The 69,052-nt window shown below is 38.7% G+C and overlaps 6 protein-coding genes across 8 annotated transcripts in view; 2 read left to right on the forward strand and 4 right to left on the reverse strand.

Moving 5' to 3' along the window:
* Positions 1–7,314: 7,314 nt before the first annotated feature.
* LOC103723778 (cell number regulator 6-like) lies at positions 7,315–11,731 on the forward strand. The gene is made up of 4 exons (XM_008814809.4): positions 7,315–7,717; positions 7,965–8,079; positions 10,136–10,401; positions 11,237–11,731. The coding sequence occupies exons 1-4, from the start codon at positions 7,607–7,609 to the stop codon at positions 11,465–11,467; spliced, it is 723 nt and encodes a 240-aa protein (XP_008813031.1). The 5' UTR covers positions 7,315–7,606; the 3' UTR covers positions 11,468–11,731.
* Positions 11,732–17,478: 5,747 nt separating this feature from the next.
* Positions 17,479–25,244, reverse strand: LOC103699355 (leucine-rich repeat receptor-like protein kinase TDR). Of its 3 annotated transcripts, none has more exons than XM_039114793.1 (4): positions 22,411–25,244; positions 21,910–22,317; positions 17,911–17,972; positions 17,479–17,714 (listed from the first exon to the last, which is right to left on the reverse strand). In XM_039114793.1, exons 1-4 carry the CDS (start codon positions 25,073–25,075, stop codon positions 17,691–17,693), a joined length of 3,159 nt encoding a protein of 1,052 aa, XP_038970721.1. In that variant the 5' UTR covers positions 25,076–25,244; the 3' UTR covers positions 17,479–17,690. The 3 variants fall into 3 exon arrangements, with proteins under 3 accessions (XP_038970721.1, XP_038970720.1, XP_038970719.1); XM_039114792.1 differs by having other exon boundaries at positions 17,479–17,720; XM_039114791.1 differs by having other exon boundaries at positions 17,479–17,972.
* On the reverse strand, positions 19,129–20,852 carry LOC120104174 (probable long-chain-alcohol O-fatty-acyltransferase 5). The gene has a single exon (XM_039114794.1). The coding sequence runs from the start codon at positions 20,632–20,634 to the stop codon at positions 19,558–19,560; it is 1,077 nt and encodes a 358-aa protein (XP_038970722.1). The 5' UTR covers positions 20,635–20,852; the 3' UTR covers positions 19,129–19,557.
* A 12,686-nt stretch (positions 25,245–37,930) lies between the features above and the next one.
* LOC103695596 (60S ribosomal protein L15) lies at positions 37,931–42,081 on the reverse strand. Its single transcript, XM_008776965.3, has 4 exons — positions 41,950–42,081; positions 41,522–41,688; positions 38,629–38,826; positions 37,931–38,475 (listed from the first exon to the last, which is right to left on the reverse strand). The coding sequence occupies exons 1-4, from the start codon at positions 41,951–41,953 to the stop codon at positions 38,230–38,232; spliced, it is 615 nt and encodes a 204-aa protein (XP_008775187.1). The 5' UTR covers positions 41,954–42,081; the 3' UTR covers positions 37,931–38,229.
* A 1,648-nt stretch (positions 42,082–43,729) lies between these two features.
* LOC103695604 (type III polyketide synthase A-like) lies at positions 43,730–45,632 on the forward strand. Its single transcript, XM_008776974.3, has 2 exons — positions 43,730–43,980; positions 44,577–45,632. Exons 1-2 carry the CDS (start codon positions 43,779–43,781, stop codon positions 45,545–45,547), a joined length of 1,173 nt encoding a protein of 390 aa, XP_008775196.2. The 5' UTR covers positions 43,730–43,778; the 3' UTR covers positions 45,548–45,632.
* A 3,985-nt stretch (positions 45,633–49,617) lies between these two features.
* Positions 49,618–69,052, reverse strand: part of LOC103695605 (peroxisomal acyl-coenzyme A oxidase 1-like) — a 20,387-nt gene continuing 952 nt past the window's right edge. Inside the window, exons 2-14 of the mRNA XM_039114795.1 lie at positions 68,986–69,052; positions 66,695–66,756; positions 64,030–64,239; positions 63,699–63,786; positions 63,453–63,615; positions 60,278–60,476; positions 57,197–57,394; positions 53,856–53,987; positions 51,749–51,869; positions 51,407–51,517; positions 50,948–51,017; positions 50,232–50,415; positions 49,618–50,140 (exon numbers count right to left, since the gene is read on the reverse strand). The exon at positions 68,986–69,052 is cut by the window's right edge and continues 42 nt beyond it. Coding sequence (XP_038970723.1) covers positions 49,931–50,140; positions 50,232–50,415; positions 50,948–51,017; positions 51,407–51,517; positions 51,749–51,869; positions 53,856–53,987; positions 57,197–57,394; positions 60,278–60,476; positions 63,453–63,615; positions 63,699–63,786; positions 64,030–64,239; positions 66,695–66,756; positions 68,986–69,052 — 1,815 coding nt within the window. The 3' untranslated portion in view covers positions 49,618–49,930. The remainder of the gene's footprint in view (positions 50,141–50,231; positions 50,416–50,947; positions 51,018–51,406; positions 51,518–51,748; positions 51,870–53,855; positions 53,988–57,196; positions 57,395–60,277; positions 60,477–63,452; positions 63,616–63,698; positions 63,787–64,029; positions 64,240–66,694; positions 66,757–68,985) is intronic.

A 69,052-nucleotide genomic window follows, 5' to 3' on the forward strand; every position in this document is an offset into this window, starting at 1 on the left:
AGTACTATTCCGCACAAATTAAACACTGGCAAAGTCTTTATCCTCACCATCGCTGGGGACCAGTCACCATGGAACCTAAATTATTTCATAAGCAGTAGCTTACTTTTTTTTTCTTCCTAGAAGGAACATTTGTATGCATAAAATAATCTGTAGTGAAATGAGCAACAAAGTTATAGAAGTATGTTTATTTAGGTATTAAGAAATGAGATGTTTAAGAACATGGTCAAAGGGAATCATCTCTGTCAACCGGAGAGAGCCTACCATAGGACTGATAGGGTGTCTAAAGTGACAGATTATTTTAGTGTTTTTGGTCCCACACTTTTTCTTTTGAAAGTTTGTTTTATATACACACCTTTACAAACTTTCAGAATTTCTCAAAGTTTTAATCTTCCACGCTATAATTTTCCTAGAGAATCTCTGTGTCTATCTATCTACACTGTTTTTAGCACAAATGGCCAAGCATGGATGGAGATTTGTGCATGAAATAGTAGAACTATCACCACTTTTAATGCATGCTCTTCGCTATAATGAAACAAACTTTTCCTTATGTTAAAGAAAAAAATAAAGGTTTAACTTATATATGTAAAGTTTACCTGATTGTGGTGTATCCTAGAGAAATGAGAGCCAACCATCGGGTACTCATACCTCTTAATATCAAGTGCCTTTTTACATATAATAATAATTACTTTGCTTTGATTCTAAATATCTGCTTCGACTACTGGAACATTTCTTAGAAACTATATTGACAGATACTAAAAACAAACCTTTTTTTCTCTATTCCTTACTTGTGGTATCTTCATTCATTCAGTCATTCCTGCATTTGATAGCATGTTGTGCTTGTTTTCTTTTGCTGAGTCCTAGTCATAACAAATATCTGCTCCATTTAACAGTTTCTAATTTCTCTGCAATATCGCACTCGTTCTATTAACATGACCCAAAAAATGAAACTTAGACACAAAAGGAAAAAAGAAAAAAAAAATCATTACAGTATACATGCGACAACCCCTAACAATTTGTCTACCTAGATATTCCTACAGTATCATTTGTGCAGTTCAAGGCAGTTTCTAGGAGGTTAAGTATAATAAATTTACTAAAAAGCTACAAGAAGGAAATTAAGAAAAGGAAATGCCTCTAAGCTGCAGGTAATCATTTCAGCCTGAATTATTAAATTTGCGCAGGCCATGTGCATGAAGGTACAAGATTAGGATGACATAGAGAACAATAAAGTTTCTTAGAGAGCTAAATAATAAAGATACAAGAAATGGCTTGTGAGAGTCAGATAACATAAGTTTCTGAAGATGTGAGCTAGCAGATTTGTTAAAAGTCTCTTGATGGTTATACTAGAAAGGAAATCAGAAACTACTTTTGTCGAAGGTTGCGGAAAAAATAAGCCACATCGAGAGAGGAATACTTAAATCATTCAGCCGAAAATTGCCTATGGGCCTTTAACCAAGGAAAGAAAAGCTGCTGGTATCCAATCGAGTCCCTTAGCATCTACTAGCTGAAAAAAATCACCAAATATAAGCCTGCATGTATAAATGCTAATAAAGCTTGAACAACAAAAACATGCTAACCTATGGTGCTCCATTTACTCACCCAACAACTAAAGTGACCCTCATGAGTGCACAATGCATCTTGGATACTGAAATATGTAATATTATGTGCAGCCCTGCTCATACAGTACTCTTGATATATTAGGGCTTGATCAGATGAACTCATCATCCTTGACAAACAGAGCAGCATCATACCTGCAGTCACATCTGAAATCACATATCTTGGATTCTACTGAAAATTTACCCCCAATAAGGAATAGGGAATGCTTCAAACTCTAAAACATGCATCTTGGATCCCAAATTACAATCTTGCAGAAGTAACAGAAGGAGTGCACATCTTAAGATTTGAAGCTGGTTGTCAAGCATTACTGCTAGAGTAGATGTTCATGACATGGCACTTGTAGAACAATGAAACAAAAAACCTGCAATGTTTTTTCCTCCTTTTTTCTGCATTATTACAGCTCGGAAGACAACCTCCAGTGTACCATTCTCGCATTTGTGTTCAGCCGTGACCAAAGGTAGCAACTAGAGGACCTCCCAATGAATTGTTTCTGGATGAAGCATTACATAACAATAGTGCAATTGAGATCTACAATCCAAAGAACAACCAACCAATCTTGACACCTAAGTATGAAAAGGATGCATGTTAAGCTGGGACAGCCCATGACTGTTCAACCGAACCTGCACTTTAGACAGATTGTTTCAAGTTTTTGATTGTTTGATATGGTCAGACTTGAAGTTGGCCATTTTTTAGCTTAATAGCAGGACCTTCCCTGCTCTGCATGAGTTATGAAAAGCTATGCAGGCTTGTGAAAAGAATTTTAATATGTGTAAAAAAACATAATGTTGTAGAACAACAGAAGGAACTCTGTAAATGTAGAAGCAACTGTGCTAAATGTTAGTTTTCTCAATCCATTATTGAAGAAAATGAAGATGAGACAGTTTTAGCAGTCAAGTAGAGTGTATATCAAGCTTGATTGACCCAAACTATTACAAGGAACTGCCAAAGCTCAAGTAATAAAACTCTGGGTTGGGCTTGGACTAGAGCTTGCCGCATCAAGGGCAGTTGAGTTAAGCCTGGGAAATGTCTGAGAAAATCTGAAAGAAATATGACCACACTCCTACCAATGGGCATTAGATATGAACACAGGTGAAGAAAAAAAATAATGTAAAAAATAAAAAAATGGATGCATGTCTAGATTGATTCCAAAAATATTTAAATTGGTGCCATAGAATAGTCAGTCTAATACGCTTGAACTCATATATAAGATCAATTAGCATATATTGTTCACCATATTTTTTTATTTTATAGGAAATTGTATCCAATACCTCTATCTTTATTATAGAAGAAAAACTGAGATAAGGTCACCAATGTTAGAGAGGAGAGTCATAGCTTTATTTCTCCATAGGAAATATCATTACAGTCTTATAGCAGAGCCAATGTTAGAGAACAGTATTGACAGCCAACATCAATTAATATCACTCAAGAAAAGTTACAAGAACAATGATGTGCATGTACACTATTAGTCGATATAATTTATAGTATAAAACAATATTAGAGAATATCATTTATGGACTGTTGACTTATGCCTATGTAGCTCTCTTCTCACGGAAATTACATATCTCTCATTGCTTTTAACATGAACACCACAAAGCCAAGCGTAAGCAACATTGAGGCAATCAGCTCCAGCAGCCATCAGATAAACAGTTCAGCTTGATATTATTCTCAAAACAGGGAAATACCATCAAAGATTAAAAAGAAATGATATGTGAAAAAAAGAAGATAGTAATAGAAATAAAGGATTTATTCCTGTTAAATTATCAATTGATGAAAGCAACTGATATGCAATGCAGTGTCGCGCAACAAACCTTTGTCAGAAAACAACAGTCTTCTTCAACTCATATGGCAGCACCTGAGGGTCCGCAATATGATCTTATTGCCTCGGCCAGATAATGCTTTTCTAGGTTCTCTGACCTCTGTGCTAAACTTTGTGAATTATCTCTATGAGAAACTCTCTCGACCTGTCATGCATATAACCATCGAAAAATGCAACATCCATTTGATGGTTAGCATTTTTAAAAAAGGAGGAAGATAAAAAAATCTTATGGGCATTACCCTCATACAATTGCATAAACAATATCATATAAACAAATGGTTGACAGTTTAACTTCAAGTTCAAACTATTGCCAATAATATGACTATCAAACAAATGGTTGGCATTACCCACTCTCCCCATTTAAATCTTGGTGTTCTTGTCGAGCTAGTGGTCCAAATCCATCTAAATATAATAAAAAACACCACAATTCGGATCAGCTTCAAAAGGGTCCGTGCTGCAATGTCCCTTCATCTGCATGAACTAGGGGCTTGGTCTGCTCTAATCTATTTCTGACAATCCAATACCTTAACCAGAAAAGCTAGCCAAGAAGATATTATTTAGGCTCCTTGATTTTGCATAAATATCAAAGATCTCTCTGTACAATTGACGAAGGATTAACCACATACCTACACGGGCTCTTACATTAGTCCTTTTGGTGAGGTCCGGGGTCGTTGCAATATGTAATGTTTGCTATTTTTTTCAGCTCATTCTCAAAATCTTGTAGAAATGACCTTCTTACACTTCAATCTCTTTCACTACTGAATTTTTGTTGTCATTTTTTAAACAACATTTTAGGTGAATATTTATATTGAATCCTGTTTTTATTAACTTTCCCTCTAATTACTATCTCCTTGTAGAACATCATTTGTGCTTGTAAATATGTGTTGATTGTATCTGGTAGGGTTTTCACATTTGGTGGTCAGCTTCAAGGAGCTTCTTTAGATCAGAGTCCATAATTCTTATTGTCATGTCCAACAATAGTAGGGTGTGTGTGTATTTTATAAAGCTGGAGCCTATATACAATGAAGACCAAATATCTTGCTATTAAGGCAACCAAACTGCAATTTTGGTGACATTGTTTTGGCTTTTTGTGACACACATTTACTCTCTCAAGTTCCGAGAAATTACAAATCTGGAAGAGCATTGAGAAGCTACTTGTTGACAACCAAGTTGAGGCAAGTCCATGGATCCAATTTTAAAATTCATCTGTCAGTGCCTTCTGATAAGTAAACCCAACTTTCATAGATTCATTAAGCGCAGTTAGTATTTAATCTCCTGCTGTCATCAGTTCTCACATAGAAAGTTGGCAACATGTTTTTTAAGGATAAGATGTTAAAGACACTTGATGCTCTTTTTGATTGAGTACTGCTATAATGCCTTACAGTTAATAAAGCAACAAACATATCTGAAATGGAGTCCCCTCTTGAGGTATTGATCTTTAGTCTACTTTCATTTGCGTTCCTATAATTTACATAGTTCCATAAACCAGAAAGAATTATTTGGCGAAATATACCACATTGCAAGACACAAGCTTGTGTGCTTCTTTGATGCAAGATAAACTTCAATTTTTGTTCCAAAACTTTACCACGTTGCAGGATAAGCTTGATGAAGGGTGCAGATGAAGATTTGTCAAGGACTTTCCATGATCAATCATATGCAGAAGCACAATAAATTCTCAGAAAATGAAAGCAAAGGTCTTGATCATACTTCTAAACAACATTCGAGTATCCGTCTTCGATGAGTCTTAGCATTCCAAATTCACAATAACCTGATGTGAATTACAGACAAGGGCAAAACTTCATGTTTGTAAATGTTTGAACAAAGAAGCATACCAGCTGCATGCTAATATTTTTATCGTATAACTGTTACAGTAAAAACGTACATGGATTTATGCATTCAATTGCATTAAAATCTCTATATTGTTTGACACTGAGCTGACTAAAAGGTTATAACCACATAAATTTGGATTCTGGTCAATCTATGGTTTCCACACATGATGCTGTCCTTGCTTTGGCTGCTTTACTCCTTTCAGTTCCTTATGACAAGCCCAGGTATCAGTCTAAAAAAAACGAATGCCATCCTTTTGGAGTTTAACGTATTTTCTGGTACCGAGAATATAAGGCAATTCAGGCTATCTTTATCATCGAAGTATAAGCTATCCTTATGCTAAACAATGTGATTAAGAAGCATTAAAACAAAAATATTTTCTCGAGAGAAGCATATCGTATATGTAGGAGATTAAGAGCAGGTAAACTATAATTGGAACGTACCCGGAATTTTGAAGGCCAAAGAACAAGCAGAGGTTTTCCTCGCGGAGTCTTCGAGCACTTTTTGGGTGTTGGATTTGGACTGCGAAGGTTTCTTTATTCTATTAGTTTGGGAGAATTTTTATGTTTTTTATAGATTTTTTTATGTAGGATTTGCCGATTAGGCTGATACAACCGACAAAATTATAGGCTATAAGTTAGGCTAGGCAAAATATCCAAGAATAGATTTAGAGTGTGCCGGCCCAAATCTTATGGAGAAAAAAGAAAAAACTTGTTGAACTTTCTCTTTTTGTTTTCTTTCTATAGGTTTCGGACCGGTCTACTCTAAAGCTATTTATAAGTATTTTATGAATACAGGCCTCACCCAGCATATAGTCTGTGATCTTGTTGGTTATGCTAGCCCAATCCATAAACCCTACAAGAGTTTCAACCTAATTCTATAGAAAAATTTAAACAAGCCTTTAGTTGGATTGAAAAAAAATTGCATTCTCTATTCTATTGGTTTGAAAAATTTATGCACTTTTGTGAGTTGGACTTGGAAGAAAGAAGAGAGAGGCTTTCAAGGTTGCTCCCCAAGGAAATCATTGCTGGATTAAAGACACTGACCGGCAAGGGCGAAATGCTGAAACCTCCTTATGGTCGAAACTCTATCTCTAGCTAGTTTTGTTGTCCTACTTGACCTTGGTAGATTGTTGGAGCTGCCATAGAAGCAGCGACGAGTTCCACCTTCCTTCGCTATTTTGTAATAGGAAATCTAAAATAGGAGTATTTTTGTAAACCCTTCTTCAATTAACAAAACTGTTTAGGATAAAAAAGAGCAATTGGAGCTCCACATTTATATGGACTTCATGATTTTTTTAATTATTATTTTTTAGGTGGTTTGGCTTTGCTTTTTTTATTTTTAAAGGTTCAAATTGGTTTTACTCCAAACAAAAAAAGAGGTCCAACTAGTGTATTTATCTATAGTATACATTAAATATTTTTTTAATTATAATCTTTCTACCTACAATCTCACCAATCCTGCGCTACCTAGCCATCTTTTTTTCTTTTCTTGTTGAGAAATAGTAAAAAATATTATGATCCCCCTACTTTAAGAAAGTAATACAAAATTCGTCCAATTCCAATTTCTATCTTTAGAAAATCAAAAGTAAGTTTGGTATAGTTGGTGTAATTTATTTTGATTTATTTCCTTCTTGTGTATAACATAATTCATGATATAAAAAAAAAAAAAACAATATTGACAATTATATTTTTTTTCTTCTTTCTTAAACATGCATCCCACATATCATTTGCTAGCTAAAACTGCTAAATCACAGGTTGTATTTATATTATGTGAATAAGATGGGAAAAAAAATTCCAAATTTTTTATCTACTTCTGTTGCTTGATCCCTTTCATAAATAAGCACTTTTATTTGTCTATTTTCTCTGTTCTTATAAATACATCCCTCCTTATCAAGATCTATAATTCTCTCCTCCAAAAATCAAACATCATGCTGCCTAATTTATATAAAATAATAAATTAATCATCCGACATCACAACCATCCATCTTTCTTTCTCAAGTACGCGGAGAGATTTAGGCGATCCCGGATCCAGGAGATCTTGCCAAGATATGGTACATAACTGATGCATGGAAATGTCAACGGCATTACAGGACGAATGGATACCCTCACGGTCACGGACGGTAAAACCAAAGAAAGGGGAACCGGACGCGAATGTATCTCTGCTCGACATCTAAGCTTTTGCTCCGGATCTGAAAGCTAATCGGAAGATTTCGACATTCACAATTCTCTGCATCATTTAAATCCGGAGGAGATAATTCTTTTGTATCGAGGAGAACCGAAACTTCTGAGATCTTTGGGCGATTTGGAAGGGTCATCAAAGAGCCATTTTTTGGTTGGATTTGGAACCATGGCGGACGGTACGACGTCGAGGAAGTACGTGAAGCTGACGAAGGATCAAGATGCGCCCATGGAGGAGATCAAGCCTGGAGAGCTCAATCAGCCCATCCGAGTCCCCCAGGTTGCCTAAATTTTTTATTTTTTATTTTTTTTGTTTCCATCTCTTACCATCACCATCATTAGTTTTTCTTTAGATTTTTGCCAATATCTTGAAATTAATTATAGTATTTTCAAGATTGCAATGCATTTCTTATTGGTAGAATAATTGGTTTTGTTGTTTTCTAGGAATTTATCTGAACAAAATTGGTTGTATATGATGTTTTTTTGTTCGTAAATCCATTTGTGAGATTAATGAAGGTTTTGAACAGTTGGAGGTTCGTCGATGCACCGAGTGCGGACAATCGCTTCCGGAGAGCTACGAGCCCCCGGCTGACGAAGCCTGGACGACTGGAATTTTTGGGTGTTTTGAAGATATGGAAAGCTGTAATCTATGCTTCCTTTGATATGCTTTGCATCCAAGTAGCTATATTTTAAATATAATTTTTTAGTTTCTTTTGATTGGTAGTTTCTTTTAATTCCTCTTCAGCATTAACATCCCCTAAAAATTATGTGCTGTTTGATATTATTTTTTTTAAGAAAAATATGGTCTAGTCTGCTTTAAGCTTTTCCTTCAATTCCCCTCATGTTGTGCTCATTTACATATATATGCATGCTTGATTTATTTTGCAAGGATAACATAGTTAATTAATCCTAACGTGATAATTACTTTGAGTGTTGATCTGCCAAAATCATGAATAATATAGAAGAAAAAAGCTTTACACCGACTGCCTGCCTTTATCCGATATACACCACTGGTTTTGCATCATTGTATTGAAATATTAAATCCTTAGAAAATCTTTGAGAAAAAAACAATGAGAGAGGCTTGATTTTATTTTGAAAAGAAATGCCTAATTCTGATTCAGGAAGGTCCAGCACAGGTTGGCAAGAGAAGAAAAGGGTAAATGCAGGTGTGCTATGATTGCCTTTTATCGCTCTTATTGTACTGTCTTCATGGAAGTCAAATGGATCTGCATCCTTGTATTGGGTTGATAATTGCAATGTAATCTAGTGGCCATTCATCTGCTAGTTTCTAATATACTTGATAAATTCCGCTGAATGTCAAAAATGTTTTGCTACAAGGAATTCTCAATTGTTATCACATAAAGACATCCCAAGCTTTAACGAGAAACACAAGGCAATCTAAAGGTGTTGTTGTCTCATTTGAATTGTGTACATAGTCGATGCTACGGAAATAGTTGCAGACCGGAGGTTGGTTGGGTGTTGAGGGCCAATTAAATGAGACATAAAGGAAGTTAAAAGACAGGAATAAAGGAAATTGATTAAAGAAGTCTAACAACTTAGGGAGACCGTCCTTGGGATTTGTATTGACTGACTGGAAAACATGTAACGCAAATGTAGAGCCCTTTATACTCTGATCATGGTTGCTGACTAAGGAGAATCATGTAGAGGTGTTTTTTATGATAATAGATATACTGTACAGAGAAAGGAAGAAAATAGAATGTAGATAGTTGAGAAAGTGAGCTATGTTATCTTCCCTAGGATCAGCATTTATTCTTATTGGACAAAGGGCAACAACATCACAGAGTTGTTGGTGCTAAAAGACTTGTAAAGGAAAGACTTGTATAGGATCATGACATATTACTCAATCTATTGGATTCGATGATATGTTGTATAACATTGGTGATAGTGTTATGTGGAGAAGTTTGTCATTGGAGATTGCGCTGCATTATCTTTGAATACAATACTATATGAAAGCCCTTAGAAATTATTCATGAAGCAAAGAAATAAGTTTGAAGTGTTGTTTGGAGCAGTATCTGAATTTTAGGCTATATGCATTTGGAGGAGGAATCTATAGATTCTACCTGTTATTGGTTTACTGGAGGAAAAGTTTGAAAAATACCTAAGATAAATTCTCATTCCTCAAGTAATGCAAAGAGCTGTACTAGGAGCTCTATGTCCAAGTAATTATCTTATGTTGGCAATCACTAGAACAAAGTGCATTCTCAAATTGTTCAATTTTATTTTCTGGGACTCCTGAATCAACAAGATAAATGGAGGCAAGTCTAAGACCACTACTTGCACTCTTATAGTACACTCCCATGGCAAAAGATCTGCAATATTTAGTTTGATGAAATCGTGATGGAAAAACATAGATGTTGCAGAAAGTCATCATATGATTTTGGCCTTGTGTAAAAAGAAAAACAAGGACAAAAGAATCATTGCTCCCTTGGAATCAGTTTTCATATTGTGCAGCAGTAAGTGGTGTTTCCATGTATGTTTAGAAACTTCTAAACATCTTGATGAAATCGCCTCCTAGTCTGCTATCTCTTTCTGATCTTAAACACACAAACCTTCTTGACCCCAGACCACCATGCTTAAGCATATTTATTTTCACTACACTATAGGCCTGGCATATACTAGTGCATTTTTTTTTGACACTTTTAGATTGAAAGTTTTATTTATTTTTTTTCCTTGATAGGCTGGACTGGCTTGTTCTGTCCTTGTGTGTTGTTTGGTCATAATGTCGAGAAGCTTCAAGAAGAAATCCCATGGAAAAATGCATGTATATGTCATGCAATCTGTGTTGAAGGTGGCATTGCACTGGCAGCTGCTACAGCATTTTTTCATGGCATTGACCCACAGACATCATTTTTGATTGGAGAAGGATTATTATTTTCTTGGTGGATGTGTGGTATCTACACCGGTCTTTATCGCCAATCACTGCAGAAGAAATACCATCTCAAGGTAAACTGTTATTTTCCTTCTGTTTCAGAACGTATGTGATCAATTTCAACATATCACCGCTGCATCAATTATTTGCATGTGTTATCTTGAGTGCCGAAAGACTGAATGCTATTTTGCTTGTAGCTATCATGCAAGCTTCAAAAGTAGTTGCAGCAATCAATTTATGCAGATATGACTTGTTTGGTTCATATATTCATGGTTCTGCCAATAATATGTCTTGCAGTCACATGGATTTTTTGGCGGACTCACTTGAAGTGATGTAAACATGGATATGCAACAAGTTCATTTTGCAGATTGTATACTTCAAATAAATTCAAAAGCTGCTTATGGTTTCTTTACCAATGTTCTTCTGTTTTGCTAGCAATGTACATGATTGAATAGGTTCATATGTGAAGCAGTATTAGTTGCATCATGACTAGACCACCTACTGGATGCTCAGTTGTCAATAAGAACTTCAAGGACTCATTATTTACTTTGATCTAAGCATGTATATGCATCAAGCATGCTGATGACAAAAATTGCTTGGGATTCCTTTTCCAAATTTTAGCTGTTGCACTAGTAATAATGCAAACAGATTCATGCATAAAGCGGCGGTAGCCTAATAATGACTTGGACTGCCTGCAAGATGCTTAGTTGTGTTCCGCTGTAGTAATTGATTCATAAAGCATGTTGGTCTTATGAAGCTGGATGTCTCCTGCTTTAAGTGCTACATCAATTATCTTTATTTGAGCCTACAAGCCTGAGAATCTCTGCTGCTTTTGTTGCTATTGTTTATACTACTTTTGCATCACATCAGGTTGTTCTGTTGATCACATTCTTGTAACTCCACCTGCAGAACTCTCCTTGTGACCCTTGCATGGTGCATTGCTGCATGCATTGGTGTGCCAACTGTCAAGAGCACCGAGAAATGAAAGGTCACCTCTCCGATAATACTGCGATGCAAATGACCATCATTAACCCACCCGCTGTGCAGGAAATGAATGCAAATGAGAATAAGGAGACAGCAAGCTCTGAGAATGATGTTCAGAACCAGCAAGCCAGTTTGGAGATCCAGGCTGTACAGTAAATACAGAGTCCTGCGAATGGTACTATATGGATCCTAGAAATCCTTCCTTTCTTCTCTTCTTTGTTGTTGGTTTTGAAGTCGTTGCATTTTTACAGTAGATTCATGGGAAAATCTGCAAGACTTCTTTTTTAACACTCTTTACGTCAATTGAAGGCCAGATACTTAACAAAATTATATGCTGATGGATGAGATTTTTATCTTATGAACCACTTTCTTCTGCTGCCCACTGTTAATGAATTGATGCTGCTAAATAGATTACAGTCACCTGCTTATTGCATTTCACTTTTGCATCTTTGCAAACTTCAATTTACCGGTTGCAATCTTACCTTTCATAACTCCGATGTTGTAAGACAATGCATTTGCTTCCATGACTATTAGACATCAATTTGTACTGTGCAGTATGGTTTAGGTGCATGCACATTCACTTTTGTATGTATGACTATTTACTGCCAATGGATTTAGTCTATTTGGAACATATTGATCCTCAAATCCTGTTCTTGTGGAGCTTGAGAAGCTTGCTAGGCAATAGTTTCTGTTTATTATAGGACCAGAGAAGTTCGGATCAATAATCAATTAGTTCCTGAAGGCATTGCCAATATTTATATGCTGAATTGGTGAATGCGCTTGTTTTCAGAAGTTGAACATAATCTGGTGAAATTGATCCATTAACATGCTCTTAGATAGTGTTTTTGAATGGATGGATCGATCAATTTTGCTATACCAGTTCATAGCTCCAGAATACTTATTCTAGATCCTGGTAACTATAGAAAGCATGGGGCCAAGTCGAGACAGAAGATAAGCCGAACCATTAACATGCACTTGGCTTGGATGGTGTTTTCTAATCTTTGACACTTAGGTTGCTAATGGACCTGAATGGTCCTTCCTGGAATTAAACTTGGAGAGGCCTGAAACAAATTCGATAAGTATTATATTTGTTCAGAAAATACAAAACAGATACAGGTATTTGTCGATGCTAAAATTTCTTTGTATATTTGTCGTAAACAAGCAACGGTGTGGATCGGATGTGAATACAAATACAGACATAAAAGTGAACAATATAAATTTGGTAAGTAGAATATCATTCTATTTTATATTTTATAAATTCGAATTCAGTATACAAACCTTCTAGCACTCCTTTTTTTTCTTTGTTATAAGCTTCCTAATTTCTTTTATTATTTTTCTAGAACAAACAAATGATTGCACGAAAAATAACAAACATTAATTGCATTCAATTGATTGCAAGACCTCTTTATAGTGGATTATTAACTCTTCTAAGATATAAACGTTAGGTTGAATGGCCAATCTGTAGTGGTTCGAGAATACAGTCCACCAAAGCAAAGATACCACTGTATGAAAATAAAAGATATCACTATGTACCCTTTGCAGATAAATAAGAGTTACATAAGAGTAAAAAGGACTAGAATCAGATTTGGATACTATTTGGATATGAAACTTTATATTATTGAATCCAAATACAAATACGAATACAAATATCACTATGTACTCTTTTGTTATTGATACAAATACAAATATGTATCTTAGTAGGATGTGAAACTTTACATACATATCCATATTAACTTGGATATAGAATTGGATCAGACCAGATATTATTGAATCCATTTTCTCTCCTAAACTCCGGCCGCAAGGGCGTCGGTCAAAAGCTACTTTACGCCTTAGTGGACACAAGATGTCGAATGGACATGATTTTTTTTAGCTATATATCCATTACAAGCTAGTTGCTTCAAACAACATTATATATAAATTGATCTCAAACTTTGCAGAAAACTCATGCATTTTCTCAACTCTTATAACTTCTACGATAGAGTGCTCATCTCTCGTATGAAAAGCAACCAAAATTTTCCATTCAAATAAGTAACCCTACCAGATAGACATCCCCTTGCTCAACCCATGAACACATTATATTCCATTGGTCTGGCCTTGCAAAGAACTTGTTAAGGAATGCAAGACAATGATAATGCAGAATCCACCTTGCTGTAATTAATTCTTTATATAAAGCAATTTAAATTCACCTAAAATCTGAATATAGAGGCTTTAAAACTCTTCTAACTTCATAGTGTCAGAACAAAATGCCCTAAAAACCAAATTTGAGACAAAATGGGTATTTGATGCATTTGTATTTTATAGCTCCTATTTTGATTCTCAAATAATGGATGTTTATATCATACATTTTGCCTAAGGAGCAGCTTTGAATGTTATGTTGACTTTGAATGTCTTCCAGAGTAGTTATTGAATTGACTAATGCACTCGGAGGATTGGTCTTCTCTGCACCGAAATGGTACTTATAGTTGAGCGCGAAATTTGGCATCATACCTTAGATGGCTGCCATGGTGGAAGTGGATGGATTTATTCATCGTCCAGAAATGAACAGGGGATTATAATTAAAGTTACAAGCAAGCAGCACTAGATGCTCGATGTTGAATCCATCAATACCTCTTAAATTGGAGTAATATTTTGTCCTTCTCGTCATGTGCCACAGAATTTATTGGCTGGTGGAAAACGTAACAAAGTCTAATGAGAGGATGTAGATAGGTGCGCTGATATGCCACTGGCATTAGAATAGTCAAAAAGAGGATGATCGAAGGTAGGGTACGAGAATAGCATGAATCTAGATGCCTCGACTTTCAAGAACTTTGCTACCATCACAATACCATTTGAAAAAAATGTGTTTTGAATAGGAATAGGATATAGCCTAAGCCATAATTGTAGAGATCTAAATTAACATTGCTCTTGAGATAGAGCCATATGGCGTACTATTTCATGCATCGTAGGTAGTGCTACCTTCCTCTCACATTATGAGTAGTGGGTAGATGGGTATCACTACTCACTGTGGGCATTTACCTTTGCTATTGTGTGCCGTATGGGCTACTTTTGCCATACATGATAGGTAGTTCAACCATTTTTTCCATGCATAGATAATGGTAATCGTTGGCTAACCACCATCCTTAGACTCCGCTTTAGTAAAGCATCATCTTAAGTTAGTAGCTCTTGCCCCTTCAGTTTGTCACTTGGCCTACATCCTTGGTATTTCGACCTGCACTTTAATGTTTCAGCCAGAAGTCTTAAAGTTTCGACCTGCACTAACACTTGCTAGGAAGCTAGTGCAACTTGGCCTAGCGGCTAGATACAACTTCATCTTAAGATTCTCAATCTGCATCTTGATACTTGAAAATTGGCATCATTCCAAAGCTTTCTATTCGGTCTGCCCAAGATGTCCCTTCTGAATTCTTGCTTTTACTTGGTTTATACTAAATAACCTTTTGAGACTTATTGTTGATCAATCTTTAAATCACAAACATTGGTCTGCATGTGGTGTGAATAATGCCTCTCGCATTCCATCAGGCGATAGTTAGGAGGACGATGGGATATATCTGGCACTACATCCATCGACTTAACTTTAGACTTGGTAGTCATTCAACTTGACCACTTTGAGGGAAACACTTACTGAAGTCTTACAGGCCCACCAATCACTTGTTTCACCAACAAGGTTAATAGGTTTGCCTTTTGGGAAAGATGAATTTGTGCAACAGACGCAAACCATGAAAGATTTGGTGGAGGTACAATTCAAACTTAAGCAATATGTAGAAACCATAGAGGATCTGGTGAATGGAGATTAGATTCATTGTCGTGCTTGATACAACTGATTTGGAGGAGAAGGTTTCCAATAGTATGGTTGATGCCCCTTAGCATATAGATATAGTATACATGGTTGTCGATGAAGTGGAAGTGATGGTACCCTCGGAGGTGGTTGCCCCTAGCCCTTAGAATAGGGCCTGGCTATCGCAAACTGCTTGAACTATTGTCCTCCATCTATTGCCGCTAGGGGACATCCGATTCTAGTAAAAGGTACCAATGTCGATATGATTCCACCGACATTTCTTCTAGCATCTACCTGCAGATCAGGTGGGTAAAGCTCGTTTTGGGCTCGAATATTGATTGAAGCACCATTGATTGCCTGTTCGGTCCAATTCTGCTCCTACATTCACTTACTAGATTTCTTCCTTATTGCCCTAGTATGTAGATTTTGAGGACTTCATAGAGCATACTTTGGCCTTGTCTTTCAGGTCGGCCAAAAAATGAAATTCAACTGTTTTGAGGATCTTAAAATCCTCGTACTATGAAAATTGATAAACCATTTGCCAAACAAAAAAAAGGAGAAATCAGTTTATTTCACCACAGTATATACTAGAACATGTTGTGATGCATTTGCTCTAACAGAAACAAGCCTATATACTTTTTTTGCCCCCAAAGCCGAAGATGCCATGTATCGCTTTGTAAGTAGCCTTAGTACTGTGGCCATTTTACTATTAACCACTTTGTCAATCTTAGTAATATGATGGTAGTTATGTGATGATGTTTCACTAGACATGTTGGAAAAATTATTGCCCTTCTTGTCTCATTTGGATGTACCTAAGGATGACAAGTCTAATAACAAAGGGTAGGTAGGTGCATGGGCGTGCTGCTGGTATTAGAGTAGCTAGAAAGAGGGTGACAAAGTGAGACAACGAGAATAGCATGGGTCAAGATATCTTGATCTTTAAGAACTTTTGGCACTGTTACGCCGCCATTTGAAGAGAATGTATTTGGACAAGGATATGAAGTAGTTTAGACTACGGTAGTAGAGATAGAAGTTGACACTATTCTTGAGGTAGAGTTCTACTGATAAATAAATTAAAGTAAATATAAAAATAAGTAAAGATAAAACAGAATTGACTAATATATTGGATGCCGAAAGGATTACTTTTTCAGCACTACAATATGATATTTATAAGTGACCCTTATCAACTATCTTGATATTTTTTTCAACGCCAATAAGCCACTATTGCCCAAAGTGGTAAGTAGTACTACCGCTCAACTCATATTCTAGATAATGGTAAGATATGTGCTATTAATTAGTTTTGCTACTTATTCTTACTAATGTACAATATGACCCACTATTCTACGCATGGTATGTAGTGCTACCCATCCTCTCACATCATAGGTAGTAGAAAAATAGGTACCATTACTCACTATAGATGCTTTTCCTTGCTATTATATGCAACATGGGCTATTATTGCCCTGCATGATACGTAGTTCACCAACTCCTTCATTGCATGGGTAGTGATAACTTCTGGCCAACCACCATCCTTGTATTCCGCTCCACTAAGGCCTCGTCTTAGGTCGATAGCTCTCGCTTCTCTCGGTTTATGTTACTTGGCCTGCATCCTTGATATGTCAGCCTATTTCAGCCAAAATTCTTGATGTGTCGACTTGCTCTAATATTTGGTTGGAGGATGGTATGCAACTTAGCCTAGTGGCTAAGTACAACTTTAGTCTACCGAATTAATATTTCATCCTAAGATTTTCGATTTATATCTTGATACTTGAAAGTTGACATTCTTTCAAAATCTTCTATTCAACTTGTCCAATTTTATTTTATTTTTTGAAGACTTGATATTATTTGGCATTTATTAAATGACATTCTCAGACTTATTGTTAATCGGTCTTTAAGTCACTAATATTGCTCATTAATTAGTATTATCACTACAAGAAAATTGGGCATTAGCGACGCTTTTTTTGGCCATTAGCGACGCTTTTAAGCGTCGGTAAAAACCATCCTGACACTATCCCAAGCGTCGGTAAAGCGTCGCCTATGCTACAGTGGATAAAACATTTTCCGACGCTTTCAAAAGCGTCGGTCATTAGCGACGCTTTTTAGCGTCGGTAAAGTCCAATTTAGCGACGCATAAAAGCGTCGCTAATTGCAATTTAGCGACGCTTTTTAGCGTCGGTAACTAGCGACGCTTTTTAGCGTCGGTAACTAGCGACGCTTTAAAGCGTCGTTAAAGTCAAACCTACCGACGCTTTAAAGCGTCGGTAATAGTTAAAACACCGGAATTTTAACGACGCTTTAAAGCGTCGTTAGAGTATGATTTTTTTAAAAAAAATTTAATTTTTTTTTAAAACTCTGTTTACAAAATCAAAGGCATTCACACTAAACGAGATTATACTCATAGCACAATCAAACATATTTATCAAAACATGCATATTGTCAAATTACATTCATATTGTCAAATTACATTCATACTGTCAATTTACATTTGCAATGTACTTCCACTATGCAATGTCCTGGTCATCTCCAATATGCGGTTGAATGATCCCTTCCCGGTGAAGCAACTCCACATCTCTTGAGGTGTTGATGATGGCATCCAGAAACTTGGTATATTCAGTGACATCCATCTCGTGTCTCCTGCAACTTTGCTCCAAAACAATTAGGTTTGCAAAAAAGAAGGAAGGGACCATATTCTCAAAGTTCTCACAGTGATGGATATAACTTCCTCTTAGGAATCTCATGAAGATGATAATATACAATTTACCCAACAGACTGAAGAACCTTCTCCAGTATTATTCACATATATGGATTCAGAGGAGAGATGCCCATGTACCTTGTTCAAGCTCAGGCAAAGAAATGGAAGGCCATATATTTGGTCGACAGTATGATGGGTACCTAGATGATAGAGTCCAATTGAAGTGATCAATAAACATAAGAGAACACATGTAAACATATGATTATAGATAAAATCATAGTACTAAGAAGCAATTTTCTTGAAAAAAAGAAGACAAGGAAAAGGCACAGTAGCATTGAATGTAATGAATCAGCTTGTAAAGCTGTTCTGCATGACAATCATGATTGCCATGTTGGAGATGATATGAAACTGATCTAGTTCTTAGATCACATGAAGAACATGTAAGCCACATTATTGGTGCAAACATAAGGATAAAAAGACACCATATGTGTAAAGCCCTGTCAACATACGAGTATGTGTTGGGCCAAAAATCTCCTACAAATCTCCATTCAATGTTCCATATCACCAGTGAGTTATCAAATCAGAGTTCAAAACATTCAGTAATGCTTTAAACAAGATAATAACGGAAGGCACAATTTCAGTGAAAAATAAGCAAAAAGAGCTCAGTCAGCTAAACAAAGAAGCAGAACAATAGATCGAGTAACACAAATGGTGGGAAGGAGGGAAATACAAGAGAACAATCTTGTTATCTATTAATCATGAGCTTGTAACACAATTTTTCCCACCCAAAACAATTAAACCTCAAAAGCACACCAAAAGAGCAGAGGAAAGACCTTCAAGCAATAACAATACAATGGACCAATTTCGGTCAATAAAAAGCAACAAAAGAAAAGGTTAACTCCAAGAAAAAGAGAATTACATAGAATTAGATGTGAGACATCCAAGCCCATACTTTATCCTCAGATTCTAGTGATAACAGCAAGTAAATGAAGAAAATCCCAGGAATTAAGGAAGAATATAGCTATCCACCAAAAAGCATTAACACAAAATAGACAACGTACAGCTATAAATCCAAATTTTATAGATTATGAAAAAAAATGTAATGATTTAGACGAAATATTCTGAAAGACTCTGGAGATGCAATGATAGAACAAAAACTAGTAAAAAAAAAGAGTCAGGTTTCACTTTCGCCCATAAAGAGTCAGGTTTCAAGACCACATGCACAGCCATCTTACATAAGAAAGCATACCTCATTTGCGCCAATAAACACAAACTCAGACCACCATGGTCTTTTGGTATACAAACATTTGCTCAAGAAACTAGATGAAGACCCCTCCTATCAGAAGTATGTCCCCATAAAACAAAGCCCGAAAGCTCCTTGTCAAGTCTTGTATTGATAGATAAAGGCACACTGACACAGGATATACAACAGATAGGAATAGATGAAAGCACAAGTTGGAGTGAGGTTGTTCTACCAGCCAGAGATAAAGCCTTCCATTTCCAACTTGCAATCTCCGTTGCCACCTTATCCAATAGAAAATTAAAATTCAAAGAGGCCAGAGGCATACCTAATAGAGGAACCCCTACATATTTCCACACCCCCTGCTCTCCTGCATGGAAAAAACCTTGCATATATTAGACTTAATTGCTCTTGGGGTTCTTGGGCTGAAGATAAGATGGGATTTAGATGTATTAATAGCTTGGCCGGCTATACTTAACAAGCATCAACAAGGGATTTTAAGTAGAATTCTATCCTTTACTATCGCCCTTGCTACTTGCATGTCATCAGCAAAAAGTACATGGGATATTGGAGGGGGTTTGGAAAACTCCCATCACAGCAGAAAACTCCGCCAGCCCCACCGCGTCGGCCCCACCTCTCAGGAGGGGCGGGAAGAAGAGCCAGTACCCGGTGCCGACGATCAACCCGAGTGCAAGCGGCGCCGCCACGACGGGGTGCGGCCGCCACCAGCCGGCCTTCCGGGCCTTCCTCTCCGCCACCGTGAGCAGCCCGTGGAGGACGAAGAACGCGGTAACCTCCCCGGTGGGAAGTGCCAAGGTGAGGTAGTAGAACATGAGCTCGTGCATGAGGCCGGAGACGAAGAAGGTGGCGAGGATGCCGGCGTCGAGCCCCCAGCGGGCTTGAACGGGGTCGTAGACGGAGGGGCGGAGGATGGAAGAGACCATAAGGTTCCAGCGGCGGCCCCAGAAGTCCTGAAGGGAGGAGGCGCCTAAGGGGTTGTTGAACTGGGGCTCCAGCTCGAGGCCAAGGAGACCGGTGGCGATCTTGGCAATGGAGGCGAGACCGAGATCTAGGATCAGGTAGATGTGGCAGCAGTAGATGGCGAGGAGGAGGTACGGATGCATTCTATCACTATAGCGGTAGCTGGAGATGATGGTGGCCAAGAGGAGAACCCTGACGGCAGTGATGAGGCGGTGAAGGGTGGATAACGATGAAGAGATGGGAGGTTTGGGCTTGGGTCTGGTTTGGATCTTGACAGGGAAGAAGGAGGTGAACAGGAAGGGGAGAAGGGGGAGGGAGGGGCAGAGGGGGCCGAGGCCGAAGGCGAGGAGGAGGAGTTTGAAGAGGGCGAGTAGCACGAGGATCGTGATCCAGGTGACCAACGTGGCCGGCACCGCCACGGCCAGCGCCGCCCCCATGGAGAGCAGGCCGAAGACCCCTCCGTAGAGCACGGAGGCGTAGAGGGCCTTCCAGCCGGCGGCGGCGCGGGAGGAGGCGGAGGCGGCCGCCGAGTTGTACCAGGAGCGGATGGAGAGGAGGAGGTTCCAGGAGGAGGAGAGGAGGAGGGAGTAGACGACGAGGAAGAGGAAGACCCACGTCCGCCGCTTGCTCAACGCCTGCATCAGCAGCGACTCCCCCCATCGCGACGACGGAGAGCGCTCGGCGGAGGAGAATGGATGAGATCGGTGAAAAGGGTTGAGAAGAGAGGGAGTCGGTCGGCGTGAGATGGGGATTTAGGGCTTTAGAGGGAGGGGGTCGATCGGGTTTTGGAGGAATGAAGTCCGACGACGCTTATAAGCGTCGTCGTGTTCTTCCGATATGCCGACGCTTATAAGCGTCGGGGATTAAATATTCCGTTCTGTACCCAGACGCCAACGCTTAAAGAAAGCTTTTTTACCGACGCTTCTCAGAAGCGTCGGCGGTTACTGTCCCAAAAAAAAAAAATCGCCGACGCTTTTAACTAGCGTCGGCAATACAAAGTCGGCAAAAACCTTTTCTGCTGTAGTGTATTATGTATATAATCTTGTTGTATGTGGGTGTCAGAAGGCTGAATAAATTAAGTTTTCATACTGCCCTACTCATACACGAACATGAAAGGCTTGGCAAAATACTTTCAAATGGAATGGTTAAAAATATAGGAAGGGACATTATTCTAGTTCACATGTAGACACATGACGGACATGCCTTTTTCAACGCTAAACTCTTAATTACAAATTAATCCCGTTGTCATTGTGCAATCATGTATGTGATTTGCATGTACTTGAGAGCACCCTTGTCCGAAAAGATAGGGACAATGAGGCGCTTGTGGTTTTTGTTTACCATTATCGAAGCAAAGTTTCAATGCATGAGAGTGATTCAACCACGAATACCACCTCTTGCCTGGCAAAACTTCTTGTACCCCACCTCAAAGTTATCTGAACGTGATTTAAGGCTTTTGATCACTACCCGTACATTCTCTTGCTTGCTTAAAGGATAAAAGATAAAAAGATTATTTAAGTACATCATGCGATTTTAGCAACTTAAAAAGAGGACTTGACCTTTTTGTTTTTTTGTAATAGATCTTTGACCTTTTTGTTTTTGTGGTAAGACTTTGACTTTTGTGGCATGCTGGTACGTGAGTGCCTGTCTGTTCCCCCAGCGGCAAACAACTCGCCTCGATCTTCTTGATTCCTTGGCGAGTTTCACCCATGGTTTAGTGATTAGAGTACATTAAGATTCGGAATTTAAATTATAATAGATTAAAAGGAACGTAAGAAAAGGGATTAATATTAAGGTAAAGAAACAAGCCCGAAACTCAAAGACAAGACAGAACAAAGCCAGCAGGAAATTGTCACGCTTCTTTAACAAATCAATCTGACAAACCCACTAATGATAATTCACGTAGAGTTAACTATTACCCACAGTCTGCTGCACCACTGCAGCCGGGGAACCGCCGCCGCCGCCGCCGCCCTGCTGCTTCCCAGCGACGAGCACCTTCCGGCTAGGTATCGCCTCTCGTAGCATGGATAGCACATCCCTCATCGTCGGCCGGTCCGCGGGGTTCTTGCTAGTACAAAGCAACGCCAGCCGGAAAACCAGCATCATCTCCTCCCTCACCTCCTTGCACCCGGCGGCGAGGGGGTCCAGCACCTTCCACGCCCCTCCTCCCTCCCCTCTCGCCACCCTCGCCCTCACCCACTCCACAATGCTTTTGCCCTCGCCGTACTCCGCCTCCACCGACCTCCTCCCGGTCACCATCTCCGTCAGGACCACTCCATAGCTGTATACATCGCTCTTCTCATCTACTTGCAGCGTGTATGCATACTCTGCACCACCATTAATTTGCACATTATTCAGTTCCCTGAACTTCATAATTACAGTGCAGTTTGTTGTTATTGCTTTACAGGTTCATTTCTTACCGGGGGCGATGTAGCCGTAGGAGCCGGCGATGACCGACATCGTCTGGTTTGCAGCCTGGATGAGCTTGGCCACGCCGAAGTCCGCCACCCGGGCCTCCATCTCAGCATCCAGCAGTATGTTGCTAGGCTTGAGGTCACGGTGCACGATCACCGGGTCGCAGTCGTGGTGGAGGTAGCATATCCCCTGCGCAATCCCCACTGCGATCCGGTACCTCGTCTCCCAATCCGTCACCATGCAGCCACCCTTTCCGGCGGCGGCGCCGCCACCCCTCCCGTGGAGGAGGTCCTCCAGGCTCCCGTTGGGCATGTACTCGTAAAGCAGCAGAGTAGTCTCCCGGTTGGTGCAGTAGCCGAGCAGACGGACGATGTTCCGGTGCCGGACGGAGCCCAGCACCTCGACCTCCGCAGCCGCCACCCCGCCCTTCTTTCTCATCATCCTCCCGGCTTCTTTCTGTGGTCCCCACAGTTTCTTAACCGCTATGATCTCGCCACCTGGCATCTCGGCGCGGTACACCGTTCCCATGGACCCCACTCCGATGATCCGGTCGCTCCCAGCCACGCACTCCGCCACGTCCTCCGCCGTGAAGTTTAGCCTTTGGAACGCCGTTAACCGCCACGGACCCGGCCCCCGCGGGCCCGGCCCCTCCTCCTCCCGCTCCCGGAACCACCGCGTCCCGAGGATGAGCACCACCAGCCCCGCCCCCACAGCGCCGGCGGCGATCCACACGACAGCCGCCCCCGCAGACCCCCGCGCCGGCGGAGCCTCCTCCCTCCCTCCGGCCGCGCACGGCCGCCCCACAGGCCCGCCGCAGAGGCCGTTGTTCCCAGCGAAGGCGGATGGGGGGAGGTTCCGGAGCACGGCGCCGGCAGAGGACACCTCGCCGGCGAGATGGTTGAACGACACATTGAAGCTCTCCAAAGTGCTGCAATTATCAAACGCCGGAGGGATCGGGCCGGTTAGAGCATTCCACGAGAGATCGACATCGGTGATCGACGGCAGCGCGGTGAGATCCTCTGGAATCGCGCCGGTGAGCCTATTACGGCCGAGCCTGAGGCTCAGGAGCTTCGTGCACCGGCCGATGTCGGTGGGGATTTCTCCGCGCAAATCGTTTCCCTCCATCTCGATCTTGTAGAGATTTCTACACCCGTTTTCGAAATTTGGGATCTCGCCATCCAAATCGCAGTAACTCGCCGATAAGATCTGGAGCCTCGGCGCGCTCCAGATCGTCTCCGGCAGTGGCCGCCGGAGGGGGTTGCCGGATACGTTTAAGAACTCGAGCCTCGGGGCGGTCCCCAGATCCGACGGAATCCCTCCCGAGAGATTATTACTACTGAGGTCCATGTAGGTGAGGTTCGGAAGAGAGCCAAACCCTGAGGGTATCGGACCGGAATGCCGGTTCCCCTCGATCCGTATCCGCCACAGAGAGGAGCAATTTGCTAAACCGGGCGGGATCTCGGAGTCGAACCGGTTCGAGAAGAGGATGAGCCGGACGAGCCGGTTCCCGGAGCAGAGCCCGGGTGGAATCGGGCCGGTAAGCGAGTTGGAGGACACGTCCAGCTTCTGCAGCCGCCCGCCGGAGCCCAGCTTCTGGGGGAGCGCACCGGTGAGGGAGTTGTTCCAGAGGAGGAGCGCCTCGAGATTGGGGAGCTCACCGATCCCCGGCGGGATCTCGCCGGTGAGCTCGTTGTTCATGAGGCTAAGGAGCGTCAGATTACCCAACGTGGAGAGCCCCGCTGGAATGCTGCCGGATAGGCGGTTATCCGAGAGGTCGAGCACCTTGAGAGCCCCCATGCCGAAAATACTCGCCGGAATCCTGCCGGATAATCGGTTCTTGAAGAGGAACAGCGACTCCAGGCGGGTGAGGTTGCCGAGCTCAGGCGGGACCTGGCCGGAGAGATTCGCCGACGAGATGTCCAGGTACCGGAGCCCCGCCAATCCTCCGAGCTCCGGCGGAACGCCGCCTTCGTACGAATTGTAACCGATCTCCAGGTGCTCGAGCTGGGAGAGCAAGCCGAGCTGGTGGGGTAACCGCCCGGTGAGCAGATTCCCGGAGAGGTGAAGGAACCTTAGCCGCGGTAAGCTGCCGAGCCCGGTGGGAATACCACCTTCGAAGAAGCTCCCCCCGAGGTTGAGGTGCTCCAAGAGGCCGAGCTTGGCGAGGCCGGGAGGCACCAGGCCGTTGAAGCTATTGCTGTAGGCGTCAAGGAGGGTGAGGTGGCGGAGGGCGGCGACGGCGGCGGGGAAGGAGGAGTTGAAGTCGTTGTGGCTGAGGTCAAGGGTCTGGAGGAGGCGGAGGTCGAAGATAACGGACGGAAGAGCGCCGCGGAAGGCATTGCCGCTGAGGTTGAGGTGGGTAAGCGAAGAAGATAGTAGCCTGACCTTGGGAGAGATGTCGCCGGAGAGGTTCCGGCGGGAGAGGTCGAGGGCGGTGACCTCGCCGGCAGCGGAGCAGGTGACGCCACTCCAGGAGCACCAGGGTGGCGGGCCGGCGGCGGAGGCGGAGGGATAAGACCAGTCTTGGAATGAGGACGTCGGGTCCACGAGAGAGGACTTAAGAGAGAGAAGTGCGAGGAGTGGAGGCGTCGCAGGCGCAGCAGCGTTGGAGAAGGTGACGGCGGTGATGGTGGCAAGGAGGAGAAGGGCGGTGGAGGCCCTGGAGGACATGGTGGTGGCGGTGGAGGAGAGGAAGGTGGAAGCGGGGAGAGGGGATATAATGGGGGAGGGGGGCTTTTTGGGAGTGCCGGCATGAGGGGGTGCCCCATGATTGGGTTCACCGCGGGTGGAGATAGATTTCGGATCTCCTAAATCTCTCTTCCCTCCCTGCTCTTTCAGCTTGAACCCCCCCCCCCCCCCCCCCCATCTCTCTCTCTCTCTCTCTTTTTAATTTCTTTTCAATTTACCCCCCCCATCTCTCTCTCTCTCTCTCTTTTTAATTTCTTTTCAATTTTTTGATTTATTTTAATTCACAATCTTACCTACTTTGGTGGGTCCCACTATTTAGGAATGGGTTATGGATCCCGCATTAAGATTTAGTATTTTTCTATACCGATATACGTGTGCGTATATATATATATATACGCACATAGAAAGGTGACCGACTGCTGTAAAAATCGCGTAAGGGTGACGGTGGAGGCACGAGCACCGAGAAAGGTGGCTTCTGGTTTTGTTTGGAGTTTGGGATGGTGGGGATTTGACGTACATGAATATTTTTATGATTGATGTGTCTGCAACATTCTCCATGCTTTGGAATGGCTCGGGGTTGGATTCTGGAGCTCCGGCGGCAAGGTGGGCTGGTTTGGTCGTTAAGTTGATGGGGACAGGACGGATGGGGGGGGGAGAGTTTGAATGTTTGATGCGCCGAGATGCAAGAAACCATGGGCATTTAAGCAGGATTAGTGTCCGGTGATGTTCCAAGGATTTCGCTACTCCCGAGGTTGCAGCCGTGACATGTGTCGGTTTCCTCAAATAACGGTAACATGGAGGATATAAAATCTCTCCCTCTCTTTTGTTTTAACAAAATTATCCGGGAGAAGAATTAAGTGAGCCCTACACAACATTAGTTGAATGGTTTGCAAGGTAGAAAGCCATCCAATTAGTAGCAGCGTTCGCTTTACTGTAGATATGTTGATTCGAAAATATCAGAGATGCAGTGGTTCTTTAGGTATTTGTAAAGAGAGGATTAGATTAAGATTAAGATCTTGGAAAGGTGACAAAATTTAGATGAGCATATATATATATATATATATGGGGGAATGGAGGTGTTCTTCTATTCTCAAGTATGGTTTACTAGAGATAATGGATTTTTTTTATTATCCTCATCCATCTGTCTAGTTTCTTATGATGATCGTCATATATGATGATCCAAACCACGTCCACATAGCAAGATAAAACAATGTATTGGCTCATCTTTAGATTAGCATGCTCTCTCTCTCTCTCTCATGTCGATGGCTGAGATATATTTACATTGCAATCTATCCAGATGGTGCTGAATTATATCGTTAAAGTCAAGATTTTTTTTTTATTGAAATTTTGGTGGATAAATCTCTTTGATGGAAGCATGAAATACTCTTTGTGGGATCTTCAACTCCTAAGGGTCTTGGATCGAGAACCCTTACAGTTGTAGGGAGGGCTCCACACTATTGCAAAAATAAAGAGAATCATGGAAAACAAAAAGAAGATAAAATAAAAACATTTCAACACTTTACAACTAGCTTAGTAAGGATGCACCAAAATTTTGAGGCCCATAAATTAGGGTTGAAATTGGATCGATTATTAATATATCCATATCTATCTTTATTTTGTTTGTTTTACGAATACAAATACAGATATGGATGTTAGCTGGAGGCAAAACTTGATTTATTTATTTGTATTAAATAGATAAAGATACAAATTAGATACCGAAGGTATGGATATAAATACGAATTTAAATTAGATAATTAAATTTTATGCCCAGATAATCAAGATATTACTAAGTGGATGATATATTAAGTTAACATTATATTAATATGGTTATTTATTTTTCTTGAAAATTAATTAGTGCTATATAAAATTAAGTAGGGTTATAAATAGAATCGGATATTCGAATACGGATCAAATGGTTGTCTATTTATATCCATATTCTTTTTCTTTGATAGATATGGATATGAATATAGATATTAGTTGGATATACAAATTTTTATCTATATCTCAATAAATTTGGATACGAAAATGGATCTGGACGAGTATTATCCGGTCCACTTTTATCCCTACCGTAAATGCATTTGAGTATTTTGAGTTAATTCCTGTAATTAAATTTCAATCTCGTGAACAAGCTAAAATTAAAACCTTTAAAACGATCAAGTCCCCTAGTTCCTCCAATGATTGTCCTATAAGAGGTAGAATAGGTAAGAAATTAAGCTTATTTTGCAAACTTTTGCACACATTTTACTACTAACAAAGATTCCATACTTTCCTTCCTAATGGCCATTTCAATAATTTTTTATACTTTCCCAATATATTCTCACTCCTCACCTTCATGATGAGTAGCTCTACCACTAGACACAGTTATCGAGAAAGAAAAGAAATGTTGCACTTTAATATGCTGATTCATATCAATACATATGCTAAGCTCTTCATCCTTAGGCATGCACTGGAGCATGTAACAGCTCTTGTGCACAAAGAATGTCACGGTATCAGGCTTCTTTCTACTCACGGTATCAGTCTTCCATACATTTCAAACCAAAGCTATTGTGGTAAAAAAAGGCCTCTCTTTTTTTCTTTTCTTTTTTTAAATTTTTTTTTGACTAAGACAGGTAGATCATACCTCACGAGTACGGATGCACCCAATAAAATCAAAAAACAAAATATCTCGCTGGGAGTAAATCCTCTTCACCAGCCCACAAGGTACTACTATCTGAGTGACTGGCTACATAAGTAGCCATCCAATCAGCAGAGGATGCTAATTGGCTAGCGGCCAATTTTCTCTCAGATGAAGCTAACGAACTAATTAATTGGATTTTTCTTCTCTTCCCCCTGCATTCCCTCCCTCTATCCTCAACAAAATCCGGAAAACGATGCCGACTTTTTGCTTTACAGCTTAAAAGCAGAGCCCCATAAAACCGTCATGGTTATGCGTAACCGGGATTGTCCGTTTCGTCCACGAGACTTTTGAGAGTTTTTCTCCAATTCATTGGATCAGGATCAATTACAGCTGTTGATTTTTCTTTCTTTTTCACTGTGCCGTTGACATTGATGATAAATGAGAAAGCCAATCATTCTCCAACACTAATCCAGTTCCCAAAGAAGAAGCGTTCACCATCTGGCGGTCCGTGGTCCACCGTCTCCGATGGACCACAAGATGGCAAGCTTGTTCTCGAGGGGCATCCTTGTCGTGCGAGTACTTTTTCTGTACGGCATTTTAACAAACAGTTCTGTCATATTATCCATTATGCTTCTCTAGGTTTTCACATTTTTCCTACCCACGCAAAAGCTGATACAATTTGATTAAGGTATAAATAAAAGGAAAAAAATGCAATTTAAAAAGTTTGTAATATTTTTATTTACAGATTCTAATGAATATATTTATACTCATCTAATTTAATTTATCCAGTTTATCAAAAAAGTTTATAGTATCATTCGATCTCTACATGAGATCACATGTACAGCATAGTATGTATCACAAAGAGATATAAGACATCAGTCGAAGAAAAAAATCTTAAAGTAATAACTAGCTTTACATCATAATGTTTATTAATTTATTTTAAGTATCTCCTATTAGGCCTTTGCGAAATATAAAAAGCATTCTATGATTTTGGTTGCTAAGTGAAGATGTGTGGTTGTTGGGCAGCCCCAGTTTGGGTAATCCATGAGTGCCAACAGCCCTTAGCTATATAAAAACAAAATCATTCTAGAAATATATAAAAAAAGTTTAATTTTTCAAATTTTCAATTAAAAGATAACCCTAATCTGATTAGTTTATTAAAAAATAATATACTTTTATAATAACTGTTTTTCTCTTGCAAGGCATAAACATGTTAGATTTTTACAAAATAAGGGATTTAGAAACTTTCTTTAAAAGTGAGATACTTTGGAAATAAGAGACAAAGATGATACGATGCATTATAAAAAATTAACTATGAGTTAATTATTTTTAGATATCCTCAAAGCTTAAGAGTCATTTTTAAATTATTTAAAATCTAAAAATTCTACCAGTCAAGTGCAATCGCATGTACATTGTTGATAGTCGATAAATATTTTAATAAATAATGTTATAGCATAAATATAATTAGATCCAATTATGTTAAGACGGTTGCTAAGAGTCCTCCTACCGCAGCTCAACACAACACATTCATCAAAAAAAAATAAAAAAAAAATAACAGTTACACATTTTTTTTGATTTTTTTTGGTAGTTATAAGTTTATGGTTTTTTTTTGGGGGGGGGGGGTAGTTATAACTTATATGTTTTGGAAAGAGTCCCTTGTGGGCTGGGCTGGGCTAAAAGTAGGAAGGGAGGATCATGTTGGGATTGGGAGTGGTGGAAAAGCAAAGCAGTTGTGGCCGCTTCTAAGGGGAGGTGGGGTACGTTATGATTGCGGAACAGCCTCGCTTTCCTCGCTGCCGCGCCCGCTTTTTCACTTTAACGGCAGGTGGGCCCCGCGACCGGTCGCCTCCCTGCCCCGCCCACCAACTGCGACGCCTTCCGTAGCGCAGTCGAGTGGTTCCGTAGGCTCATCGCACCCCACAAAGTCCACAACCCCCACCCGTCGCAGGAGTAAATTCAATTTGGAGTCATCCGGAATACGGTTGGTGCACGTGCGAGCACTGGAGGGGTGGGGCCGTGGCATGAGGCAGCGGCGTGACGGATAGTGGGGCCCACAGGCGTGATCGGCATGCCACGCGCGGGGTGATGACGTGAATGCCGACCTGTCAGGTCACGCGCTAAAGGGGCTGCAAAAAATAGTTTGGTAAATCTCCATAAAAGTATAAAGTATCGCACCATCATGCCAAGTGGCAAGCACATTGACGTAGGTATATAGACTATTGATTGCTTGCCCCACCACCAAAATAACTGCTTTCTTATTTCAAAAGCTTACAAAACATAATAACATCCTATATTTTATTCAATTTTGCGAATACTTTCCATATATATATATAAATATGTACAGAAAAAATAAGAAAAAAAAGAGTGGCTTATTTCTCTGTTCCATCATATTTGGTGAAGAAATATTGAATGGTGATATGGATAGGGATTTTCAAGGAATACAAATAATCTTCGATTTTTTTTAGATTTAGGGAGCGTAAATCATAGGATTATATATATTCATATACATACTTCATATAAGACAAATAATATAAGTTGATATAGGATCATACTAACACAAAAAAAATATTATGAATAATATATATTATTACGTTATCTTTAAAATTATGCTAACAATATGTAATATTAATTTTATATTTTCTAATTTATTGTAATGTCCTCCATGGACCTTCCAATTTGGGCCGAAGCTTGGTGCTAGTGCTTGTATGGCAAGTTAAGAAGAGTATTAGTTTGACATGGTGAATTTTATTTATTTTTAAATAGATAAAGAAATCGACAGACTTTAGGCGGCAGTAGACTCGCTCGCACGTGAGCTTCGCACTGCCTTCAGCTAAGTCTCCACCAGCCTCCTCCCTTTCCTCCTCTTGTCCTCCATTGCCACCGTCTCTGTCGGCAATAAGGCCCTAAATTCTGGCAACCCATCCCTCTCTTCCAATCTCCTCCCCACTATGCAAAACCTCTACTCTGCCCTCTCCTCTGCAAGCTCCGCCACAGCTTCTGTCAAGGTCTCCACCATCTAGTCTATGGTCGTCCATTCCCAGTCCAATCCCCCTTCCTTTGGCGCCTTCCACTCCGACCTCACCCCCGCCCTTGTTGTTTCGTCCATGACACTGCTTCCTCCTTCATGATCAACCCCTACCCCTATTCACCTACCGAGATGATCCTCGCCTCAAATCCCTAGCCTTTCGCATCTTCCTACCCCACCCTAGCTGCTTTGATGCGAGATCCAAGCAGGGCTGGCCCAACACTTAGGCGACTGAGACGGTCACCTAAAGCCCCGGCCCAAAGAAGGCCCACCACAAAAAAGGCCTTAAAGACAAAATGGAAAGAAAAAAGGCCCTCCTGTGAGTTCGCCTTAGGCCGGCCCACTGCAGGAAAGGCCTCAAAGACAAAACGGTCTTAGGCCCCCAAATATATTGGGCCGCTCCTAGATCCAAGGTCATCTACACTAACATGTTTGACGCCCAAGTTGATGCGATCCGCTCCGCCCAGGGTCGGCCTAACCCTTAGACGACTTAGGCGGTCGCCTAAGGCCCCGGCCCAAAAAAATTCCATTGCAGAAAATGCCTCAAAGACAAAATGGAAAGAAAAAAGACCTTTCTGTGGGTTCACCTTAGGTCGGCCCACTGCAGGAAAGGCCTCAAAAATAAAACGGTCTTAGGCTCCCAAATATATTGGGCCGCTCCTGGCTCCGCCTTCAACGTTGCTAGCTTCCTCAACATTGAGATCATCATGGCGGAGACTGGCTAGCCCTACCATGGCGATCTTGGTAAGCCTAGTGCCACCATCGACAATGCTAAGGCCTTCAATGGCAACCTCATCACCCATCTCCGATCAATGGCTGGGATGCCATTGATGCCCGGTCGGCCGGTGGAGACCTACATCTCCACGCTCTATGGCAAGGACCTCAAGCCCGGGCTGACCTCAGGTGATCATTCGGCATCTTCTGTACCAGCCTAAAGTCCATCCATGTTATTTAAAAACAAATGAAAGTCACCATATTAGACTAATACCCTCTTAACTTGCCGTGCAATCAACAACAGCAAGGTCTTGCCCAAATTGGGAGGTCGGTAGGAGACGTTGCAGCAGATTGGAAAATGTAGGGCTCATATTACAGCAATTGGAGATGCAGATAATATTTGCAAATCGAGATAAAATATAGGGTGTTATTTATTTTTTAGCCTATTTGAAAAATAAAATATTCATGTATTTTATTATCAAAAGAAAATTCTTGAGATAGCTATCTTTAGGGGTTTCCTTTATTTCTATAATAATGCAACATGTTCTAGTGCTAGCATATAACAAGGGTTCAGGTTGTATCTTTCACGGGACGGGAAAGGATGATCGTTCTTCTTTCACGATATTGACCATTGGATCACATCTTGCATAGATCTCAAAGCACTCCGAACTCTCTCATTCACCTATTTACATAGATCTTGAAGCGACCATTATGCAATCTAACAATAGACTCGCATGAAGGAACATGAATTGTTTTATCGTGCGAAAGATACAACCTCTGTCCATATAACATATACACTTACAACAAGTGGCAATATATTTGTTGAACGTCCAATACTTGTTAACATACTTAGCGTAATTATTTTTTTTCAATTACTCATTAATAATTTTAGCCGGTTAATATTATCCTTCACCAATTTCTCTTCTCCTCTATACCCTCAAGGGTGCCAATTTTGGGACTCTAGTAGCTTGATATGATTAAGGCTGCACATGGGTCAGGTTGACTTATGACCCAATTCGATCCATTTTGGAGGACTTGTGGGGGCGGGTCGGTTCCTAAAATTGAATCCGTTCTATTTTTTCGGTCGGCTATGGGTTTACTGAATTCAGACCCGACCAGACCTGACCCGATCCATTTAAAATTTAGATAATTTTGGGTTTTCAATCATATGACCCGATCCGACCCGAATCTATAAAATTATTTGGCCCCGCAAGCCATAGCCTGCAGGGGTGCAAACAAGTTCGGAAGCCACGGATGAGTTGACCCGAGCCGGACCTAAATTTTTTGGGTTGGGTCCAAGTTATATCTGGACTCAGCCAGACCCGAATGACCCCTTGGCTCAAAAATTGTAGTGGTGGATACGATCCGATCTTCTATTGGGTTGGGTATGGGTCCAAAATTAGAATCCGAACAAAAAATCGGATTGGGTCAGAGTTACTCATGACCTGATCCGACCCATTTGCACTCCTAGATATGATCCACTATTGAATTCTTCAATATTAGATTCGACCGTATTGGTGATTTTTTTTTAGAGCAATTGCGCTGGATCTAATCATTTGATCAAATTTGAATCCAAAATTTTGGTATTTTTTTGCTTAATCCCACTCCAATCATTTTATACATATCCTCTACGTGATGGTCGTAACAGGTGCGTTGAATGTCCAATGACAGATATCAACTGAAATTAGCTTTATGCATGGTACAAGCTTATTGGACAAGTATGATATACATGAAATGTAGGTTCATCAATCTAACGAAATGGTGAAGAAACTTTGTCTTCTTGAAAGAAAAAAAAAATCTTTACAATATTATATGATTGTATAGTTATCAAGAAATATCAACTGCCTTTTTCTTGATTTATCCCCAACCATTTTCTCTAACCACCAATAACGTGAGATATCAAAATATCCCCTTTGAAATGCTCTCGTAGCTAACAATATCAAAAGCGACGACAACGTCAGAGTGAGGTAGGCTATTAAGAGCCCTTCTTTTTTCTTTCCCTTGCCTTCGATCAAACTATTGTCAAGAACTTTTTTTTTTGTGTGTGTAAAATCCTTGGAAGTGGGATGTGATAAGAGTTGACAACCTTTCCTAAATCTATGTTTTATATGACATGTCAATTGGGGATGACCATGTTTGGTTCAACTATGTATGGCCAAGTACTGTAGACATGTCCCTGCATGCACCACTATTCATCACAAAATCTTGAATAATTAAGAAATTTGGTTCGCCTGATAATAGATTACCCGATCGCAACCTATACCCTAAGTTGCCTCTCTCTTTTCCTTCACCAAATGACTTCGGCTTATGGCTATTATTATATGCAAACTCTTGTGCAACATACACAAGACTCTACTTGAAGGCTAAATGCTTGCGGTACTCATGTGTATGGCATACAACAAATTTTAGTTCTTTATAGTTACAAAATATTTTTTTTTGTTGAGTATAGATTATTTTTTTATTTGAAAATATATTTGGATGAAAGCAAAAAAATATTTGAAATTTTTATTTTGTTTGAAAAATATAGTTTCCTTCGTTACGAAACTAATATATTCGGAAAGCTTATAACTAGTTTTCTAGATTTCCTTGCAGTGAAATATATCTTGGAATATATGAATTAGCATAAATTGACAACAAAAGCACTACTGGGCGATATTCTTATTATTTAATTCAAGTATAAAATATATTTGTAGTTTGGCTTACAGAAAATGTAGAAGATCTAGCCATATATTAACAGCTAATTAATAAGTACTACTTCTATAGTAAAAAAAAGAAAAAAAAATTTGAAAAACCCTGGTTTTCGCCCTCTCTTTCATTATCACTTGCACTCCCATAAGGAAGCCCAGACGTGATTGCAAGTAAGCTTACATTGCTAACTTAAACCTCTGGGTAATTTTCAAATAAGTTATTGGTAATTAACAAACATCTAATTAAGTAGTATCAATACAAACAAGACAGTCCTGCTCCTTAATTTATTCACTTACCTAGGTAAATTAGACACCTAGTATTAGGGCGACATTAAGATTAGCGAAATTTGTTTAGGCAAGTTCCCTCCCTATCTATTTGGGGAAGTTCTGAGGTCTGAAAGCATTATAGCTAGCTTATGCAATCCACTAGCAATAGAACATCATGAGCTCCATTTCATCACAATCATCTATTCCATGATCATCATCTCAATTTATTTTCTTGTTGTCAACACTACAATCATTCTTCTTCTTTACTAATGCCCTGTTGTACGATGCCTTCCATAAAGGATTTTAAAATTGTTGCGATTCCGGCATGGTGCTCGCGTGGTTACGTACATATTCCAACTCGCCGGTCATTATAGATCTACTGCCATGGCGAGGCGAAGGGGGGAAGCAAGTACTTCGCTCGCCGGACTCTTTCAAATGAGTTGGCCCAAGGCTTTCCTTTGTAAAAACCCAACCATTTGATCGCTGTTTTGATCGCTTTCAAGTCCAAAACTTGCTTCATCTACCAACAGTCAAAAATGTGTATATGTAAACTATTTTGATTATATATAAGATTTGCTGAATTAAGTGCAAAATCTAAAATTTGGTGAATACTACAAAGATTCAAGCCCCAACTTTTACATATTTCGTAGATAGACTGTTAAGTGTTTTGGGTTGATGGTACAAGTGTCTTTAGTCTCCAAATTTGATCCATGTAGACTTGCCTAGGCCAACCTTTAATTATGACATGCAGAGAGAGATCATCAATAGTCTAGTCTTGCAACTTTTTTCCCAAGAACTGCTTCATCTTTCTTGCTTACATATCGTTTGCTGCATTTATCCTCACAGTAAAAGCAACCATGGCATCTCGTATCCTAACCTGCTCCATTTCTAACCAAAAAACTGGAACCCAGAAAGGGAATAATGCCATGTTTCGATCTTAATACTGTGAAGAATGAGAACAATGGCAGGACCTACAAGGCATTGCAGACTCATCCCACATCATCCATTTTATCACGTAATTCACAAGCAAACTCGGGCATTATTAATATCTTCCATCAAGCTTTCTCATACAGGATAGGATACCCTTGGGAAAGTATACATGGCAATGATGCACCATGCTCATCTTTTCCTTCCTTTTCTCATCACGCTGGTAATGTGGCCTCCTCTCACGTCATGGTCATGGGGCACAGCTCATGGCGCATAAACCCATACATGGTTTGAATGATGGACGAGTCACTGTGGCTGGCAAATTACAATCCCCATTCCTCCTTTTGGTCTCCTTTCCGGACCCCCTTGGATGGCAGGGACATGATTGAGAGCACTTCAAGCGTGTCTACCTTTATCCATCTAGATTTGATTTCCTTCATGGCTTATAGAGATGGTGTTATGTGAAGCTGAAAAGCCGCGAATGTTGTTGTTTTGTTCTGCAACATGATTAAGTTTTTCATTACTCATCTAGCTGGGCTCCTAAGAAGTACATTTTTTAAGTTTGCTAATGCTGCTGCCAAACTAGTTCGATATGATGTGGCATGAGGGGATTGGCATCATGCTTGATAGGTTAGTCTAATTTGAGTTGCTGTTCCCTTCAAGGGAGCCATCTCCAAGTTCCATGCCAGTCTGGGAACCAGTTTTGGCAATTGATTTGGGTCATGGAACATTTTCCTATCAACAAACATCTTGCCCCTAATGAGAAGGTAATTTGGAGTTAAGCTACTCTGTTCTCACCATGGTGGCATCATGTTTAAGGGTTTGGGGCTTAGAGTTTAGGGTTTATTGATAGATAGTTTCGAGCGTACTTTTGAGATGAGGTTTAACCATAACTAGATATTGACATGTGGGATGCACGTGAGAGCAAATACACCCTCCCTTGATTGGAAGAAGAAAAGGCAAAACTTATAAGTTCACGACTCTATTTATTAAAAAAATAAAACAAAAGCTTGCTCAACTAATTTGATAATATGGACATGTTATGGTAGCGTGTGGTTAAGATTTGATCCCAATTTTTAAAAAAACAGGGATTCATGAATCCATTTTTTAAGGAGTCCGATTTTCGTTTTTATTCAATGGATTTGATTAAGAAAACAAATGCTTGAACAAATTTTGGAATTCACATCCAAAAGATTGAGTTTTCTTTTTGAAATATGAGAGTCTTGGATATATCCAACATATTATTGGACCGTTTAGCGAGATGAAATGCGTTAAGAGAGTATTTGTTATTATTGTAGGGTTGGCAAGTAGGTTAGGTGGGATGAGATATAGGTTTGGTCAGATATAAATTTGGCCAAAAGTCTGCCAACTCAAATTTGATCTATTTATTAAATCAATCAAAATCTAGATTCAAACTTGATCATTTTATTTAATAAGTAACTCAATCTGATATATAATAGGTTGAAGTTAAACGGATTAAACGAGTGAAGCATTGCCACCCCTATTTGATGGTTAGTTTCTCTCTCATTTGATGTCCATGTGAGTTATGTTGAGCAAGCAATGATTTATCAGAGGAGTTTATATATAGTAAGATGTGACATCCACTATAACAATTTCAACTGTCATGGGTCTCTCTTTACATGATACAAAATGAGCTTTTAAGTAATAGCTGTTATTTGTCCATGATCGAAGTCATTTGTTAGTTTCCAATTTGTCCATAAAAGCTAAAAATAACTAGTCATGATTTAACATCTCTCCCCAATTTGCCTTTTATACCACTTGATGGTTTTCCAATTTGAGACCTTATGGTGAGGGTATGAGGAAACAACAATATTGTTTGATCCCGTCATATTTGTTTTTGAATTGGTATGGAGATCTTAGTTTAGGAAAGATAATTTTTAATCAGATGGACCTTCACTGCACAATGGTTGCTTAATTAAATCATGACTACAACTGGCTCATGGTGGTTCAAATGCTTCATATTTTTCTAACAATTTCGAAAGAAATTGATAAAGCTTCCTCCTATGAGAAATTATTACATTGGGTTCGTAGACACAGAGAAAATATGGTCAACAGAAAAACAAAAAAATATCTCTTATTTGCTTAGAATTTTTTTTTAAAAAAATAATAAAATAGTATTCCAATAAAAATAAGATTTCCATATTTCATAAAAAAAATCTATGAAAGATATGAAAAAACTACTTTTGCACCAATTGAAAATTAAACTTTTTTTTTCCAAAAGCACTCTTAAGACATCAAAATTAGTATTTTTTTCTTTATTAAGAACATAATAGATATTTCATACAACTTTTCTATAAAAAAATGTCCAACCTAACATAAACCATTCTTGAATATATTACTTTTTCATGATCAACCAAACTGCTAAAAGCATTTTTTCAGGCATCATGAATCATCTTCCTAAATAAAATATTTAAATGAGAAAAGTTTTTTTCCGCAAACCAAACGAATCCCTAAACAAGCCAGAATCTCAAATACACTGTGATTCAAGCCAATGCCTACTATGTTACAAATTAACAATCTGATGAGGCCAGCATTTTTGTGGTGAAGAGAAGATAGTAACATCTGGCACACACGACATCTAATCTCAAGAATACCCACAAATAGTTTATATTAGATTGTTAAATACTGTCACACACCTCATCCTAACCACATGACTCAAGTTTTAAATAAGATAAATTTGAAATCCACATAGAGCCGTAATTATAGACTTATAGTGTATGCATGATGTAAAACGAAATTTGAAGGTTGTGAAAATTCCAGACAGAGACCACGAACAGGCAACATTTTATAAGACACCAAAATCGACATCACCTTCGCATCTACCACCTTCGCATCCATTAAAAAAGGCCAGAGTCCAAACATTTCATAAAGCACAATCTTAGCGGTAGCGGCGGAGAGAAAGAGTCTGGTTCCTCTTCCAGGTTGCTCTGCGAGATGGTCTGGCCTTGTGATGCAGATGGCCTTTCCCTCGGAGACCTCTGTACTTCTTGCCAGCCGAAGTAAGACCACGAAGCTCACGGTGCTTGTGAACTCCTTTGCAGATCCAGTTGATCCTGGGATCATTGCGTATTGCACTGTGAGCAGCGTCAACAAGGATGACCTCATAATATTTGTAGGTCGAATCCTGCAGGATATGCATATAGGAAATGTGAGGTTCAGGCTAAGCACAACAAGTGCACAAGGACAGGGAAATAAGTCACATAAGGATAGCAAAATAAAATAATTAGTCTATTAATGGTGTAAAAACATTGTTATCTGGGTCTCTTTTCCTTCTAACCTCATTGACCCAGTATGAGTTCAGCACCCTCAGACCTCCCAACTTCCGTCCTGCTCTCTCCTCAGCTACAGACCTCTTGTTTCTTTGGAACTTGAGTTGAGTGATACCCTGATTCTTAGGCTTCCCGTAAACAATACCTTTGGGAACTGGCCTCTTTCGGCCTCCTCGTCTAACACGAACACGATAGATTACATACCCCTGTACCAAAGAAAAATAAATGATTCAGACAAAAGTAAAGTATCTTGAAACAATAGATATATTTAAGGCTGCACCTTGTAGGAAGGAATATGATAAATACAGATATGAAAGAGAGGGACGAATCAATTATGACACATACATCTTACCAAGGTTTTATAATGGTATGGTACTGATACCAATGCTACATACTAAAACTGTTGACTTTAAATAGATGAAAAACCATTGGTACTGACAGATACAGACAGTATATAGCATCATAGGTACATAATGGTACAAAAACCGATAAGTACTAGTATGAACCAGTACAGCAGGTTTCAACATCCCAACACCCATGTCGGTGCCAGTTTCGCATCCGAATGGTACAGCACCGATCCTACCTTGGCGGTTTTCGAAACCATGCATCTTACAAATATGACTCGGCAATAAGATACATTTAAATTTCAATGTTGGTTCTGTAAATGCTTAACAAACTTATCAAAAATATATATTTATAAAAAGGGTGAGAAGAGAGGGCAGGAAGGGGTGAATGCTAGTAATCAATATATTATTCAACTTCATCTGACGGCACAACAAACACAGTAAGTAATGGGTTTTTTGATGCAGATTAGTGAATAAACTTTTGAAACAGGTCATAGTTATAAACTTAGTTCACTATCCTATTATATGACTTTATAAACTCCACTATCAACCTTCATGAAGGCAATTATAAGTTAAACCAAATACTACTTAGTAGCAGTTTGCCTATCAGTTCACATCTGTGAAACAAGAGAGCTTGAATCACGGCACATATCTCTGACTAACAACTTTATCAAATTTTGGAATAACATGCAGCACATATCTGCTGATAGAGGAATCACTTCTTTTGTGTATTAGCCTACCTTATACCAAACAAATAAAATCCCCGATTGCTCCAAAAGTCACAATGAACAGGGTGACACACCAATCTAAATAATTTAGCTTCAATGGAATCACTAATCAAATTGATGTATTGGCTTGTAAGATCAGGAAGGTGATATTAGAATATGACCACCTATTCCCTCATTATGAAAGGGGAAAATAGAAGTGGTTAAGTAGCATGTGATAATTCCAAAGATAATAGAATTTAGGAATCAGGCTTTCCATAGAAGATTGAGCAAATTAAATTCCTCGGATGCCTCAAGAAAAAATAGGTAGTTGATTTCTTGGCAACAACTATCAAGGTGCATGGTGAAGAGCGAAAAAAGATCAAGCGATGACACGTCTAGCTTATCTGAGTTACAGAGCTATGAGGAAATCGATCATTTTAAAGGGTTAAAATCAATCATTTTATATTCCTCCTACTTTAGGCATATGCAGACATGGTACTTTTAAACCGTCCCTATTAGGTAAACCATGAAAATTATTCTTCTCACCCATTCAATGTCTTCATTATTACTTCTTGGTTCTTATGTTCCTCATAAGGTGTATTGATTCTTATGACACTTTTATTCAGTAGTGGTGCCACTGCAGCAGTGAGTGTCCCATGATGTTTCTTAATTCATGCAATAATTGGTTCCTTTTCCGTTTGAAGCCCCTCTGCATATTGGAAAGCATCGTCGTTTATCTTATTATCTTTTGGTCAGTTCAGTTCTATCTTTCCAAGTAACAGTAAAAGGTCCAGCAACAGCCATAGCCATAAGAGAAATTGCTTTGCATTTGTCTAAGGATTTCATCTGAATCACCATATCATGATATTAATAAGTATAGGGAAGGCCTATCTTATAGGAGCTTGATTCGTTGACTGGAGTGAAGCTAAGCAATTGACTTCTACTTCTTTAGATATTTCATTGTTCTGCATTAACATGTGAATGCTGCAACACATAATATTGACCAAAAGAAAACTAAGTAATTGCACTTGTTGTGGCACTCCCATCTTTCACTTCCTCTCATAGTTCATTTTTTTAGGAAAAAATTCAAATATTGGAAGCTGTTTTATCGAACTATTGCAAGCAATCCACTTGTTCTCAACTCATAACATTTTTTCCTGAGAAAAATTCCTTTATAGCATTTTAAAATGAGAACATCATACAAAGTTTATCACTCTCTATTCCTTATATGATGCCAAATCTATATTATGTGGCAGAATTTGCACAACCTACTTATCTTGATCTTTAACCATATATTACTATGAACATGCTCTTCAATAAATTTAAAAAAAATGCGCCCAACTCTTTATAGTATTGTGTATTACTAAGGATAATTAGCATAACATAACTTTGAACTGTCTTGTTACAACCGTTGCTGCTACCATGGTATAAGATAACAGTTTCATATACAATATAAGATTTATCGTATGTAGCCAATTGTCACAGAATACACCTATGTACTCAACACAAAGATCCATAGTCATCACCATTATATATGATTACAAAAGGTACATCTTGATAGAATAAGTGTGTGAATTAAGCAGCAATCTTTAAAAAAGATAAGGGGGAAGACAATCCCCACAGGTAAAAGGTAGTACAAAATAAAAAAAAATCAGCAATTAACCCATCATTTCTCAACTCCATAAGTACTCAAATAGTAACTCCTGATAGCCCCAACCAAATTAGAACCACAAATAAATTAGTAGAATTAAAAGTCTAAAATAACAACCAAGTTTGCGAAGGGTAAAAGAACCAGATCAAATCCAGGAGTAAAATAGAGAAGAATATAATTATAGAAATCATAAAAATACCTGCTTGGCCTTGTAGCCGAGGCGCCGGGCTTTGTCCGGGCGGGTGGGGCGCGTGACGCGGACGATGGAAGGGAGCTGACGATACTCCCAGCATCGAACCCTCTGCAAGAAACGCATCACATCCGACTGCTTCTTCCTCCATAGCTCCGATACGTACGTGTAAGCACCTTCCAAAAAAAAAGGGAAAATTTTCAGAAAAAATAATCTTTTCTCACAGAAAACACCCAAATTATTCAAAAAAAAAAAAATCTTCGCACAACAACCTATTAAACTATGAAGAAAAAAAAAGCCACAAACGAAGGAAAATCAAAGAAATGCCACTTGGGACCCGGAAAAATTGGATTTTGAGGAAGCCAAGCCATCGAGTGAGAATTCAACAGATCTGAAGCGAAAAAATGAGGAGTAGAAGTAGAAGCGCGAGGACTGACCCATTGTTGGCGGAAGGATGCCTTCTCCCCCAGCCTCCTAGGGTCGCGCAGGAGAGGATGATCCGGTATAGATAGAAGCAAGCATTAAAAGAAAGCTAGGGTTTTAGATTGAAGAGATCTGTGCCGTTCGTTTCGTCGATTGATGCGATCTTTGTTCTTTCTATCTCCTAGGCTTCTCCGAATGGGTTGGGTTTGAGGCCTAGTTTTCTTTAGATTTGGGTTGATCTCTCAATATAATTTGTAGACACAGGCTGACTTGACTATGTGCCATCTTGACTCATTTCATCCAACCAAAATGTGTTCATGATAAGCCTGTCTTAGACCTAGGTTGGGGTTGGGTTGTATAGGTGGCTTGGTTGCTGGATTAGGTTGAGTTAGGACTAGATACTTTATTAGGTTGAATTTGAGTTGGCTATTGATTCTTCTAGCTTCTCAGTGCATATAACATGATCAAAATGAAAGACTACCATCTAAACTTTAGTTGCAAAACAATAATGCTCCTACATTGATCCACAATCTTTTCTTTAGTTAACCAATCAGGAATAACCAGCTCCTACCCACTCAAGTGAGGCGAGAATAGCCCCGTCCCCCTTGGCTAAATTCTTGTACTCCTTATCTCAACATTGGCTTGATAGCTTAGCACGGTAGGCAATAAAGCAAAGCTCTACTAGAAGCCTGGCCCTTTCTTCTATCTTATCTACTGTCTTGCTCCTCGGCTCCCTACTGCTCTAGCCGCTCGCTGTAATAGCTTGCTATGTTCTGCAAAAGGCATCATGGTTGTAGAATGACAGAGTCTCTTCTTCATAATTTTGCCTATATATACAACTTATAAGAAGTCACAAGGAGAAATGCAATCTAGAATATGTGGGATATGCTTCCTATATTTACATTGTTAGAGACAGTCACAAATGTTGAGAATGTTTTAGAGGAGTCCAACCATAAAAGATTGCTTACTATATCATTGTGGAAACATGAGCCATCATAGTTCTATATTTTTTTTTGCTAGGAAATAGAAGAGGGGAGAGAAGAACCTCACCCGCATAGCAGCCCCCACTGGGTCCCTCTTTCACCAGGGAATGTTCGATGCAGGCCGCAAGTTTCTGCATACCAACTCTCCGACCATTGGGTTCCTCACCTACGTGTGAGTACGTCATCTCCGTGCCACCTCGATACCAGCAGACCAGTAGCGCTTCCTCCAAAAGCATCCAAGCATGGGGCATTCGGTCCCCAAATTTAATCGACACCCGCGCGTTTCGAACCTGGAATGCCTTGGTGAAAGTAAAGCTCCGTTCTATCTGTACTACCACCTTAGTGGCAAATGCATTCGTCATTGAAAAATTATGCCCTACACTGCATACGCCCGTTATCATGGGCTTGTCCCAGCCATCGGGCCCAAATAAGAAGATAAAAGGTGATTGGTGTGGCGTACGGCCACGTCCCTGCATGCAGTGTATAGCTTCTCCATCAATTTTCTTGAATTGAAACAGACTGCATGGCTCATGCTAATATATGAACACACGTAAATGTTTTGCAACTACCCATCATATATTGGTCCAAAAGACTGATTAATTTCACCGGTCTATTTCTCCATGGATCCTTCGAACATAAAATGGCAGCTACATCTAAAATGGTCACACTAAAGAGGTGCCACATACTCACCTATTTCCCAACTGCAAAACATCTTTACATGTTCACAACTCCATCCCTTCATACCAAATTCTCTCCAAATCCTCCATCTCAATATATTAAAAAGCACCCCATGCATGCATCCTAGCACCAATCAAAGCTCCAAGCAGCAGCCATCATACCATCTTCTGTAGTTTTCAAGGATGGCTGAGTCTGATGTTAATGGCGAAAACCAGAATGGAAGCCAAAGCTACCACCACGGCAGTAGGAGAGGCAAGGCTACAGTGTTGGCTCTCGGCAAGGCCTTTCCTCGCCAAGTCCTCCTCCAGGAAGCACTGGTTGAGGGCTACCTCCGGGACACCAAATGCGATGACCCCGTCATGAAGGAGAAGCTCGAACGCCTCTGTAAGCAACTTATTTCGCCATTATTCTGCTAACATGTCAAATAATAATTATACGTCGACATGTATAGTTATGGTAGAACTTTGATATGCCCCATAACATACAAAATGGAAAGTTATACGGCGAACATAATTAAAATATTATATTCGTAGAAATAACAAAACAGAATCCTTTGTTCCCTAATAATGTGAAGCATTAAATCCATTGTTTGATTCATCCTAGAAATTGTCTCTCTTTTACGAGGTTACAAATTCAATGTTTGGAAGTAATATGTCTAGCAAGAAAGATTCCAAATTCCCCCCAAAAAATTAGAAATTACACTCACTTGGAGCATAGAAATTTGAACCATATATGCATTAGTCAAGAAGTAAACAGGAGTTAAGCAGCAAGTCAGCAACACTACAACGACAATGAAGAGGTAAAATTATTGATCACTAAGCTATGAGCATTTCATGAATATCTCATGCAGTGTTTGGGAACTTTTCACGAGATTCACTAATATTTATCGTACAATAACTATCGAATAGTTTGATGGTAATTAGTTTAGAAGATCAAAATTTGCATGCTGATGATGGATATCGAGCATGAACGCTTTTCAGGTAAGAATACAACGGTGAAGAGGAGGTTCACAGTGATGTCGAAGGAGATCTTGGAGAAGTACCCTGAGCTTGCAACTGAGGGGTCCCCCACCATCAAGCAGAGGCTGGACATCGCCAATGCCGCCGTGCTCGAGATGGCGGTTGAAGCCAGCCGTGCATGCATGGCAGAATGGAAGCGAGCAGCCGGCGACATCACCCACATTGTCTATGTCTCCTCCAGTGAGATCCGTCTCCCTGGTGGCGACCTCTACCTCGCCGACCAGCTCGGCCTCAGGAGCAACGTCGGAAGAGTCATGCTTTACTTCCTTGGATGCTATGGTGGTGTCGCCGGCCTCCGAGTAGCCAAAGACATCGCCGAGAACAACCCGGGGAGCCGCGTGCTTCTCACAACATCAGAGACCACCATATTAGGCTTCCGGCCACCTAACATGGCCCGACCGTACGACTTAGTAGGTGCAGCACTCTTCGGTGATGGCGCAGCTGCGGTGGTGATCGGCGCAGACCCGGTCGAGGGAACGGAGACTCCATTCATGGAACTGGACTATGCGGTGCAACAGTTCTTACCGGGGACGCATAACATTATCGATGGGAGGATCTCCGAGGAGGGGATCAGCTTCAAGCTAGGAAGAGACCTTCCTCAGATGATTGAAGGCCATATCGAAGGCTTTTGCAGGATGCTCATGGCCAATGCTGGTCTGCAGGACTTCAATGAATTATTCTGGGCGGTGCATCCCGGCGGGCCGGCGATACTGAACCGACTGGAGAGCAGCCTCGGGTTGAGGCCGGAGAAGCTCCAGTGCAGCCGGAGGGCGCTCATGGACTACGGGAATGCGAGCAGCAACACTGTTTTCTATGTCATGGACTATATGAGGGAGGAGCTCAGGAGGGAGGGTGGAGAGGAGTGGGGGCTGGTGCTGGCGTTTGGGCCGGGGATCACCTTTGAAGGCATTCTGGTGAGGAGTCTGAAGTGATGTTCTTGGCTTGCTTTATTAGAACTTTGAATCGAAGGTTATGTATTGGTTAGTTTGGCTTAGTATAATTGATCATGTTGGTAGGGTAAACTTGACCTTACATAGATTTCGTCATTTGATGGTGAATGGATGCAATGTTAGTATGAATCCATGAGATAGGACGGTATATGTTTTGAATAACATCTTCTTTCTCGCTTTCACCAACTGTCTTTTGGCTTGAATGATCTAACTGATATTGATCATTGAGAAGTAGAGATTAGATAATTATATGGATCAGTATTTCACATATATAATGTTATTGAGTAGTGCTCAACACTGACATTTGAATGAGATCTCGGCCAAAATGAAAACCATAGATTTACATGAATGGACAATGGATTAGATTTTCCCAAGAGTAAGGAGGGAGAAAGTAGACATGAATCAGACTGCAAATATGGTAGTATTATTGATGAAAGAAATCATAATTTCTTATAAAACAAAATGAGACCAATGTAATTATGTGTATGCCTGCTGGATGAGACCTACAATACCAAAATAATATCCATGACCATGTGAATTAATGTGCATTGACTGTGGGTGGCTCTCTAAAAAGAAATCGATCCAAATGTAATCTGGATGTCAGCAAGCAGCTTGCATGAGATTTTGTCGGCATTGAGAAGAAACAGAATTGATTGTAGCTGCACATAAACTGAATGATCTATCAAACTGAATAGGCTGTCAACTTCAACACATAAGCTGATGCCTACCAAAAAACCTCTAAATCATTGGTTTGGAAAAACCAATTGGCTGTTTATGGTGCACCGTAAAGGACCCCATGCTTTACAAGATACAAAAATCTTACCCCTGATGCACCTTAATGGATGATAGTGGTTCCACTCGGTTCGAAGCGATTCAAGGTGCTTCAGACCACTTACAGATCCAAACAAGCATCTCAACCTGTGTCGCATTGGTTTGGGTTGGTACATCCTGAACTCAGCAGTTTGGATTGATTAAGCTCGTCTTGGTACGAGATGCTTATTGTATTGATATACTTCTCTGCATCAGTTTTGTGGATCTTGTAACCAACAATCAGGTTGGATTGCTGTTCTTTGTATAGTGTATCCATGGAAGAGGAGAGATGATTTCAGAACAATACTAAATAGACTAAATTGGGAATTCACTGTGAATATAAGTACTATATACTTGAATTTAACACAAAATCAGTGACACAGTCATCTCTCTCTCTCTCTCTCTCGGGGAAGCAACACAGTCATCTCATCATGACTAACAACCACATGAGCATCCCAAATAGATATCTCACGTATTCATCATGTCACACAGTAGAATTATATCTCTTGCATGCTAAAATTTGGTCAGATATAACAATCAGAAATAAATAATTTGAAAAAAATAATATTCACTTTTTCAGACCCTTACCTTGATCAATACTCTGACTTGAAAATTTTGGATAGGCTTTCAATTACTCAGATTGGCTTTTCAAGTAGTACCAGCAACCTACCTGATGCCAAACCTGCAAAATTTTCATATGGGTTTAAAACAAGCATTATGTTCCTCTTGATTTGGTTTGTAGAGAAACAAGAAAGGGGTATGGGCATTGTGCCAAAATGGCAAATAGGATGTAACACCCCTGCCAAAAGGAAAAAGGAAGTAGCATTCAAATATGGCATGCGAAGATATCTCAAACATTCCCCTTCGGTGCATGCAAAAGAATGTATGACCATAGTTGCTCAAAGGATCGACCTAGAACACAGAACTGTTACTCTGTCAATTGTATTACTGTGTGCTTGCAAAAGTGTCATGGTTTTATCTCACTTTCTTTGTTGAAGTTGTATGGAGAGTTCCAACTGAACTGTTCTGGCTTCCATAAAAATAAATTTCACTCTTCCTAGAAGTTCAGTATGTGTACTCTTTAAGTGGTCTGTCGATGTGTCTGAAGTTTTTTCACTCATGTTTATAGCATAAATATCTAATTGCTCCTGCATTCGGATGTGCTATTAGAATGTAAGTACATATAAGGTAACGATCTCTTTGTCCAAAACTAGTTTGTCACAATGAGGCTGTGATTAGGAGAGTTGGTATTTTGATCACTGAATACTGGAAATGGACTACAAAATGTGCAAACACCTGTTGAACAGCAGTAAATGGAGACGACTCATTCAATCGAAGGGTCACTTTTTCCTGTTTTCAGCTACTCTTCCAGTACCAATTGCTGCTGCTGCTGCTGAACAAGGTAGTTTATCACTGCTAACTCATATGGTTAAATTGTGTATGCATATGAGATGTTATTTTGGGCTCCTTGACTTGTGGTTCTTCTGTAAAATTTCATCAGTAGTAGCATCAATTGTTTTTAGTGCTAGTACTAAAAGTTCACTTTTAGAAATGGCTTTAAGGGTTACACTAAGTGCTACACACACTTGGATGATATTCAGAGGCTTGTAGCCGCACTTTGTGCTGTATTAATTTCCCAGAAATGAGGAGGGAGAATAATCATATAACTTCAAAGCTCTGACATAATAATATGAACTGAGAAGGATTATGTTCTAATTTATGTGCTCTCTCTGCACTAGTTGGCATCCTCCTTCATACTTGCCTAATCATACTACTTTCTTGCATGAACAGACAATTCCCGCTCCTAGCATTCTACGAAGATCGACAGCAGATCATAAAGAGTGATGGTAGATTGACTCATCGATAAGTTTTAATCATCATGCAAGGCGCTAAAAATGAGAAGTGTATGACTATATCTAGGTGTTCAATATTACTTTCCCCTCTTGTTTGCTCAAAGAACTGAATTTTCTATTTCAATTCATTTGAAAGAACTTCGATGAAGTTACCTTGTTATTATTTGAGTTGTGGAATTCTCAAAGTTGAGATGTTCTTGAGCTCAATTCATAGTTAGCTTTGGAACCTAAATAAGCAATTTTAGGGATGAACAAGTACTGCCTGTTATTCTTAAAGTTCTTATGAGAAGATCTCCAAACGGTTTAGGCATTTAGTAGTATGAGAAGGGATCAATTTAAGAATCAAACATGAAGTATCATAAGGGCATTGTCATGCCCGTGATATTGGCATGCAACAATGGACTCTTTGGAAGCTTTTAAAAATTCATTCAAAATTTCCTTCTAATAAGAGTCTGTGATATTATTCAAACTATGCTTCATCATTCAGACACAGGTAAAAGATGAATCATAGCATCTAAATTGATCCGAGAGGAGCTGATCTTGTAAAAGCTTGCTGATACAGATGAGAACAATCACAGACCTATGATCATAAATGGAAATGGTCCGTCCAATGGGTGGCAGCACATTTTGAAAGCCATGATAAGCTGCTTTTTCATATCTCAAAAATTTCTCCTAAAGGAACACACCATGGCTCCAAACAAATTGTAATGCTCCCATGAGGGTATCTGGTGTAAAATTATCATCCCAAGATCAAAGATGATGTGACGGAGGTGATGAGGTCATCATTTTGGTTGGACAATCATAATACTATGCAGCAATACGCTCAAATCACCCCCATACCTCAAATTACCGTCCAACCTAGTAACGGAATACCCATCCTTGCGATTGGATATCCAAGATCACCCCAAAACAATAATTTTGAGCTGCAATTTAAAAACAAAAATATCCCTCAATCTAGTAAAAAAAAATTTGTATATCAATATATCATTAATATATTATATTATATTAATATTACATATATTGTTTTTATAATATGAATTATATTATAATATATTATTAATCATATTATTATTTAAAAATAAATTTAAATGATAATAGAAATACATCATTATGCTATTAGTTTTGTTTGCATTATTTTTCTAATCAAAATAAATATTAGTATTAAAAATAATATTATAAGTATAGATAAAAATATTAAATCTATAATAACAATTAATATATCTTTATCTGATTAAAATTTATAGAATTAATAAATATATTTTTTATGCAATATATTACCATTTTATTATAATATATTTTATATGATTAATAAATATATCTTTATGAAATATATCAGAGATAATTTTTGTATTATATGGTTGGTATTCTTGAAATACCAAATAGAGTATATGTGGATAGACAGAGATCTTTATTCATTGGAACATACTATACCAAACAAGGTGACCTTAGATCACTTTGGGATAATCACCACCAATGATCTAAGATCGCCATGGTAATCTTATCTGAGTCATCAAACATCAAGTATAGGTTCCTAGAGATGCAATACAGATATAAGCTATATTTCATCCCTCCAAGGGGCTCATTCCTATTTCCTAAATTGATTGGCAAAGTTGGGCATCAGGAGTATCGATAATTAATTAGTCACCATGGTTTGAATCTTAAATAGACACATGAAGAACCTCAGCTGATTGCGATTGCGACTTCACAGCCTTGATACCCTAAACTTTTGCTTAAGCACAGGCCGAACGTATTCGTGGTATCCATCGGGCACAACTGAGTCATTCAGTGGGTCCTTCCAAGCCTCTTCCTCGAGCTTCGGATAGACATTTCCATCATAGCAACCAAGAACAGACCCCAAGTAGTGATCAGTGTAGTTGAATGCATCAACAAGTGCAACAGCATTAGGACGGATCTGCAAGGCACCATCACAAGGTATTTAATATATAACTCAAGGAAAATTCCACGAACAATATGGTAGACTGCTGCAAAATTACAAAGCTGACCTGGGAATATAGAGACCGAAGCTGATCATTTGCTAGAGAACCTTGCCTTGGTGTGATGCACCCAGTCACAAGGAAATCACCAAGGTGCTTGTGAAGCACAGAGAGTGCATAGATGTTGCAGAGAATCTGTAGTTGTTCTTTAACTCCACGTCCTGGTATGTCTTGTTGCACCTTCTCGATGAACCTGAAAAAGACAGCCATGAAATAACATGCAGATATTTGGCTCACTTTCTTTTTTGAATTAGAAAGAACGGGATGGGGGATGAAAGACAGAGAAAGGGATCGGGGGGCTTTATGATTGGAGAAAAGAAAGGAGCATGGTTGATGCGTCACTGGGTCAATGGGAACAAGATTCTAATTTATCATCAATCCAATCACCATTCACGTTTTTTTCTTTTTTTATCAATGAATAGATCTCTTTATTTGTACGGCCTAGATGTCTCGTACTTCTCAAAAAAGTGATTCGAAAAAGTGACAGAAGAACTAGTGGAGGCAAGCAACAGTTTTCTCTAATGCTTGAGCTCCCAGGTTGGTGGTGCTTGCTAGCACTAAATATAGAACTAAAGCCTGAGCGACTAGATCACTGGGGCTTTTGAGGGCCCCTGTGATCACATCATGTCCACCTTAGACTCAAGTATGATCTAACTGAAAAACGTTATTCCACACTATATATATACTGTGTATCAAGTCCTTGGAAGAATGGAGGAAAAACTTACTTTGATACAACAATCAACTGGCAGTGAGCAACTGCAGCTTCCACTAAATCAGCAGACAGTTCAGAAAAACCTGCATATACTAGATGACATCAGTAGAAGAATGTGAACGGGTAGCATGGACAACTTGAAAATGAAGGGCCACGGAGCTACTTCATGGCTACTTCATGCACTCATAATTGGAATTTTTCTTTCGTATATCAAAGTCAAGACACTGGGGAAAGAAGGAAACAAGCTATTTAGGTTAAAATCTAGTTAACCCTATGTCTTTCTAGATTTTCCTACCCTTTATCAACCAAGTTCACCGGAAATTTCTGGGAACACCACATGCATGTCTGATAAAAACAAAACCCAATACACCAATATTCACACTAAGGCCTATATGATGGCATAAAATATTAGAGAGAACTAATTCAAAAGTAGATTTGACCAGAAAATTAAAAGCATAGAAAAGGTAATGACCTTCTTCTGGGCTCGGTGCCTTGCTGATATTTTGGGCACAATTTACAGCCAGCCTAACAGCTCTAGCTTCAAATGCTTCCAATATGACCGAAGGCTTCAGCCAGTCCTCAGCTGCACAACAAGACAGTCGGATCAAAATGTTAAGAAAGGCTATTGGATGCAACTCAAGGAATAATAAAACAAAAGCTGGAAAATAAGGTAGTCATCTAGAATGTAAAAGTAAGAAAAGTTTCACAATCAATCGATTTCTCCAACTCCCAATGCACTAAAATTTACTATGGATTCTAGAAATTCTTAGTCTGAAGTATAGCAGAATAAGTAACATGCTGCAATAAGATGTACCTCCACAAACATCACATTTGTACTGCATTAGGTGTTGGGCTCTCCCCATATATGCTGTGGTCCCTACAGGCTGTTTTCCTGACCCAAGCTGAGAAACAGTCTTCATAAGAAACCTTGCAACCTACAAATCATCAAAAGGATCAGATTCGGATTGCATTGGCTGAAAGCCAAAGAGAAAGCATGACTTGTAAACCAACAATTTTGTTCTAGCTAGAAGCTCTTACAAAGAAACAGGGGGGCTACTCATCGATAATCTTCTATTGACTCAATTGCATAGCATTCTTATAAAGGAGGTAGCCCACATGTGGAGTTATCAGACAAAAATGGGGCATATTGTCATTAAAATCGCATGATTCATGATCTAAATCTTCCAATCGAAAACAAAATGGCCATAAATTATCTGGCTCTCATCCTTCTATCAGGAATCTTTAGTACCATGAGATCCAGATTCATATTATAACTTGTCAATAGTTCGGATCATAAGATCCAACTTTTATGCTCATGTTATTTACATATTTGACCATGCAGAAGTCCATTTTCAATAATTGACTACATGGATTTAGAATTGTTTATTTATCACTAATAAGCCTCAAACCTCAAGCATGTAAAATTAGCAAGGTGTTAAAAGTTCTTAACTTCTAAAAGTAAAAAAAGGGAGTTCATAGAATTAATCAAGAGGAAGATTTTCATAATTCTGCCCATTTGTTAAAATCTGCTTTTTAAAATTAAAATTCCACCTAAAAGAATAACTAAATCAATGGGTTGTTAAAAATATATTAAATAATTAGGTGTGTTGTTTGTTTCATTAGACATGATATACTTGGGCATATGATGCCAGAAACTAGATTTCTTATATGCATGACCTTTTATTCTTAATTCATCTACTTTACAATTGTCTCATTCATGGATTCAAAAACTGCCGGAACGGGACAATGCAACCGGCACCGTACCATTCGACGCACCATTCGATGCTAAACCGAGACTGATACAAGTGCTAGGATGCCAACGCCTTGTATATCAATACATACGGGTCATACTAGTGCAAACCAACAGTTTTTTCATTTTCTTTGAAGATGTTAGTTTTGGTGCGTATTATCAGTGTCAGTACCATACGTTCTCAATGAAAACAATGGTATGGGACTGCATACCAGTATTTAAAACCTCAGTCTCATTTTTAGTTTTCACATTTATTTTGTATTCCAAAAACTTTTCAAAAGAAATCATAAAAGATCTTATGACCAGTGATTCAATCTACAATTTACTTCGACCTGACCTCTTTATGACTCTGAACCAAATTCTGCCAACGTAATGAGGTGCTCCTCATATAATTTAACTGAATAGTAGTAGACCTGGATTATCCAGGAATGACTCCATGTAATTTATGACTATTTTGGAAAAATATATAGTATCAAAGTATCTGTTGGTGAAACAATTATGCTACTTAAAAAACTTAATAACCCCATCACTAATAACCTGTTTTCCTTTTTCATTAAGTTGCACGTCTTCAACAGTACAAGATCAACCTCCCTGAGCGCATAATATTGTGATATCAAGGTTTTAAGTATCAGGTGCTAGTGGGAGTGCCAGTTACTAGCCATCAAGGAATGTGTCCAGCCACGCCACAAAAAAATATTAAAAAAGACTCAGAAATTTTGAAAAGCCTTTTAAATTTAAAATTAAAAAATAGTGGGTGTCATCCCAACTTTGCAGCAATAGCAGTACTAGCTCAGCAGGATATGTGTTAAACAGGCCCACACCAGCACAGGCCACTAGGAGCAAACTTGATTAGTCTTTTAATAAGATAATCAATTGATTGATCTATTACATCTAAAATGGATATTCTATACCATTATTTCAGAGGATCAACTCTTTATGTAGCATAAAATTTAGAACATTGATCTTTACCCCATAGACTTACCGCATCCTTCTCCTTTGTCTTTTGTGGTTATCAGAGAAAGATAAAATCAGAAAGTCTAGGGTTGAGAATTTTAGCTGATTTTATTACCTTATAATAATCATGTAACCTTTTAAACAAAGTAAAGAAATCATATTGAGTAGAATTATTCAAACATGAAATATCTAATAGAAAATGAGATAGTATATTGACCTGCAAAAGTAAAACAACATTATCTCCTTCATAAGTGCATGCAGGAACATATACAGCAAACAACTCAGGAAGCCCACTGCTACAGAGATAGCCATGGCCACCACATAGCTTTCGGCATTCTTCAATGCCATCCTGTGATTAAAAAGAGAATGTTAACATACATATCTAGGTCCAAAAAATACATGGAACCAGAGAGAAATTAAGCAGATAAATAGGGTACAGATAGTAGAGCATGAACGATAATAAGCGAAGCCATTCTAACTTCATCAAGTGAGCATATGATTAGACTTTGACAGAAGATGTGACTATAGAAATTTCTGTTTTTATTTGGTTTTCTAACTTAGAGATAATAAAGTTTTTATATGCAACTTAGACTTCTTTCCACTTCACCAAAACTTTTTCAAACTCTACAGGAACCACATTTGTAGAACTTAGTCCCTGTTGTGTGAGCAACTCAAGCCCTTATGCTAATAGATTGACAACAGACAGGTGTTTTATATCTCATGACAAGCTCCTGTCTTGTTAAATGTTGCCATAGCCAAGAATGCAATGTCATTTGATAGAGTCTTGACATCAAGTTGACCATGTGAAAAAAAATTAAACTTTGATGGACAATGTCTATCCATAGTTGAACCCTTTATGCCATCATCATTCACCAGTCTGTGGTTGACCCATATCTGATTTTCAAGTATTTCAACAGAAAAATTCTTTGAATTGTCATCATTGATCAACTTGATCTATGTATGCAATACCAACTATAATTGATGAGGTGATATGTCACTTAAGCTAGAAATAAGCATGCACACGTGCACCTGCACATGCACACGACAGACCCATGACAGAAGGTAATTGTAACCTCCCAATTCTTGGACCTTGCAGAATGTTCATAGAAAACTTACACTTACATACTTGTTTTTCCTTGATATTTATATATTTAACTTAATTAATTGAATGGCATCCATAGATCTGTTTGTCAGAAGGTGCTTCATTCTTGAGCCAAGGCCATTCACTTTCCTTTTGCTTTCTCTCAAACAAATTAGGTAGAGGTAGCTTATCTAATTCTTAACACACAAATCCACAAGATATGACAGTACTAAGCTCACTGATGAAGTGATAAATCTGAGATATATTATCAGTCGGTGTTGTTTTGCACTTTTGCTTTTGGTGATGGTGGACATCTTTCTCCACCATACTATTACACTTAAAGACGAATCAGTCAAGTGGAGCTTGTGAATCCAAAGCAGGTATTCTGAAGATTATGAACTCTGTGTGATACATGGATTAACATAACTCAGTGTTGGAGGTCAGCTTGTTAGGATTATAGTTTATAGTATATATTCAGCACAGTGTGATGGTCACATTCCACTTCAAGAAAGGACAAAACAATCTAACCATAGTTCTGATGCACAATTGACAGTTCAAGGGTTTTTTTTTTTTTTTTTTGACAGAACAGAAGATGACAGTACAACCATCTATCCATCCATCATAAGCTGATCCAAAACAAAATATTTTCTATGTCACACAATTCACATTCAATTATAGGCCCTTGACTTGTGGGCTATCTAGCTGCAAATATCACCCTATGGATTACAATTTATCTCACACATTAGAGACTTTACAGAACATTCAAAATGCATGTAAGAGGCCCTTTTATTATTGTTTGAGTTTTTGAAGATAGAGGCAGAGGGTGAGCCTTGATACAATGGTAAGGTTGCTCCATTGTGACTTCGAAACTTTGAAATAGTCTCTCCGCACATGGGGGTAATGCAGCATACTTCTAACCCTCCCCAGACCCGGGGATGGTAGGAGCCTCGTGCACTAGGCCACCCTTTTTTTTCAAAGACAGAGGAATAAATATTTTTTTTATTTTTCATTTCATCCATCTACGTGAATTGACCAGTAATATGAGTGGAACCTAAGTATGAGCTTAGGGTTGGAAAAAGATGAAAAGTATAACCAAGTTTGATCCAACATATATAGAACCTGAATTAAGATATCACATATCAAATTGAGACTATTGACGCAACTGGCTGGAATAAATAGACAACGCTTTTAAGGAGATTAGGTCAACATTTTCAACCATGACCAGGCTAATGAAGAATTATGATGATTTGATTGGATAACCAATTAAATAACTCATGGTCAAACATGCCATCATAAAATATTCTAAGGTCCAATAAGTGAGAACCAAGGTTTCCAAACTCCAAATAATCCAATAAATTAATTTCCATCATAATAAACAATATATATTAATAACACATTTATTGCAAAAAATTATAGCGAATTTATGTATTTGAAAGAGGGTTGGTTTTTCTTTTAAAGAAAAGAAAAAAATGATTTACCCACATATGTTTGAAAACCTGAAGAATTTTAAAAATTTATATGATTTACCATAACTATCAACTGCATCTGGTCCCACAGTAACAAATAACTAGGTCATCATAGTACTTGCACATTACACTACATATTGAACACAATTTAAGAAGGCTTTCGAAAGTCATGGGGTTTTTTGGTTTTCAAATAGTTTTGGTTCTTTGCACAGTTGGGAATGCTAACTAACAGCAGCTAATGATACCAAGTTCATGGAAAAAGATTATATGATTGCATGAAGATTCAATGGACTTACATAAATTACATATTAGGAAAATAAAGCTGATACAGGTTGCTCAATCAACAAAACATGCCAAAAATAACCCTTGGAGTGCAGACAAAGATTTGCTATACCAGTCAACACCACACCGTACCGGGCATACCATATTGTATTGGCACCAAACTAGTATATTGTACCATACCAACACTCGATACACCGAGTTATATCGTACTGAACTACGTACTGACACTATAATAGAATGGTACTAGTATGAGATCCAGTTCTGAGATGCTGAACCTTGGTTCCAACTATATGGGTTGAATAGAAATTGAATGAATTTTATTGGCCTAACATAGACTAGATTATACTAGATTATAAAGTTATCTTCATATCCTTATAGCTAGATTGCTAAGCATAAGTCATAAACAAATTTATTTCTTTATAAAGAGAATATTTGGTTGGCCTTCATAAGTCACTCTAACATATGGAAAAATATATTTAATCAACTGATTATCCTGCAAACCTTGAGGCCAGTCAGTCAAAGCAGCCATGTGCAAAGGGCTAGTACATTTCCACATATAATAAATGTTCTTACAATTTAAAGCACGATCAGAAACTCATAGATTAATTAATGATGTAAATTAAAAATGATTCTGGCATAACCTTGAGAGGTTTTGATAGTGAAACTGCAAAAAGGGCAGGAATCAAAGCAGCAAAAATGTCAACTACATGTAGTAGATTAGTTACGCACAGCTGTAGCAGAGGTTGTCAAAGATTTCAAACCAGCAGTGCATGCATGTGCCTCGGGCAATGTCGAAAAATCATTAGCTTGCAGTCTCTGAGTGACATCTGCATATAGCCATTTCAACCACTCACCCACAAATCTAAAAGCATAAGCTGAAGCCAGCAATGGGAAGAGCCTGCTTTGCTGGGTTTTGTAATCAATAACCTGAAATAAAGAAAGTCACGGTAGAAAACGCCAAGTATTTAGAAAGTTAATGCAGATTAGCAAACAACAACATTAAGTTCCATCTCTTAGTAGTTAAAATTGGTAAATGGAAAAAAATACCACTCAGCAACCAAAAAAGCTAACGACAATTAAATAGATTAGATCCAAATTTTCCTTTCTTGGCCTTATTGATTGCATCAGAGTTACTTGCACATTCATCTGATTCATCTTCTCCGTTATAACTTGTCTATTGAAAGATGAAGTAGTATAAACTACACAAATGTGTATTTATGCTTAAGTGCCTTGCATAACCTTGTACCTATTTACTTAAAGCAAACATTTACACTCATAAAGATTATTTCTGCTTATTCTAAATTAAAGTAACTCCAAGGCCATTCATTTAGATCAAGTTCTCATAAACCAGAGAGGATGAGCATGAACTAGTGCATTCAAGCTTATGTGCCAGGGCTTATTTTATAACCAAACCAGACATCTAGCTTTGTTAGCTTGTTTTAGTCTCTAGAGAGGCCCATGGCTTTGGAGGCAGGCTCTATTGTTTGCTTTCAGAACATGCTGTAAAGATGAATTGTCCTCACTCCTCAACATGCTATGTGCAGACAAGTGTGTAAATTTCAGAATAAAAGGAGAACTCAAATGAATTTCAGCTCACTTCTCCTGCTACCGCTTTCTCCTTTTTAGTCCACTTTTTATTATCTTTTGCTTCTATTAAGACCCAAGATATTTCTTCAGTATATATCCTGAACCATAACTAAACCTCCTTCCTCCCCCACCCCCTTCCCCACCTCTTCCTTTCCCTTTATGTTGCAAATCTTCCTCTTTTTGTTCTTCCTTTCTATAACCATTAGTTTACAAACATTATTTAGCAATTTAATATTCTTCTACATCAGATTTGATCAAGGTTTGTCATCTCAGTACCGGACCCCGTACTAGTACTATTCTATTACAATATTGGTACGTGGTACGATATGAGACGATGAGACATACTAAGAGTCGGTACGGTATGAGACTGCGTACCAGTTCGGTATTAGTACGGTATGATGAATCTTGGATTTGATAATAGATGTGAGCAAAACTTAATTGCATCTTGCAAGACTAGTAAGAAACCTCCCATCTATTTCTTAAATTAGATCTTCCTATAATTCTCAATAAATTCAAACCAAGAGAAGTTAAATGTCTTCAGATCCTTCTATCTTTTCTCAGGAGGAAAAAACCAGTGACTAAAAATCTACCTAAAAATGAACCTCCATAGAATCATGACCTAGCAATCATGTCTCTAATTCATAGCCTACAATCCTTGAAGAGCCCTAGATCTCTTTTCAAAGCCTCCTGTGACCTGAGATACCATATGGTAGGTTCTAGATAGAAAAATCTTTTGCGAGAAACCAGTTCTTCCTTGTGTTAACTTACTTTCTTCTCTATCCTCAAAAGGCCAGCTGCAGCAATCAACTCACCATGTCATGACACGTTGGTGCCTTAACAAAGCAAGGGAACACAAATAATATAAAAACAACTAAAAGAAGTTTGATATACAGTGAATCTGAAATATTATTGGCAAAGAGCATCCTCAGGCTGCTAGCTTTAATTTTTGAGAGATAAAGGCCTTCCAAGTTTTCTTATAAGTAGTTACAACCATTTTCAGAAATGCCTGAAATCAATTCAATGGGCTCTATCCTTCAAGGTCAAGAAATTCACCTGTCCTAAGAAAGAGAAGGTATACTGAACATTTTACATCAATTTAAGTTCTGGTTTAATTCAACTTTAAGGAGCTAGTAATACTATAAATTTTGCTTTTATAAAATTTTGAAGCCTTCTGTAGCTCTAATGTAGGATTTATTTTTGAAGATCATGTAAGGGGTGTGACTGCAAATCCGAAAAAAATACTCCTCTCAACAAACCTTATGGGAAGTATAACTTTATTTACAATCAGTTACAATTTATTCAAAAGAGAAATTTGATTGGAGATGGTTTTTGTTTGAAATTCTGGACATGTTAAAAGATATAGTGGTCTGATGCAGTGATAGTTTGCACATTTCTTTATGATTCAGTAAGTTTGCCCTGATCTGATAATGATTGCAAAGGGATATAATATAAAGTAAAGAAAGGCATAAGACTCATTAGATAAATTGCAAATCAATGAGAACCAATGATAAAGGCATTTATGGTTACTCTGCAGTGCTTTTCCATATCAGTGCTTGGCCTAGAACATGCCTGAACCTACAAATCATTCCTTTACAATTAAGGGTTTTTAGGTATATCCATCATAATCAAAATGTAATTATAATAAACTCTGGTCCAACCTGTAAGTAAAAGGATGCTCCCTGCGATGCACAACTTCCGACACACAATACTTCTCTTCTAGGCATTCTTTTTTCTACTATTAACTTCTTTCTTTGGCATAGGTTATGAGGACTACGTAACTGAGTTCTTTACAATTTTACAATTTTGTAAGTCATGTCTCCTGAAAAGCAGGATTTGAGAATTGCTGCCAGAGCTTTCCAGCAGGAAGAGCCAATTATCTTCCATAATTCATTTGAAAATTTTCATTTTCAGTGAATTTAATGTGCTAGAAACTTCCCAAGAAACAAACAATCAGATTCTATGGGATGTCATAATTTCTCAGGTACGCAGCCAAATTCTAGTCAAAGCAAAATGAGTGTTTGAGACACAAAATTTTATCTAGAATATTTCAAGAGGAGAGGAGAGAAGCAATTCCTTTCCTAGGAAATATGAGAATAAAGAAGTGGACACATTCAAAAAGACAACTACCAAAAGTCAAATTAGATTCATATAACTACATCCATAAACTTCATTATAATATTAATAAAGCATTAACTTGTAGGTAAAATTCCAGGGAGTTAATACCTGAGTCTCAGGACCACCATCCTGTGAGCCAAACTGCCTGCGGACAGCACTATATCTTACGGCAATACAGACAGCTCGAGACAATGCTTTAGAAGCATCTGACACAATGGTCTGGCGGACATACACCATCGTCCCATAAACTAGCTGCCTTGGAACATCAGATACAATATACTTTCCCTCCCTTGTAACCTGTGAAACCCTGCAGCATTTGTTGAAAATTTAAACATTTAAATTTGAATAGCTATCCATGGCATTTGCAATTATAGAGCAGTGGACAGTTATAGTTCAGTAAAATACTTCAACAGAAGTAGAAAGGGAGAAGATCTGCATGAGGCTTTTCTTCGGCATCACAACATTATACAAATTACAATAATGCCAATGATCACCTTCTACAGGATAATACTTGCAAGATAGGTACAATACCACTGGTCAGTGCACTTCACACTTCACAGTATATATGCAGGTTGATGGAGCCCAAAAACAAAGAGGGCATCCTTACTTAGGGATTTCTCTTGGATTTAGTTTTAGTTTTCAATATGTTGTATTTTTCTTCTCTATTTAACTTTTATGGGTCTTAATGAGTGTATGGCTGAGATCAAATGATCTCAAAGCCATACTAGATGATTAGATGAGCCAATGACATGGCATGACTTGATAATAAAAGTTGCATCAGCCATTAAGAGGTTAGTAGAAAAATAAATACCGTAGCAATTACTATTTAGGCCAAGCTACGCCGTCTCGGTACTAGTGCCACCCTATCACGGTGTCAGTACGGTATGGAGCTGGTTGGGTGTACCGAGTGTCGGTACGGCCCCTACTATGTACCAGTACCAGTTTACGTCTCATACCGTCCAATTTGGTACAGTATGGTGTACCATAATCTTGTTCATATGGTAACCAACGTTATCAAGGGCATTTTAGTAAGTACAAAATTCAAGTTAGGATTTTCTTTCTTTCTTTAGATTTTTTTTTTTTTGGTACATCAGCGGCTCACACCTGACGAGTGTGAAGATGGCCAACAAAATCAGAAAACAAAATGCTGCGCAAAGGCGTAGGCACAACCTCGTGGTCTATCCAAAAAAAACCTCCTGAGTGATGAACTGCGAAGGAAGCAACCCAATCTGCAGCACCGTTCACCTCCCGATTTTCTTTCTTTAGATATGGGATGTAACCTAATCAGCTTTATGCAAAATATGAATAGATGCATGAAGTTTTTGGTTCTTTTTACTTATTGTGCTGCGGTTCCACAAAGGAGGTGTGAGGCCTCCAAACTCTAGATCCCTGAGTACTATTGTTTCCATTCCCTTTACCTTCCTCTTCTTTCATTTTTTTCTGAGATGTAACCCACCTTTCTTCTCATCATTTTGATCAAAGGTATGTTTTATTTTCCATGGGCCTTTTATGTTCTTTGCATCAGATTTTTCCCAGAAAATTCCAGCAAGCTCTTGATTTCAATTGTTTAATGGCAAAAATCCTTACATACCTAGCTTAAACCCTAGAATAGCAAACCCTAGGATGGATATTAGTCATCCTTTTACCTATTTTGTTTAAAAGCATGACCCTCCCTAGTTCAGTTTTATTGAAGACTCAGGTCTCAACCTGCAACCCAGCACCTTTAGGTTCATCCCTCTCCAAAACATTAATGGATCCCCTTTTGTACACTGTCCTACATCACAGCTTACAACAAATTCAGATGCAATAACATGTTTGAAATAGCAGCATAATGTGAGATTTTGTGATGTTGGAGCGCCTAGGATGCACATGATGCTGCACGGGCCATGGGTCCTAGCCGCATGGGACGCAGATCCCGACTACACAGGTCACAAGGCATAGCTAGATTTTGATGATTAGTTATTTTCTTGTCTCGGTTAGAAAAGTTGATATTAGTTAAATCTAGAGAGTTTTGATTTTTGTACATTTTCTTTTTGAGAACTTTTGATGCTATTAGAAAAGTTAGCAGTTAGGATTATTTGAGTTAAAATAGAACTTGGCATCCCGCATTGGAAAGTTAAAAAAAAAGAGTCCTTTTGTACTACTTGTAAATACGCCCCCCCTCCACCACCACCCCCCCCCCCCGCCCCGCGGCTGAAGCTCCTCTTGTAATCATACTTGAGATACTTAAATTATTGATTAGTAGGAATTCTCTCATGAAAATTGTTCCTATCTTGTCTCTATTCTTTCTCTCCTCTCTTTTGGTGGATTTCTAGGATTTGCGAGTGAGCGTGTGAGAGCTGCAACCTGAGAGCGGCCAGCCAAGGTGTTGTTGAAACCCTTTGGATGAGAGTGTTCCGCCTCTACTCCTCTTCCAACTACTGGCTGCTCGTTCTAACACCTTATGTCATACATGCCATAGTGGGATTGTGCCAACACACCCTTCCTCCTTCGAGTTTTCAGCCCAAGTTCAACACCTCCCCGGCATCATTCTGCATTTTCAATCCATGTAATCTTACTAAATAACTAATGGATACATAATGACAATTGATCCAAGATTTTGTTTGTATCTTTGGTAGCAGCCAAGCCTGGCTATTAGTGAAAAAGGTCAGTGCAGAAAAGAGCATAAGAATGTTGAAGCATAATACTATTGTGGTAGGAGCATGGCTTAGACCAAAAGATATGAGTAACAACTCAAATGGCATGCCTTGGTACTAAATGTTGTCTTCTCATTGCCTACTCATTATGGGAATTTAATGATTAGATGATAACTACTCTTTAAGTCAAGTCATCGTTATAACTAGTGAGATATATTACATGATGATAATGTTTCTACGGCTTCTTCAGTTTCCATTTATACAAATCAAACTTTCCATAACACCTATTATCGCTTTAGTCAGATCTCAGGCAGCAGAGGAGGCCAGATTTGCCAAGCAGCAATCTGTACTGAAATTATTCATAAAGACAAATGCCCATAGAGAAATGCCCCTCTTGCGCTCAGATTAGTCACACTTTTATATGGACACTTCTCCCACTTCTTTTTTTTTTTGGTACATTCTTCTCCCACTTCTTCAAACACTAAGTTTACAACTCGATAAAAGAGTACATGCAGACAAGATTGAACAATCTATATTCCAAAGTCAAACTTATAAAATCATGACTATATTATAACACCACAAAACATAAAACAAAAGGATATGGATATGTCAAAAGGCAAGAGAAGAAAAGCAAAGGCTGTACAAACCTCATCAACATTTGATTTCTTGGTATGCACACATGGTCAAATTGCAGAACACCATTATCCATTGTGTTGTATGCACCATTTCCAAATTTTGTTCCAATATCACCAATAGTAATCCCAGGAAGAGGTGAGTGATCATCCAAACTTCGTAACTGGACTATGAAACCTGGAAATAGACATTTTACTCAGACGGTGAATAAAAGAAAACAACTTGAACATTGTCTTACAAAAAAGATGTGAGAAAAATACCATGTACACCATAGTCCTTTCCTTCCGTAATCAAACGAGCATAAACAACTGCATGTGTAGAAACTTTTCCCAAACCACCAGGCCACCACTGCTCATGCAATGACGTATATGAGCATCAGAAGGTATAGCAAGAAAGTTCATTTCATGAGCAGCACAAAGTCATAAATGTGGACTAATATTAACATATCCTTTTCCACGAACCAAATATCAAACAAGCAGAGATAATTATGAAACAATACATCTTTTAGGTGCTATTGTAGTAGATAGAAAGGAAAAACACATAGAACTCCTAAAAAGATCAGTATAAGACAAAAATGGTCTGATTATTCACCTTGCTTGAAGTTAGAGTAGGACTATGAATGATAAATTCATCAGTTTTGGGATCAAATGTCGCAGTTGTTTCAAGGCCTTGGACATTCGAACCATGACCAAGTTCAGTCTGTGCATAGCAGCCAATTATTTGCATTTTATAGGCCAGTGGTAACCACTTCTTCTGCTGCTCATCAGTTCCTTGTCCTTTTATAGCTGGAACAAACATGCCCTGTAAAGAAATTCACAAAAATGCAAGTTAGCTATAAAAAGTATAGAGGATCAGCCATCAGGATATATATCCTTGCTTGTGAAAATCACAAAGATTTCTGTTTGCAAAAGCAATGGCAAATGTAAATGGATCAAAGGGTAACATATGAGTTCATGTCCAAGAAAACAAATTTAAGAAAATCCAATAGAATATAGAGGCATGTCAAACACCCTATAACAGCACGGCATTTCTCACTAGTTAAAATTGTAATCTATAAGTGAGGCCGTGGAGTTTTTCTTTTTATTTTCTCTTTAACTATTCTTAACAAAAGGTTCTATGTAAGAACCTAACCACCTAAGTACAGAAGGCTTGCGAGTCTTGAAGAACGTCAGAAGGTGGCAGCAAAATTGTAGGAGAATTAATATCTTATTCTCTTTCTCCTTCCATTTGTTTCTTGGATTTTCCTCCAATTGGGTGGAGGATTCACCTGCAATATTTCAAGGAAGCAACCTATAGAATAAAAATAGATCAGAGAATACATGCATCCATTCGGCCCAAATTATGATCTGATGAGATCTGCTATGGAGAAGACCACATGTTTAAATCAGATTACATAATAGTCCAGCAGCTCTAAAACCAGGAAAAAGAACAAAGACCAAGTAAAACTTAATGACCCCAACAAAAGAGATCTCAAGGATCATCAAATATGTTTAAACACATGGACAACCATGTCTGAGGACCTGTGCCGGGATTTTTTTAGCCTCAAATTGGTCATGAAGCAGGGAGATCTAGGGTATAAATAATGTGTCAAAGAATTCAAATAATATCTTTCTAGAGATCCTAGATCATTACAAATGGTATCAAAGCAAATCCGACCCATGACCTATGCGAACGAGGGGATACTGCAATCTAGACCCTTTTGGGCCTCGTAGCAGCTTGATCATGGTGTTTGTAATATGAGTTAGATACTTAGCTTGACGACGTCACCAAGGCTTAAATGTGAAAGTAAGTCAAGACCCATGGAGGTGTATATTTATTCCTATATTGGTTGTGCGCTGGTGAGATCTTGGATACTTATATAGCACCAAAAAACTTAAATAATACCTTCTAGCTAACCTTTTTTGTGAGGCCCTTGGTCATTACATCATATGACCAGCAAATATGGTTGAAAGTAAAACAACCTCGACAAAGAGAGTACAATCAAACATATCCAAAACTTTCTAAGAACAAACATCTAGGGAGAAATGGCTGCCAACAAGATAATACTTCAAAAGATTCCACAAACTTTTGTGTTTAACTTTACGATAACTAATAATCTCTATCCAATATAGATAGAGTCAACGTAGTGGATTAACATAAGTCATCTGACAGAGCCTAATACAATCTGCAACCAGTTCTTAACCAAACCAACCCTTTGAACTATTAGTAAAGTTCTGGCAGAAGTAAATTTAAGCAAGAGGGTTTGCCATGTAAGCCTGGAAAATGGGTGCAAAATTGAGATGCACGCCTAATTGGTTGCAAAAGTCAAGCTCATGTGATCCAGAAGTAGCCTTCCAATATTTACCTACACTTGGATAGAAGAATCAAGAAATTGAATCTTCTAATCATACTTGATGGCATAGAAAAGCAAATGTTAGATTGATTATTATGCCATAAACAAGCATTTCTTTCTCATCCATAAAGCTCGTAATACATTGTTCGGTTATGACATTGTCACATGTGTCCCCGATTCAAGAAACATTACAAGAGCCACCATTGTTATGAGCCATCATAGACATCAAGAATACAAAAAGAGCTCCAGAGAGGATGTTCTGGTGCCTATGACTATAAAACAAAAAGAAGAAATAAACCAACAAACATTTTGCAAAACTTCAAAATAGTTTGTTTTAGTGGTATTCCACTTTCCTTACCATGTTGCACCCAAAGGGTTAAAAAAATATCACAAGAGCTCTCTTAATTTAAGAATATATAGACTAAGATTTTTCCTTACAGGAGGAAAAGGTGAGTTACTGAAAAGCACAAAAACAATAGAAAGTTAGATTCAATTTGTTGGAAAAAAGTAAAGTCATTCATTGTCATCTTGCTTTCTCAGAACTTATAGGTTCTCTAGGTCCATCACCATGACTTGAATTGTGATGCAATGACATCTCCAAATCATATCATGTACTTAAAGATGACAAATATCTCATAGACTCAAAGTTATCAGACAGAGTATAATAGCAAATTACAGTGTAAGGTGATTGTTCTTCAAAGCATATCAATTATCTAACAAAATATCCTGATAATAGCAGACTATTTTAAATGGCCATAGTAGCATCAACTTTCGCAAAATTAACCATTGTAAGAATATGTCTTAACTCTTAAGTCTTAGCTCTAATAGTATCAAAATTCAGTCATCTGTCAGGATATTTAGTCACTGTAAGTGTTTTGCAGTATAATCCACAATATACAGTTAACAAAGCATAGAGGTCCATACCCAATGCAGATCCACATAAGAAGGTTCATCCACAAAGACTCTTAACATTGATGCCTCTTCTTCTGTTACAACAAAGCATTGCAATTAAAAAAAGGGTTAAAAGTGTCCTCTAACAAAATACTTGACCGATACACTTGAGTTATGGAAATAAAAGGTTTTCAAACCACTGTTCCATAAACATAGAAGTTCTAAATGACACAAGAAAACATCACAGAAAAGTTACTTGGTGTAAATGTGTATACACAGAAATATAAGAAAACAATATAAAAATCCTCTTAAATTGCAGGAAAAAATATTAAAGCAACCCAAGCCTGCTAGTACATCCGTGAATTCACTAGAAGCTAGTTCCTCTCCATCAACAAGCGGGTCGTCAACTAGGCCTCTAATCTAAGTGAACGGTGTTGCCGATGTTTCTTCCGCGAAATGCTACATCTGTCTTGCTTTTAGTTCTCATCCAGAAGTCAGATTTTGACAATCTTGTGTTGCCTTAGAAGAAATATAATTGGATTAGATGTGCAGATACAGGAACTGCCATTTTTGAAATGCTTTCGTGATAGTACTGAAGATGGTTGACCAAAGTCAAACACTATCTCATCCTTGAGCGACTAAAGAGTTTTATAGGCTTAAAGGGACTATTCGAATACATGTAATTGAAACAGTAAACATATGATATTATAGCCTAGTTACCTTGTATCATAAATAGTTACAACTACAAAAAATATCCAATAATCCAACTAAAGGCTATTATAATCTATAGTATATATTACTATTGTTCAAGAAGAAGATGGTGGCAATGATGATGAAGTAAAAGGAAACGAGAGGGGAAAAAGTAATGCACTACCATAAGAAAGCTTTATACTAAAATGATAACAGAATCATACTGAAAGTTTATGTAAGAAACTAAATTTTGTGTTTCAACTTTCAACCATATAAGTTTATACTCAGATAGTAAAAGAATAGATGTTACATGTATAAAAAGTTTTAGCAAAACAACTAATCAAATGGTTAAGCTGATTAAAACAACCACTTAATTTAAACTAGCACCACTTAAATGGTTAAGCACCAAACAACTATTTAAGCAGTCACTGTAAAATTTATGTGACTGTTTCAAAAGCCTTTGTCATCTGTCTGCAACATGTAGATGATTATCGACATAAATTTTCTAAACAAACCATAAGTGAGTTATGTTTTAAATGTAATTACATGTAATTACATATAATCAACTGTACCAGAAAATTAATTACAGAAAAGGGGAAGAAGGAAATGTTAGTGGAGGGTTCAAAGATCCGGTGGCACGAGTCATATTTTATATATCTCAGAAGAAAAATATTCTAAAAAAACTATCTGGTGGACATTTCCTAGAAGCAAGCTGAACTAAGATAAGCAAGATAAATAAGAAGCTCACAACCCACTAAACAGTTAATGAGAAGGTACCAGTTAATAATGATCTTAAACATAAAATCAAGCAAGCCAGGTAATGTAAATTTATTAAGCTGCTAATTCCATGCGGATGTAACATACTAAGAATGGTTTCCTATTTGAAAGGTCAAATGGCAATAAGTCTGCTGGTTTTGTATTAGTTGAAGTTCTATGCATTTTTTATTGATGTCATTTTTTTGTCGCTCACTAAATATCTTATTACTTGAGTGCAAAAGGTTTTATGGCTTTGAAATATCATCTTTGCAATCTTTGTTTTATTATTTTTTTCCCCCGGTACCCATTTTGCAATCACAAGCATACAAACATCTACTTTTTCATAGCAAAAAAATTCATTCAACCTTATTGTGTTGTTTTAGCATTGAACATTACTCGCCAAAAAAAATATCTGTAAGTGAACACAGTCTAATCCCCTTACTGCCAATTCAAATTCATCTTGATCAATGGATTAACTACAAGAGCAGGAATGAAGGACTTAAACATGGGACTTCAGATAATGAAAGGATAAAGAACAAGAAAAAAGTGCCCAATTTTTTGCACCTCAACGGACTTAAATAACATCTTTTATGAACTAATGGAACATCTACTGCAAAAAACAAAAAAAAAAGGAACGGTAATAGGCAATGATCAAACCATAAATCACAAATCTGTATCCCAATAACTGTATATATCAATAATATCCCATCAATCACCCATGGGAAGCTTCATAGAAGAGGAACATATGCAACAAGCTATACAGATGGCAATTTCAGAAACACATCTTAAGAATTTTTCGAAAATGTTCAATGCAAGTTCCTAACAATACCTTCAAAATGCTGAAACCAGTGAAAAAAAATATATATTTTTATATATACCAGTAAGATGGAGCTCGTTGATGCGCTTCCATGCATGGGCAGCTTTTCTCAGGGTGTTTTTAAACAA

This window comes from Phoenix dactylifera, chromosome 17 (assembly GCF_009389715.1).
Source record: "Phoenix dactylifera cultivar Barhee BC4 chromosome 17, palm_55x_up_171113_PBpolish2nd_filt_p, whole genome shotgun sequence".
Taxonomy (NCBI): Eukaryota; Viridiplantae; Streptophyta; class Magnoliopsida; order Arecales; family Arecaceae; genus Phoenix; species Phoenix dactylifera.

Bases quoted from the DNA above. Each gene is read 5' to 3' on its own strand.
- LOC103723778 (XM_008814809.4), top strand. From the start codon at position 7,607: ATGGCGGACGGTACGACGTCGAGGAAGTACGTGAAGCTGACGAAGGAT. The intron at 8,080-10,135 runs GTAATCTATGCT...TTTCCTTGATAG, and splicing joins TTTTGAAGATATGGAAAGCT to GCTGGACTGGCTTGTTCTGT. The intron at 10,402-11,236 runs GTAAACTGTTAT...CTCCACCTGCAG, and splicing joins AGAAGAAATACCATCTCAAG to AACTCTCCTTGTGACCCTTG.
- LOC120104174 (XM_039114794.1), bottom strand. From the start codon at position 20,634: ATGCAGGCGTTGAGCAAGCGGCGGACGTGGGTCTTCCTCTTCCTCGTC.
- LOC103699355 (XM_039114791.1), bottom strand. From the start codon at position 25,075: ATGTCCTCCAGGGCCTCCACCGCCCTTCTCCTCCTTGCCACCATCACC. The intron at 22,318-22,410 runs GTAAGAAATGAA...ATGGTGGTGCAG, and splicing joins CTACGGCTACATCGCCCCCG to AGTATGCATACACGCTGCAA. The intron at 17,973-21,909 runs GTAATAGTTAAC...TCTATCATCTAG, and splicing joins AGTGGTGCAGCAGACTGTGG to GTACCCATCATACTGTCGAC.
- LOC103695596 (XM_008776965.3), bottom strand. The intron at 38,827-41,521 runs GTATTTTTATGA...TCTTTGGTACAG, and splicing joins TCGGCTACAAGGCCAAGCAG to GGGTATGTAATCTATCGTGT. The intron at 38,476-38,628 runs GTTAGAAGGAAA...CATATCCTGCAG, and splicing joins ACTCATACTGGGTCAATGAG to GATTCGACCTACAAATATTA.
- LOC103695604 (XM_008776974.3), top strand. From the start codon at position 43,779: ATGGCTGAGTCTGATGTTAATGGCGAAAACCAGAATGGAAGCCAAAGC. The intron at 43,981-44,576 runs GTAAGCAACTTA...AACGCTTTTCAG, and splicing joins GGAGAAGCTCGAACGCCTCT to GTAAGAATACAACGGTGAAG.